Source organism: Brachypodium distachyon, chromosome 3 (genome assembly GCF_000005505.3).
Source record: "Brachypodium distachyon strain Bd21 chromosome 3, Brachypodium_distachyon_v3.0, whole genome shotgun sequence".
Lineage (NCBI taxonomy): Eukaryota > Viridiplantae > Streptophyta > Magnoliopsida > Poales > Poaceae > Brachypodium > Brachypodium distachyon.
Genome location: NC_016133.3, coordinates 24814102 through 24885671, shown reverse-complemented (window position 1 = coordinate 24885671; position 71570 = coordinate 24814102). Strand labels below are relative to the sequence as shown.

Sequence of the window (71570 nt, the reverse complement as noted above, 5' to 3'; positions counted from 1 at the left end):
TGGTTTACACACGGGGGCTGCCCGGCTACACTAGTTCGAGAGGTATGCATCGGCGGCATCACCTGAGGGTTGGGCTCCGCCGCTTCACGGGTAGAACTTGCGCAAGTGCACAATATTCCAACTATTGGGCACCGGCAAGCCGTCTTCGGTTTCCAGCCGGACAGCCCCCGGCCTGGTCACCTGCACTACCCGGAAGGGCCCCTCCCATTTCGGAGTCAACTTGTTCCCAGCCTTCGTTCCTTGTATTCGGCGCAGGACAAGGTCTCCGTTCTCGAGCCCCCGGGGACGGACTCGCCTGTCATGATAATGACGGAACCCCTGCTGGTAGCGCGCGGCTCGCACAGCAGCCCGGCATCGAAGCTCTTCGATGAAGTTTAGATCGTCGACCCTTTGCTCGTGTTGGCTGGTGTTGCCGTACGTGCGTACCCGGGAAGATCAATGCTTGAGCTCGAGAGGCAGCACCGCTTCTGCCCTGTAGAAAAGGGCGAAAGGAGTCTCGCCCGTTGCCCGACTAGGTGTGGTCCGGATCGACCACAGCACAGGCTGGAGTTCTTCGACCCAGTGTTTCTCCCCGACTCGGATCGCATGTCATGCGACCGCGTGTGCGCCGCTGGGGCTTCACGCGGGTCTATACGAGGATCACCAGCCCGCCTGGGGGGCAAGGTGACTATTCTCGTCAGTGAAGAAGGCGAGGCCGACGTCGATGCAAAAGATGCTGCCGGAGACCACCGGCAGGCTCTTCTCCCGCGCCCCCTACCTGGCGTGCCCGATGTCGTCACACGGTCCTCCGACACCGGGGGCGTGCGGTCACGGCCCCCTTTTAGGTTCGGTAGGGGTGTCGGGGTTCGCCCCGGCGATCGCCGGCTCGGCCGATGACGCCCTGCAGGTCCGGCGAAATGATGGACTAAAAGTGCGCGCTAATCAAAGAACAGATACACGCACGTTTTTACCTAGGTTCGGACCACCCGGAGGTGTAAAACCCTACGTCCTGCTTGTCTGAGCTGGTATTGGATTTGAATCAAGTGTTTACAGGTTGCCGGGTAAGTTTCCGGGTACCCTCTCCCTTTGGCTAGGTACTCCTTACTATCTCTGCTAATGCTAGAGGCTAACTGTGGGCTGATCGAACTCAACCGAACCCTACCGCCTACCGGAACCAACTGAGATTTCAACCAAACCAACCGAACCCTTTGGCCGTTGGCGGGGGTCCTCCTTTTATACTCAAGGGGATGCCACAGGTGCCACGGTGCATGGGCTACAAGTGTCGAGCGGGGAGGCATACAACTACCCCCCAGTGAGCTGGTGGCGCGCATGGACGCCACCTCGGCCGCTAGGGGTCTAAAACCCTAGAGTAGGATTGGACAGCCACTGTCACTTGATCGGACGGGTAACGCCCCGTCGGTCGGCTCATTTAATGAGCCGTGCGCCTTACTCCTTGCCCCGGTGGGGCCGCTCACCCCACGCCCGCCACGCGCCCGCGTGGCGCTGTTGATCTGCCTACTGTTGATCTGTAACAAATAATTTGTTTAGTGATTTAAATCTATGTGATGAATTGTTAGGATCATGTTCATGGTGTGTAAAAAGGAAATCATTAAACAAAGCGAGTTTAATCCATTTTAAGCTAGATTATTCTAACTTTGGTGATACATTCAATTTTATACAAAACAATATTTCTTCTAGTTCCACTGGGTAGAGGGTGCCTCTAAGAAATTTTAAGAGTCGATAAATCGTCCAAAATAGTTTTAAGTCAATTTTTAAGTGATAACATTCATAGTTAAGCATTCTGTCACTTTGTCCTGTTTCAGTTGTCCAAAACTGAAAACAAACTATGCCAAAAGATTCTACATGCCATGAGGATTCCAAAAAAGTGCAGTTCATCAAATTTGGCCAAACGGTTCAAAAGTTATGAGTGTTTGAAGTTCCAGGGTTTTTCTGCAATTTTACCATTTATTTCGTCCTAGAATTTTTTTACATTATTATTTACATGACACATGGTGCTCTGTGGTTCGTCCATAACGGTTCGGTTAAGATTAAAACATAGCCGTTGGATTTACTTTAAAGGGAAATCAATGGACGAGATCGAAGGATACCCCTTCGATTTAATCTTTCTAATCTCGGCCGTCGACCGAGATCTAACGGCTGGGGGAGCACCGAACTCACCTCCGGCGAGGTGTCCGGCGGCGGCGGCATCACGGGCGGCGGTGTGCGGGCGTCGTGGGCGGCCTTCGGGTGTCGGGGATGACTCTGGCGGGGCGGGGCGATGTTGCGGAGTCGGTGATGCGGTCGGCACGACGAGACGGAGACGACAACTAGGACGACGACGAGGGGCGGCGGTGACGGGGGAGCTCCGACGAGATCGGGCGGGGGGCTACCGTGCACCAAACAATAAACGGCTCGCATCAAAATGTGCGCAAAGAAGAGAGGAAGAAGAAATTGAAGGGTTCGGGCTCTATAGCTCACCGAGGTGACGACGGCGAGCCAAAAACGGCCGGCGACTGGAGCAATTCCGGCGAGAAATTCTCCGGCATGGGCGCGAGTGGAATGAGGGGGGTGCGGGGGAAAAGTGAGAGGGTGAGGGGCTCTTTATAGTGACGCGAGAGAGAGGCTTAAACACGCGCCCTAAATTGCGAATTGAAGACGAGGCTTAATGGAGGCGCTCCCTGGATTCCCGGCCAGAGCTTGAAGACGACCTGACAGGTGGGTCCCACCTGTCAGGGTTCGTTGGCTGCGGGCGGCGGCTGGCTGGGCTGGCTGGGCGGGCGAACGGGCGCGCGCGGGATTGATTGGGCCGGTTAGGCCCAAGTTGGCCGGGCCAATCCGTTTTCCTTTTTTTTTTGTTCTTTTCTTTTCTTTTTTTCTTTTTCTGTTTTTCCTTTATAACTTTTGATTTTGAACTCCAAATGGACTCAAATAAATTCCAGAAAATTTGTAAAATCATATCTTTTAATGCCATAGCATCTGGGACTTCATTTCTTCCAAAAGTAAAAATTATTAAAAATATTTTTGCTGATATAATTGACTCCAAAATAAATTCTAAAAATTATGGGGCAGCTCATCTTATTGCATTAAACCCCTTTCTATTGTTTTCAAAATTCCAAAAATATGCAAAGTAAAAATTTAAAAAGGCAACAGGCTTGATAAAATGTTTTAAAATTTAAATCTTTGGTTTAAAGGTGCTCAAAGTGCATAAATGATATGATGCTCATGAGTGCAAATGCATGATGCAAAATTTGGGAATATGGGGATGCTACAGTATGAATGCCTCAGAAAGTTTTTAGTTAAAAAGGGTTTCAAAATTGGTAAAATTGATCCAACACTTTTTACAAAGAAAATGAATGATGATGTCTTTGTGTGTCAAATATATGTGGACAATATTGTGTTTGGTTCCACTAATCCTGATTTCAGCAAAGAATTTGGAATGATGATGACGGAGAAGTTTGAGATGTCTATGATGGGAGAATTGAAGTTTTTCCTCGGTCTTCAAATCAAGCAAATGAAGAATGGAATCTTCATCTCTCAAATGAAGTACATCAGGGACATGCTAAAGAAATTCGGGATGGAATGTGCTAAGGAAATTGAAACTCCAATGCCCACAAATGGTCATCTTGACCTCAACACAACTGATAGATAAACCTGTAGATCAAAAGTTTTTTCGTTCCATGATTGGGTCTTTACTTTATCTTTGTGCATCTTGGCCAGATATCATGTTGAGTGTTTGCATGTGCGCAAGGTTTCAAGCAGATCCCCGAGACTGTCATCTTATGGCTGTGAAAAGAATCCACAGATATTTAGTTCATACCCCATTCTTCGGTCTATGGTATCCCAAAGGAGCCTCTTTTGATCTTGTTGGCTATTGTGACTTAGATTATGCTGGTAGCAAGGTTGATAGAAAATCCACTTCCGGCACTTGCCAATTCCTCAAAAGGTCCTTAGTGAGTTGGTCTTCAAAGAAGCAGAATTCTGTTGCTTTGTCGACGGCTGAAGCAGAGTATGTCTCAGCAGGCAGCTGTTGTGCCCAACTTCTTTGGATGAGACAAACTCTCAAATACTTCGGTATCTCAGTGGATGTCGTTACTCTTCTGTGTGACAATGAGAGCGCCATAAAGATTGACAACAGTCCTGTCCAACATTCTCGCACGAAGCACAATTATATTCGAGACCATTTCCTCAGAGATGATGTGTCCAAAGAAGAAATATGCCTAAATCATGTGAGGACAGACAAACAACTTACAGATATCTTCACCAAACCACTCTACAAAATCAGATTCTGTGAGCTGAGGAGTGAATTAAATATCTTGGATTTGCGGAATGTCTCTTGAAAACTTGCATACTTGTGAATACTCTTGCATTCATGTTTACTTCACCTGCATTGTCTTCAGTTTTTCCGTTCCTCGGTATGTGTTATCTGTTATTCGTTTTTTCGTTTGTCTTCAGTAGGTTTAGAAGCCAGTCGTTTGCTTCTTTCTTCAAATTCATCTGTGCAGTTGTTCTTCACTGCTTTTGCCTCTTACTGACAGATGAAAATGAAACTTAAGGACACCTTAGAACCCATCTATCTTATCTATTTCTTGTCTGTACACAAAATCTGTACATCGTAATTCAGGTATCATCGAAATCCTTGTCGATGATGCAAGAATTTTCATTCTTCAAAATTGAGTTTTGTCTTCAGTAAAACTGTCAGTCTTCAAAGGTCTGAGGAATACAACTTTAACGGAATCTCCGTTTTAGCCGTAGTCTACACAAATTTTTCCGAAAGGTAAAATCTTATCCCTAAGGAAAAATAAACCGTACGGGGAAATCCTAACGGAAATTTTGGGATAAGAAGATACCGATAAGATCCTTCTTTTTCACCTCCCTATATAAGGACAACTTACCCCTCCTCGAAAAATTCACTTCCACCAAATCCACCGCTCTCTCGCGCCCAGAAAGCTCTCGCGACTCCTCCTCTTTGCTGCGAACTACCAGACGTATTCCTCAAGCCCCAGATCTTCAGCGTCGCCGCTGATCTACGTCGATTCAAGTCGGGAATTGTAGGCAAGCATCGTTTTTCCCTTCTTAGATCGATTCCGTGTAGCAAACTCATCTTAATATCCCCGTTTGCTGCAGTAGATTGACTGCTCTCGCCGAGTTAGGGCTTTGCGGTTAGGGTTTTGTTGATTCCTCTGTTCTTCACCAATCTTATCTTAGGTACACTTCAAGTCTTCATTTAATTCCGAGAATTAGATGAATCCTCACTGTTCTGTAGATTGCTATGTTTGCGTAGATTGATTTACTCTGAATTTCTGAAGTTCTAGCTAAATCAGATCTAGGTTGAAGCTCTCTCGTGGAATTTCAGTTTAAATCTGTTGAGCTGTTTTCGTTGAAGAACTGAGTGATCATTCTTCACAAACGTAGTCAATTTGCTTCAGCTAAAAAGTCTTGCCAAAATTGTTTTGTTTCTGAGAATTTGTGTACTTCTTGCCTATTCTTCGTTCCCTCTATTTCACAGGTGTCACCATGTCTGACTCAAGCCGCTCCAGCAATAACTCAGAGAGAGAAGAGCAGTATCTGTTTGACTCAACGCCTGAGCCCTCACCGCCTGTTTCTCCCATTGTCAATATTGAGGACTCAGATTAGGATATTGAAGAACCCGTGCCTCTGAAAGTGACACCCTCTCCAGGAGTTCGTCTGAAGTACGCTATCAACTCCCCACGCCCTATTAAAGTATTGCCCAGTCGTGGAAAGAAAGTGGTGTCGAAGCCCAAGGCCGAGAAGAAAGAGAAGGTCAAGAAGTTTAAGGATGTGCCTGCTCCAACTACTGAAGAAATCTTCGTTTTCTATTCTTCAGAAGATGATGTGGAAGGGGAGACCAAGATGAAGTGGAAACACCGTCTCCAGCATATCATCCGCAAGCACTCCCATGTGCTCGCAGCTGAGATTCGGAGAAGAACAAAGGAAGCAGAGAATGCCAACATGTATTTTTCTGCTCCCAAGCTGGGAAATTTAAAGATTGCCCGCAAAGAAGGAGGACCTCACCGTGAGGAATTCAACAGCAGAGCTCTAAAGATCATCAGAGACATTAACTATGTTGACATCTCCAAGAAGCCTAAGTCCAAGAAATCTTCAGATGCTGGAGACAGTGACGTTTTCCTGTCTGAACCTGTTGTTGAGTTGCGTGGTCCTGCCAGAGCATCCAGGCTCAGAGGTTCTTCACTGCCTCCTCCTGTGCCTCGCAACAAGCCTACTGAAGACACTAAGGGCAAGGCAAAGATGTCTGAGAAGAGAAAGGGCTCTAAAGACGCAGAGAAACCGTTTAAGAAGGATCTGAAGAAAGTTAAGAGAGCCTCTGCTGTTGGACCTAGTTCTTCATCGAAAGATGTTGCGGATGCTGCCGCAATGGCTTCTGGAGAGACTCCATATCCTCCTCAATTCGTTCATATCGACCCAGTTCTTCTTGCTGCCTTCAATGAAGGATCGCTCCCAGAGTCCCTCATGAGCCATGTTGAAGGTCTGTTCGTTGCCAAGGCTCAGGCTGAAGAATGGGAGCAGAACCGTAGCTTACGTATTGCCAGAAGTTTGGATGAAGAAGAACGTGCTAAGAAGGAATGTGTTGAGAAGGAGAAGGCAGAAGCTGCCTTGAAAAGAAAGGAAGAGAAGAAAGCTGCTGAACTGCAGAAAAGGAAAGATGAGAAGGAATCTGAGGAGAAGAAAAGGGCTGACCTCATCGCCCTGAAGAAAGAAAAGGAAATTGCCTTGAAGACTCAAGCTGAGCTTGAGAAGAAGAAGAAGGCTCTGCTCGCTGAGCAAATGAAGCAAGCAGCCGAAAGTATGAAGGCTGATAAGGCTAAGAGTGATGCCAGGAAGAAAGCCGCCGAGAAATCTCCTGAAGTACAGGGTGGAAATGAAGAAGTTGACCGAGAGAAGACTGAATATGAGAAGACGAGGGATGGCGCTCGTGAGATCCATCGTGAGATTGGTCTCAAGCTCAGGAATGATCCAGCTGCCCCTTCTGACACTGAAGAAAGTCAGGATTTACCACTGGCTGTTCTAACCAAGAAAATCACAATGACTCGCCAGGCGTCAGAGATTGCTGAAGTGAACAAGACTGCTAAGGAGTTTGGTCTGAGGATCAAAGTCCCTGCTGGAAGAAATCCCTCCACTTCATCATCTGTGGCAGATCCTCGGAAGAAGAAAGCTATTGACACCCTTGTGCCCGATACATCGAGTGTCAAGCTTCCTTCACTCCTTGAGGAACAGGAAGAAGCTGCTTCATCACCAACAGTACTATCTGAGCAAACCGCTCAGCTGGAAGAAGGAGATGAGGTACTAGGGAAGCATAAGGAAGACCTTATTCGTCCTGAAGAACCCCTTAGCCGCAGCTCGTTGCCTCGCACTGAATCTGTAGATGATGTGGGTGCGGGTGGCCCGATCTTTCGATGAGATTGATAACTCTCGATTTGGGTAGGAGGTGACGTTGACGATCCGACTACAGCCTAGGAGGCAGCGCCTTAGCAATCGATACACGAACTCCAGAGGGTTATTGATGACGGGGGGCACGATCAACCTGACCACGAAGGTCTTTTTTCCTGCAAGCAATCGAAGAACAAGCAAGAACAAGATAAATAGCTGATGCAATCTAAAATTGCGAGTATACTATATCAAACCAATGTCTCAACGAGATGATAAGTTGGAAGTCTTGACGACGGTAAAACAGGTGGTCTAACCGACACACGCGATTACACGAAAGTAGCAAAGATGGCTAAACTTTATCTAATCAAAACCCAAGGCTCCTTAGGGGAGGCTCATGGTATATAAAGGAGGAGGGAGAGATCTTTTCGTCCACCTTGAGTAAGGAGGCCGAAATCCAACTCTATCTCTAACTTTCCTAACAAATTACAACTCTTTAGGAAACAGAAAAACAGATCCGTCAGCTTGTTTGGTCCGCCACGGTTAGCACGAGTCGAATATCTTGATGGGTCCAGATCCGTTGGAAAGGTCTTGTAATTAAATTTCCAACAAGTACTTGTTTGCTTGATTTGGACTCCGGATGCGGCCTGGGTGATTAAAACAAATTTGGGTCTCCTGACAGCTCGGACCCGAATCGGATTCAACTTTAACTCGTGATATCTTTCTCTAGCAAGCTCCGAATCATGTGCCATTTGATTTGTTGGAAAGTAGACTTGATAGGCTTCACTTTGAATCTCCCTTTGCAGCCTATCACACCTCATCTTCACTTTGGACTTGTAAAGTTCAATAAGATGCCATATAATAAGATTACACAAGATAGTAGCTCCGCCTCTTTGCAAGTAACATACTGAAAACATTTCGTAATTGAATTCACCTGATTATAATTGTTATTAGATACACCAACAATTAGGGTTCTAATGGTCGTATCCATGGTGATCATGTCCATATCATCCTCTCTTTCTTGAAAGAAAAGCCGTCCTCGGCGTCGTTTGTGCTGAAAAGAGACTGACAAAATAGACAAAGTGTGTGCATGGTATATGTATATGTCATCAATTTTAACTCCACTCCCATTCTGCACATTCGATGTTTCACATAAATAAAACTCATAATAGTGCAAAAGATTAATAGTCATATTCCAACAGCAAGTATCACATTTTAATTTGTAATTCTCATCATTAAACCATCCTAATGTAGGTGAACAATAATTCAAAATTCCCAAATGGCGAGCTATAATATGCGTCAATGTGCAATCATGCCACAAGTTATTTGTCATACAACTATCACTAATATTAGAGGTCATATCAAAATGATTGAGCATATGCAAAATATTGTTTTCTCTCAAATCAAGAAAGTTATCACAAACAATGCAAATCTGATGCACACAAAATTTATTGTTGACATCATGTTCTCCCATTAATTGAATAGTGTATCCATGGGCATTAGCAAAGATTTTGAAATTGTTAACTCAGAAACTTTATCCATTGCATGTGATAAGTAAATTTACTACTAGCAATTTGAACCTTGCGACTATCAAGTACATGGAAGCATGTGAATCGTTCAGTTAAAGCTAGCTCCCAATCTATATATATTTCAGCATCATTTTTCCCCTCAAAGAAAGGTACACACAATTTAATTGTATTAGAAGGATTGTTTTGTACCGTTGCCGTGGCATTGTCAACAAGAGACGTGGAGGATGGCCGTGGTGAAAAGCACTCATCGCGGTCACAGGATAGCATCGGTCTAGTTGCCATGCTTCGTGTAAGTCCTGTCATGGTTAGTAGAAAATAAGAAACAAATCACAGTAATATGTTCCTATCAACTACTAGGATGTGGCTACAAGTCGCTCAACTCTTAAGCTAAAAATCAAGTTCTTACGAGTTCTTACCATGCAAAACAGGAAGGTGATGACCAGCGGCATAACCAAGCCCTCCGAAGATTCAATGTATCGATGCCTCGGTAACAAACCAACCTAGCTGTAGAATCTGTGGAGCTTGGAGGCTTTTGTGAGTAGCAAGGAATAGCAAATAATCAAATCAGCAATGCAAAGTTGAAAATATGCTCAATAATGCTAGTCCTAGCTGTTGGAGTCGATAAGAACGAATTACAGAAATAATCTAAGCCTAGATACTGAAGAAGGTAGGAATAGATAGATCAAAAGATGTCGCACCAGTGGCACCCGGAGTACCACCGCTGCGCGACGCGCGGGCCCCTTTCCCGGGTTCCCGGGAAGGTCTCATCCCGGGGAGCGCCTATGAGCTCCCCGGCAAGCTACCAGCCCGAAAGGGGCTCGCGGGGCTTCGGGGAATATTCCCGCCTGGGCACCTCCCGGGAAGCCACTTCCCGGGAGGGGGTTCTCGGGTGCGTTGGGCCCGGGTGCTTCCTGGGGTCGACTTGCGGGGACTGGGGGTTCCCGGGCGCGTGTCCCCACCCCAGGCATGGGGCCCAGTTGACAGCGCCACGCGGGCGCGTGGCGGGCGCGGGACGCGCGGTCCCACCAAGGCGAGGACCAAGGCATGCAGCTCAGTAAACGAGCCGACCGACGGGTAGTTACCCGTCCATTCCAAGGAACAGTGGTTGTCTAATCCTACCCTAGGGTCTTAGGCCCCTAGCAGCGGAGGTGGCGCCCATGCACGCCACCAGCTCACCGGGGGGAGTTGTATGCCTCCCCGTTGGACACTTGTAGCTCATGCACCGTGGCACATGTGGCATCCCCTTATGTATAAAAGGAGGACCCATGCCGACGGTCAAGGGGTGCTAGGTTCTTTGTTGGTTAGTTGGTCAGTTGGACAGTCGTTCAGTTCCACAAGTCCCCTTCGCTGGCTCGTTAGATCGAGGATCAGTTGGTTCCAGTAGACAGCCAACAGAGGGCAGTAAGGAGTACTTAGACATTGAGAGGAAGCCCGGAAACTTGCCCGGCAACTTGTAAAACATTTGATCCGTAATCAATATCAGCTCAGACAGGCAGGACGTAGGGTTTTACACCTCCGGGTGGCCCGAACCTGGGTAAAAAACGTGCGTGCACCTGTTCTTGGACTAGCGCGCACCCTTAGAACTTTGTCTCATCGGCCCCGTAGGGCCTCATCGGCCGTGCCGGCGATCACCGGGTCTCCGCCCCAGACGCCCCTACCGAACCTAAAAGGGGGACGTGGCTGCACGCCCCCGGTGTCGAAGCACCGAGCGACGACAAAAGATGGCACAACAAGTAAATCCCTGGAATTTTTTTTTTGGCTTTCTGTTTTGCTTCTTATTCTTTTCTTCTTCTTTTTTTTTAACCCCAGAAACTCACGCAAAAGGAAGGACCGGAAAATTGTATGTCGGTCTATCGGAACAGCAAAGGCTGCAGTAAGGAAAATTTAGAAAAATATGGGTTAGAAGCGTATCGACACAAGATTTACACCAAGGGGAAGGTCACTCAAAACGGATTTCGGACGGTGGAGAAAACTGAAAAACAGCGGGCTGCAGCGATGCCGAAAAACGAATGCAGAAACTTGGAAACTCCGAAAATCCACCTTAGAAGCCGAATTTGAGGGTCAAAGTGCAGGGCATAGCCTGGATATGTCCTGATGCGCCTCGTCGTGAGCTTTCCAAAAAGTCCAAAAACGTCTAAATCTGAGTTGGTATGCAAAAGATATGTCCGTTTTACTGAACACGGGTCAAACCCACCTGAAACTGAAATTCTCTCAACGTGGATCCAAAACTGATTCTTTTTCTCCCTTTTTTTTTCGTTTTTTTCTTTCTTTCTTTCCTTTTTTTCTTCCTTTTCTTTCCTTTCTTTTTTCAAACTTTCTGAAAAACTTGATCTCTAAACAAAATTCAATCTATTATGAAACACTTTCCAAAAGCACTCTCGATTCCAAAAGCACTCTCGATTGCACTGATACCACGTGATGTGGGTGCGGGTGGCCCGATCTTTCGATGAGATTGATAACTCTCGATTTGGGTAGGAGGTGACGTTGACGATCCGACTACGGCTTAGGAGGCAGCGCCTTAGCAATCGATACACCAACTCCAGAGGGTTATTGATCCCGCGGGGGCACGATCAATCTGACCACGAAGGTCTTTTTTCCTGCAAGCAATCGAAGAACAAGCAAGAACAAGATAAATAGCCGATGCAATCTAAAATTGCGAGTATACTATATCAAACCAATGTCTCAACGAGAAAATAAGTTGGAGTCTTGACGACGGTAAAACAGTTGGTCTAACCAACACACGCGATTACACGAAAGTAGCAAAGATGGCTAAACTTTATCTAATCAAAACCCAAGGCTCCTTAGGGGAGGCTCATAGGGTATATAAAGGAGGAGGGAGAGATATTTTCATCCACCTTGAGTAAGGAGGCCGAAATCCAACTCTATCTCTAACTTTCCTAACAAATTACAACTCTTTAGGAAACAGAAAAACAGATCCGTCAGCTTGTTTTGTCCGCCACGGTAAGCACGGGTCGAATCTCTTGATGGGGTTTGATCCGTTGGAAAGGTCTTGTAATTACCTTTCCAACAAGTACTTGTTTTCTTGATTTGGACTCCGGATGCGGCCTGGGTGATTAAACCAAATTCGGGTCTTCTAACAGCTCGGATCCGAATCGGATTCAACTTTAACTTGTGATATCTTTCTCTAGCAAGCTCCGAATCATGTGCCGTTTGAGTTGTTGGAAATTAGACTTGATAGGCTTCACTTTGAATCTCCCTTTGCAGGCTATCACACTTCATCTTCACTTTGGACTTGTAAAGTTCAATAAGATGCCTACATAAGAAGATTACACAAGATAGTAGCTTCGCCTCTTTGCAAGTAACATACTGAAAACATTTTGTAATTGAATTCACCTGATTATAATTGTTATTAGATATACCAACAATTAGGGTTCTAATGGTCGTATCCATGGTGATCATGTCCATATCAGTAGATGCCTCTGCTGAAGAAGGAAGCACTTGTGACTTCAAAGCTGAAGCCACTCGAGACTTAAACATCAATGACGCAGAGACTGATGCAGATGCCCCAGTGCCTACGCCGGAAGTCCGTGTGAAGAAAGCTGTTAAGAAGAAGAGTGTTGCACCGTCCGACCCGTCCGAACCGTCCGACCCAAGCTCCTCGAGTGATGAGGAGGAAGAAGAAAAGAAGGAAGAAGAGAAGGAAGCGAAGGAGAAAGAACCCGCGCAAGAGTCTGATGATCTGATGGAGATTGCCGTCTGCCGGAAGATCTGTTGAAGACTGCGCCGAAGAAGAAACCATTCGGAATTGCTAAGGATCGTGAAGACCAGAGACTCTCGCGAATTCTTGTGAGATCTCAAGCCATGTCTGAGGACAACAGGGAGCTTCTGTCTCCAAAGCCCAAGATGCCTATATCCTCTGACCGTGAGAAGGTTTACTTCAAGGCCCTGAAGAACGCTGAGCTTCGCCTCGTGAGGCTGAACAATGGGCTGAAGTACAAAGAGGAGAGATCAGCTGAAGACCGGAGGTTTTGGTCTTTTGAGCAGCAGGATTACTATGTGCAGATTCTTCTGCCCAGGACACACTTTGCGAAGATGAAGTATCTCAATGATGATTTGTTCGCCTACAATCGTCAAAATGGTGTCATGCCTGCAGCCAATGCGCTCAATGATCTGCATCTGCTAAAGTTTGTTGAGACCTGCCAGAACTGGAATGATGAGCTGATTCTTCAGTTCTATGCTACTTTTGGCAGAAAGGTCGGCAAATTTGAAGACAACTCAAAAGGCTACAACATTTATTGGATGACTAATGGTGATAGGCACAGTTGCACCTCCGGGCACTTCAAGGAGTTTCTTGGTCTCGCTGAGTTTGATGGCAAGCCCAAGATCCATGAAGAACAGGCTGCCTCAGATGAAGAAATAGTTATTCTTTATGAAGAAGGATTCTCTGGTGCCTATGGAGGACTCTCTGGGTTGAAGCCTGAAGTGAAGATCCTAAATGACATTCTCCGTTTCACTCTCTCTCCCAAGCAAGGCAGCTCCAGTGAAATTGCCGGTCTTCACCGCAATTTGCTGCTTGCAATCTATAAGGGTGAGGAGAAGGATTTTTGAGATTATATTCTTCCGACCATAACCCATGCCTCAGCCGATCGTGTGCGTGCACTGCCTTATGCACCTCAGATCATGAAGATTATCTTACAGTTGTCAGAGAAGCGTTTTGAGTTGGAGCATCAGCACAAGTACTTTTCTCGCTGAAGCCTCAAGACCCAGAGCCGTCTTTGCTTTCTCCTACCTTAGTATCTGATCGCCCGTCCAAGGAGTCTTCACAGCCCATTCCGTCGCAACCGCAGCTGAAGCAAGCACTTCGTCCATCTGATTCTCAGTATGAGACCAGCTCCGGCACGGATGGTTTCTTGAAGAATTTGGTAGTGAAGCTCTCTCGCAAGATTGACGATCAGCAGGATCTCCTTGAGAAGCAGTACTGCTCAAGAAGCTGATGTCCCACGAAGAGAAGACCAGTGGCATGATTCAAGACTTCCTCACCAAGCACTACCCCGACGTCTTGAAGCCTGAAGACAGCGAAGCTAGTTCGAGCCAACAGTCTTCGACCTTTTTGGCGTCTTGATGCCAAAGGGGGAGAAGGAGTCAGGGGGAGGTTTTGCTTTTATTGACGCAGGGGGAGTTTACTTTTATCTGGTTCTTCGTCGTTTTTAAACTTTAGTCCTATCGTTCGTGGTTAAAACTTTTGGTTGTGTTGAAGTACAATGATTATTATTGCCTCTTGCATGAGGATTCTGCAATGCCTATGATAAATTTAATCTTCATGCATTTTCGTTCCTCATGCATGCATGTTTACTTCAATACTTGTTGGTGCTGCATCTGTTTACTTCAATTTATGAGCATGTATGAATTTTTATTATTTCTGCTCTATTGTTGTACACGATGCACACCCTTGACTCTGAAGAATCTGAAGATTTCCTCACACTCCTAAAGCTCTTTGCACTTGCATTCGAACGCAATCTTAAAGGAGTGTTTGGCACTAATCATGGCGGTGGAGAAGTGGAAGCCATACCTTTAACATATTCCATTCACTATTTACACAGATCACAAGAGTCTTACTCATTTGGAATCTCAACAGCTTACGAATAGTATCAAGCACAAGGCTTTTTGTAAGCTACTTGGGTTACAGTACGAGGTGAAATACAAGCAGGGATCCTCTAGCACGGTGGCTGATGCTCTTTTGAGATGCTTTTCTATGGCCGAGTTGCAAGCAATGTCAGTTAGCAAACCAAAATGGCTAGAAATTGTTGTGGAAAGTTATCTGACTAATCCAGACGCAAAAAAATTGCTGACCGAGTTGAGTGTTCAGAGTCCTAATGAGCAAGGTTGTTCTCTCTTTGGGGTCATAAAATTTAATGACCGAATCGGTTGGGAAATCACAGTGAGGCTAAACAAGCCATTCTTCTTGCTCTGCACTCCAGTGGAATAGGTGGACATAGTGGCTTTACGGCAACCTATCACAAGGTTCGTTCAATGTTTGCATGGCCGCAGCTCAAGCAAGATGTCAAAGATTATCTGGTGCGTTGTACTGTCTGTCAGCAGGCGAAGTCTGAACATGTGGGCACACCGGGGCTGTTACAACCTTTACCTATTACTGAGAAGGCTTGGGATATTATTAGTTTAGACTTTCATTGAAGGCTTGCCTAAATCTGCAAGGTACAATACTATTTTGGTTGTCATTGACAAGTTCACCAAGTATGGTCACTTTATTCCCTTGGCACATCCCTATACAGCACTATCTATTGCTCAAATGTTTGTGGATAACATATATAAATTGCATGGGTTACCCAAGGTCATTATTTCGGATAGGGATAAAGTGTTTACTAGTGCCTTGTGGCAGCAGTTGTTCAAACTCACGGATACTACTCTCAATATGAGCTCTAGCTATCATCCACAAACGGATGGGCAAACTGAAAGGTTAAACCAGTGTTTAGAGACCTACTTGCGGTGTATGACTCATGCATGTCCAACCAAATGGTCTAAATGGTTGCCATTAGCAGAGTATTGGTATAATACTACATTCCACTCAGCGGTGGGACGTTCTCCTTTTGAGGTTCTCTATGGATATAAACCTAAACATTTCAGTTCGCAACAAGCCACCACAAACATTGTTCCTGATTTGCAGCCTTGGTTAAATGACAAGGAGGATATGAAAAGGCTTGTCCAACAGCATTTGTTGCGTGCTCAACGGAGAATGAAGAGTCAAGCTGACAAAAAGAGAGTTGAACGTACATTTGCCGTTGGGGATCATGTTTATCTGAAGTTGCAGCCATATGTGCAAACATCGATTGCCCGGCGCTCCACTCAGAAATTGAGCTACAAATTTTTTGAACCATATGAAATTCTGCAGAAGGTGGGTACAGTTGCTTATAAATTGAAGCTTCCCGCAGGCAGGCAAATCCATCCTGTGGTACATGTCTCCATGTTGAAGAAAGCTATTCCTGCTGCTGAAATTGCACATCCTGACTTGCCATCACAATGTGTTGTGCTGGACGAAGCTGCTATTCCTCTTCAGGTGGTGGACACTAAATTCATTGATACAGGTAAATCACAAGTTCCGTTGGTGCAGATTCAATGGGCAGGTTTACCTCCTTGGCTCACCTGGGAGAACAAAGCTCGTTTGATGGCTGATTATCCGGAGGCGCCTGCTTGGGGTCAACCAGGCCTTCAAGGGGGGGAGAATGTCACGACCATGGGCCGGGCCATGGAAGCCCATGACGACAAGCCTGCTGCTGCGTCCAGTGGAGAAGCTAGGCGAATGCCTATGTAATCAACAGAGAGCGAGAGCATTATCTATTATCGAAGATGAACTGGAGCAAGGCTCAAACACCTACTTTCCCCTTTGCTATTCTCCCTTGAATCCCTAATCTATAAACCAAATTCAGGTCTGTAACTAATCGGCGTGTCGCCATAGTTAAGGATCGTCACATGCAGCCGACGACGTCGACTCGTCCATGCCCGCGGCCAGCATGCTTGCTAGAGCCGGTCGTGAAGCTGCGAGAGAAGGCTGGGTGGATTGTATGCGCACGGAGAACGGATTGGCCTGGCTTGCCTGGCTTGCATGTGGGTGACAGGGCGAGAGAGATTCGTGCCTGCGGATGGGCAAAATGGTCAAAGCTCCGACGATTTTTGCGCAGCAGCTCTCTGCCTTGGTCCTAGCGCCGGGAGTTACGCGCCCTCCTTCGCAGAACGGAGGGAGTATGAATTATGATAAAAAGAGAATATAGCTAAAGGAGTGGTGGTCGTATATTTGTTAACGGTTAGATTTCAAAATTAAGTGCTATTATCATTGTACAACAAAGTTGAGTTCGGTTTCTTTTGCAAGTAAAGCACTTACAAATGACCTTGAATAACATGAAACATTTCTAGTCCATTTCTACAACCTTGTTTGGTACAGGCAATATTCAGAAGGGATGAAATTTGAGAACATAAACAGCTGTAAACTTTGAACAACATAAACTAATTTCCAATAACTGATTTTTGCATTGACCAATAACAATAGTACGAGCCAAAATTTCTTTGAGCACAACAGATATACTCTCTCCGTTCAACAAAAGATGTCTGAAGTTTGTCAAAATTTGGATGTATCTAGATATGACTAGTGTATAGATGCATTCAAATTTAATCAAAGTTGAGACATCTTTTGTTGGACGGAGGGAGTATCATATTCATCTTCTCTGTAACAAAATGAACCGGCTCCCAGATCTGGGAGAAAACACAACTATTATTGGACTTCTATCCTTGCCCAAATAAGTTAGTTTTCGTGCAATCCCCCTGACTTTTGTTTCCAATCATATATTCACTTTGGCTTCCGACACCTTGACTGACTATACCAAGCATCCAGATTTAAAAAAAGGACTCTTGAATATCATAATTCAAACGCCAAGTGCCACGACATCTTTCCTTTTCCTAAAAAAACACAACATCTTTCCTTCCCAAGGAATTGGGAAGAGCAACCAAATTTGGGTACTTGCTGCAGAATCTGAATTTGTCTATTAAACGGACTATCCCATGATTTATAGTCTAAGTAGTAAATGATTCAAGACAATATGGCACGAAACTCAAATGATTACTGATCAAAATTCCTATTTCGATTTATGAAGGTATCCGTGTTCACACCCTACATCAAATTTTTTAATATGTGTGGATTGCGAGGAGGCAAAACAATTTTATAACTATATATTCACCATCATGCACAATTGAGTATATAAAGTAAGACTAATTCTTCGAGGATCATCATGTTAGGTTCAATTTTAGGTTGTATGTTACTATTGTAGATGAGAGAATCTAGTGGATGGTTTATAGAAACAAAAAGATGGTTATATATAAGGGAAGTATTTATTTCCTGATGATGGCCATGCTTTGGTAGATGAGAGAATCTATGATCCAAAAAATAGTGAATATACCTACAAAGTGTACATAAATGACGGGTTCAAGATCTACGTTTTAAAAAATCTCATACAAATAGCACAATAAGATTTTTAAAAGAATGATTTTCCTTATGTGTCCGGCAAAGCATGCAAATGACAATAGCTACGAGTCTATCAGACTTCCAAGGCTGTCAGAATATTACAATATTTTCTTGAGTAAAACCGAACCAAATAATCAAACGTACCGAATGATTTCAGTTTCTGAGGTTGACCAATATGCCTACACAATGGTGATTGTTATAAGTACTATAGGGATTCTAAATAAAGTACTCTGATATGGACTAATACAGAGGAGAAACTGAATTATCACTTCAGTTCTTCGAGGGATTATCTATGGTGTATGAATTAATCAACATTTTAGAGTGCCAATATAGACCAGCTATACCACTATAATATTCATATAATGAGTCAGAGACTATCAACAGACTAATTGTACAGATGTTTGGTACAAACACTTGACGACTGACAACACAAAATCAGTGGATCCCTTCTTAATCATAATTGAATTTTTCTATTGGGGAAATATACATCAGGTAGGACCCTTTGATAGCCAATTGCATGCAGTTCCCTATTAAGTCCTCCATCACAGAGAACTACAGATGAAAACAAACTTTTTCACCAGATTTGAGCGAAACCTCTGCCACCTAATATTCATAAATTTAAGACAGCATGAAGAACCGGTAAACAGAGTTAATCACATATAGTCTCTTAATGATAAAGTAAACATTGAAGTCAGGATGATTACCTGATTTGAGCCAAGCTTTATACCCTCTATATCATAGAGATTGAGCTTTGTATGAACACCGTTTACAAACGGAAGAGATGAAATTAAATTGAGGTTGACAGGATGGAATTTCTTCGTACTGAACACCACCCTTAAAGAATATTATTGTTCTTAAAATACGTCAACATATATGTATTCCTGTTTCCTATCTAAGCTATTTTTGGATTAGGTACATGGAAACTGTCAACAAAACAAAGATTCAATTTTTAGATTCCTTTTCCTGAATTGAAACATTGATGCCTATTTTGCAACTTTTACCAATCAGCGTTTCCTGAATTTAATAATCTAAGATAGAAACTTTTTCCGGATGACCGTTTTTTTACTGCATGACGTATCTGTTCCAGGGAAAGGCATAATCAGTACTGGTTCAGCGGCATCGACAAATCAAGAAGGTCCAGTCCAAAATATGTAGAAATAAACTTATCAGAAGAAATCAATCCTCAATATCGCACTACCAAGTCCTCACTATTCCTTTCCCTTCTAGTACAGCTATGGTCATCTCTTTCCTCGTGTTCTTTTCTCTTCTCCAAGTATGAAGTATGCACGCACTTGCCGCAATCCCATAACCTGCATCTGCTGGATCTGGAACACCGAGGGAAAGAAGCTATGCAACTATGCAAGAGATGTGAATGGAGAATGTGCTAGCTGCTGCACTACTGAGTAGGATCGAGGTGCCTAGTCACCATTCTTGAATTTAACCCCGTCGCCTGTGTGTTTTCAGTTAGCTGCTTAGCTGTAGTTTTCTTCAGTTAGGAATAAGCAGGTCTGTGCCGTGAGCATATTCAGTCATGGATCGAGTTAGCGTTCTGTTAGTTGTTAGCGGCCGCAACTGTAGTTAATCGTGGGATGGCACGATGTAGCGCAGGGTTGGCCGCGTCGTCGAGGCAACGGTCGAGCTGGTCATGGGATGGCATGATCACTGTGGCTCGGGCGTGGCCGGTAAAATAGGATCCTCAGTTCAGAAAGTTGGCTGCTGACTGAATAAAAGGAAAACCGAAAAGATGCAAAGTTGTATGCAGCGCAAACCTCCTCGCGCGTGTGTGTCCATCTTCTAGTGTTCCAACAACCATCAATTTCACCGTTCATTGCTGGTCATCTTCCTCGTCGAGCCGAACCACACGGCGCTGGAGAAGGTGCTGCTGTAGTGCAGCCGATTCTCCCGTGTGCGCGCGTGGACGACAGATAATGCAACTGCAGCTTATTCTCCTGATCATGCAACTCCGTCCAGCCCAATTGAGCCGGTGGCGACAGCACCGGCAACAACGCCGCCGATGTTCATCATAACGTCGGTGACCGTGCGAGACTGACCAGGTCGTGCACAACGGCCGGGGAGAAGTCGAAGAGGACCATAACAGAATTTTTTTTTTGGAAGTAGGGATCGCAATTTTGGTATGGACGAACGGACCAGGTTGACGTGTAGGCTGTTCGGGGCAACATGAGTTCCTATAAGTTAATTAGATCACAGCCGTTGATCCACCAAATATACGGCCAGAAATTTTGCTTTTTTCTGGGATTTTCTTGAATCTCTATCTTTTTTGGGTTTCTCGGTCATGTACTTTTAATATATAATAGATACGGGATACAGGGAAGGGGTCTTTAGGACATGCACGATTAAGATCAGTGAAATCCACACACATGCGTAATTTATTTCAAGCCTTAGGAACTACAACAGGATTCGCTAACCAAGTAGTGTACAACACTTCTCTGATTAGCCCGACGTTCTTGAGCTTCTCCGCTTCTTGCTGGATGAAGTCATTGCGTTCTTGTGCTTGCCAGCGAACCTTCTGCTTGACGGGGCGCGCATCTGGTCGCACCGCCAACCAATGCTCGATCACCTCGCTGGTTACTGCGGGAAGGTCCGACGGCTCCCAAGCGAACACGTCCGAATTTCCCCGGAGGAAGACGGTGAGGGGGCTTTCGTATTTGCCACCGAGGCTTGCACCGATGGAAACGGTGCGCGCCTCGCTGCCGGCTTGCGGGGGTACCTTCTTGACCTTGGCACCCTTCTCCTTCAGCTTCACGCCCTTGCTGACGCGGGGGCTGGAGCTGGTACCGCCCCTGGCATCCTGCCTGGGAGGGGCTGGCGCCGTCTTCTGTGCAGGCGGCTCGCCCTCAAGTGAATCCTCGTTCTCGGCAGAGTCATAGTCGCCGGAATCCGCCATCACGGAGGTCTTCGCAACCTCGTCCACGCATCAAGCAGCGTCCTTTAGGTCGCCATTGATGGAGAGTACATCGTATACTGATGGCATCTTCATCACGCCACAGGCGCAATGAGTCGCCGCCATGAACTTGATCAGCGTCGGCCGACCAATGATGCCTTTGTATGGTAACGGGGTGTGAGCCACGTCGAAGACAACGTGCTCAGTTCGGAACGCTTCCCGGGACCCGAAATTTACTGAGAGGGTGATTCGCCCCATGGGCTGCACCACTCCGGTGTTGATCCCCCGGAATGGGTCGGTGGGCTTCATCTGCTCCTGAGGCAGCAGAAGCTTTTCCCCCAACTTGGCGGACAGGAGGTTAAGGCTTGCCCCGTTGTCCACCAGAACCTTTGTCACCGTCACACGAGGCTTGTCGCATCCCCGGGGAGGCCAGTCCTTGCCGCCACGGCCTTGACCGCGATCCCCCGCGGGTTCTCCCTTGTCGCCGCTGCTGTCCGCGCCACGGCCCGCTCCGTTGCGGGGGTTGTTCGGGCACTTGCGGGAGAGGTGCGCGATGTTCCCGCAGTTGAAGCAGGCTCCGGCAGCACGGCGCTCCTCGTGGAGCTGTTCGCGCTTCTCCTTGATGGTCTGGAGAGTGTGGCAGTCCTGTGCGTCGTGGGTGGCGTTGATTTGGATGGGGTAGCACACGGCCGCCGCCGACTTGCTACCCGATGCTCCTGCCGACGCTGCCTTCTTGGTGGGCCTCTAGGGAGCCCCCGGTTCCGCGGCAAGCACATGCTTCCCGCCGCGTTTCCGGGCGCCCTTCTTCCCAGAGACCTCATGTGGGTTCACCGCCGCTTTGGCAGCAAACTCGGGAGCTAGGCGCCCTTCCTCGGCCATTGCGCACTTGTGCGCGAGGGTGTATAGATCCCTGGTAGTCCGGATCCGGTACGTGTTCAGCTTCTGACGCATCTTCGGGTCACGGACGTTGATGGCGTACGTGTTGATGATGGCGGCCGTTTCCGCCTCTGGGATGGAGTAGGAGATGTTGGAGAACTTGTTGGTGAAGTCCCGCAACATCTCCCCTGTTTTCGGCACAACTGTGCAGCTCCGCCATGGTTCCCGGGCGTTTGTAGCCGCCCTGGAACGCGTTCACAAACTGCTCGCGCAGGTCGGCCCAGGAGGCAATAGACCCGGCGGGCAGGTTGAGCAACCAAGTTCTCGTTGATTCTTTCAGGACCATCGAGAACCTGTTGGCTCTGACCTTGGTGTCGGCGCCGATAGCATGCATGCCCAATGTGTAGGTCAGGAGGAAATCCTTGGGATTCACGGTCCCGTCGTATGTCCCGAGCGTTGGCGCTCGAAACTTGCGGGGCCATGTGACCCAGTGCAGCCGTCATCGGCGCCCATGGGAGCATCTTCCTGCTCCTCTGGACGCCGGCGCTCTCTCTCGCGCCGGCACCGGCGCTGCAAGCGCGGCGGAGATCTTCCTGCTGGCGGGCGTTCAAGACGCCCCGCGCGTCACCTAGCATGACGGTTGGTGACGAGTCCTAGTTATCCTCGGGATCCTCGCCGTCTTGTCCTCTCGGGGGCGGAGGATGCTCTCCTTGTCCCGAGGTGCGGGGAGCGTCCCCGCGTCCCGGGTTCTGTCCTCGGCCCGAACCGGTCGGGCCACCCTCACCTTCCGGTTGTTGGGCGGCGAGCGCGAGGAGCGCGTCCCACTCCGCTCTCCACACGTCATGCGCCGGCGTGCCTTGCGGTGGATCGTAGCGCACCATGACACACGCGACGATGATAGCGGGGTCTAGGCGGGAGGCTGGCGATTCTCCGACCGGCTGCCCTGCGCCCTGTCACCCGGTGCCCTCAGGTGAGTGGGGCGAGACGCCGTCGACGTCGCTCGTGACGCGCGGTGGTCGTGACACGTCTGTTGCTGCGCGTCCTCAGCCCGTGAGTGAACTCGCTGGCTGGCACGTGTGACGTTGAGGTCGCCCGTGCGACTGGCTCCGGCGCTAGGCGCCGCAGGTCCCCTCGGACGGTTGTCCGTCGACGCCCGAGGAGGTGGCGGGGGCAGCTGTTGCTGCGGCGGCTGCTAATGTTGCTTGCGACGCACGTGGAGCGTCGTGGGGTCGAGTGCGCATGGCCAGTGTGTCGCGCAAGTCGACCCGGGGCTCGTCTGCCTTCTTGGGCGGCATGGCGATCTGATGTAGACGATGTCGTTGGTGACGAAGCCGATGACACCGGCGTTCACCCGAAGTTCTCTGCACGCCCCCCTACCTGGCGCGCCAGATGTTGGAGCACGGGTCTCTGTCACAGGGAGTGCTGGACACCCCCTTGTTGTTCGGTGGAGGGCGAGGAGATCGTTCCGGCGATCGCCAGCTTGGCGAAAGACACGAAGTGTAGACAGCTAGATTTACCCAGGTTCGGGCTACCCGGAGGTGTAACACCCTACGTCCTGCTCTCGATTGTATTCACGGATGAGTAGGCTTTTACAGATTGCCCCGGGGGGTTCCCGGGTCAGCTACTTGTGCCTCTACGAAACTCTGCTACGGGTGAACACAATCTTGCTTGCTACTGACTATGGTTCCAACCCTTGGACCGGTGGCATGGGTGCCACAGGTGCCGATGCCTACAGCGCGACACGTTGAAGATGCGCGTGTCATTGCCACAAAACTTACACTACTGTAGATCCACGCTGGGCTTCATGCAGCGCCCAAGCCACTATGTATCGTAAATAAAATCTTTTTTAGAGTAGCCGCTCTAGACTTGTTCGGTAAGACTAGCCCTGCCGATGTGACTCCTGCCGACGCATTAATTGCACTGGGCCTGCTATCTCGTCTTGTCTCCACTGTTCCATCGGCCCCACCTGCAACCCCCGAAGCCCAGTACCTTGGAGGCACCCGGGTGCTGTTGCCTAGCTAGTTGCGGGGGAGCGAGCTAGTAGCTTCCCGGGTTCGCCCCTCCCGGGGAGCCGGCCGAGCGGGGTCTCGTTAGTTGCAACCCACACATCCCGTACCAGTGGGGCCCCATGGGCCACTGGTTCGACACCCCCGCCAATGTGTTCCAAGGCCCAAAGCCGACCCAAGGGCAGCACCAGCAAAGGGGAGAAGAGCGAGAAGGCCTCCAAGGAGCTATCAGAAAGAGCGTTGAAGGACGAGGAGATGCGAGCCAAGTTCGCCTTCTTCTCCCCCGGGTACAACTGCGAGGGGGTGGATTAGTTGGCCTTGGCGCTAGCCACCAAGCACAGCGAGTACGGGCCGACGCGGGTTATCGATCCAAATCCACGACCTTGATGATCGAGGAAATATACCCATCGGCGCAGATCGCGACCAGCAGTACTTCTGGTTATTTGCAAGGTTTGTCCTCACCGAGTTTGTGCCACCGCACTCTTTCTTTCTCTCCGCCATCATGGAGACATACGGGCTCATCCTGGCCCAGGTTCACCCCACGTCGTTCTTCACATTGGCTGTCTTCCAACACCTTTGTGAAGCATTCGTGGGGGTGATGCCGTCGGTGGCATTGTTCCGCCACTACTGCTACCCCATGGGCGAAGGCTCCCCTATCCTCGGGCATAGTGTTCCGATTCTGTGAGAAGCTCAAGTCGGAGTTCATCTGGCTGGGGAAGAAGAAGCTAGAGAACAAATGGCGCCGTGATTGGTGCTGGATGCGCACCGACGAGCTCCAGGACTTCCACGAGGAGCCCCTCGGGCCCTTGAAGGGCTCGAAGGACTGGACGTTCCGCGACCCGAAAGACAAGGAGCTAGCCCCGATCTGCACCAAGATCAAGACGCTCCGTGAAGCTGGGTTCATAGACCCGGACGTGGCGTGCCACTTCATTGGGAGGCGTGTGGCTCCCCTGCAGCGGCGCTCACATCTGGCTTGGATGTACACCAGGCCAGACGACGGGACCCGGCTGCAACGCAAGGACCTCTCACCCTAGATGTGATTCAGTTTTGGGTGAGGGGCATCACCGGCGAGGACGAAGCCTTCCGGCTGCTGCTGCTTGGGGAACACGCGCTCCAGGCCGGGATCCCGAATCCGGGAGCCCAAGATTCCCCACTCTGCGATGAGTGGGGAATCATGGAGGATCCCACGTCAAGGACCTGCCCCTCGCAACCCATGACTTGCCCCGTCAAGGAGCCGGCAGCAGAGCTGGGGGAGGGGGACGACCCGGACCGGGACTCCGCCAGGCCAGAGGACTCAGACTCTAACGACGACTCTTCGCTGGCGTCAAAGGAGACTCCGACGACGACGACGCTCCCCGAGAAGCCGGCGGGGTTGCGCCGGAGGACTTCGACGAAGACGACGTCCCCCTGGTAAGACGGTCGGCCGCGCAAAGGGTGAGCGAGCGAGAGGCAAGCCCACAGCCCCAGGCACCACAGCCACAGCCAGATGCGGGGACCGCAGCTTCTGCCGGTAGTGGGGCGACCACGGAGGCCACCCCTGCCACTCCGGCGGCTCCGCCGGTTCCGCCCGCACGAAGGGGACCCCCGACGAGGAGTATGTTGGCGGACAGGGTGCTCAAGCTCGACCCGCCGGGGTAAGTTTACTGTTATTTTATCCACTTTATGTTTCCTTGAGTTCCACATGTTTCGTTAATTTTCTTCTGCGTTTCCATAGATCTTCAAAGAAAAGGGGGCAGCCTAGCACTTCGCCGGCGGCCCCGGCCAAAAAACCACGCCCGACAGCGGGTGGTGGTAACAAACACGCCGCTGATGCGGCGGGTACATCGGCGGCATCTCCCGCTGGGGATATGCAAATCCCTGACCAAGTCAGCAGGGCACCGGCCCGGGATCAGGTACCCCCGAGACCAGGTATCCCTTGTTTTAACTAATCCCAAAGTTGCTTTCTAATGCCAAGTCCCTTGCAGGGGCTATGGCAGCCGGCGGGAGCATCCCGGCAACCGGCGGTGATGCGGGCGACGGAGCCGCGCACCTAGCCGGAGACGGGGCGCAGCAAGGTACTGTGCTGCTGTTTACGATGTCTTTATTTTAAATTGCATTATTTTCCCAAGCTGACGCAAATGTTCTTGTGCAGTCGCCGGGGACGCTCCATCGGCACCCACAACAACCAAGGTGTGGGTGATCGACCTCACCAGCGAGGTCGTCGACGCCCCAGAGGACACCGTCCCTGCTGGGGCCCCTCAACAAGCCGCCCCTGGGCTTACCGGGGCAAAGACCAGCACTGAGGGAGGCGCCGCGCAGACAGCGCAACCAGCAGCTAAGGACGCAGGCCAGCCTCTGCCTGTGGAACCAGGCAGCGGCGCCCTGGAGAAGGCCCCGAGCCCCCAGCCTGCTCCTTCAAGCGGGTAGGGATCCGCGGGACTTGGGTTGACCAGGGGCCTGTCGCCGAGTCCAGATGCGGCCTCCGGGTCGCAGACGGTCGCAGCGGGGGCCTCCACCTTCGCCGGAGCCGCCTTCAGCCGGGGTGCACGGGCGCTCGCCAGGCGATGGTTGGGTCGAATGACCTTCGACCCCAACGTGTTCCAGCAAGGGCACCAAGTGATCGACAACATCTAGCAGAAATAGCGGATGTTCGTCGATTTCTTCAATGACGCGTAGTAGCACCATGCTCGCGTGGTGACGGAGCTGGGCATCGTGCGGAAGGAGGCAGGGGAGCAGCTCTCGGGGCTGCAACGGCTCCAGGAGGAGCTCCAGCAGGCTCCAGGAGGAGCCCTTCCTGCGCCCACCGTCCAAGGGGTCCCGGAGGCTGAAGACTTCGCCAGTTGTGGGATCAACAGCAGGAGCACCAGCGGGACGATGAAGAGCACCAGGCGGCACTGGACTCGTTCCAGGTGCGTCTCCGGGAGAAGTCGGATTTTATCTCCGGCTACGCCTTGGAGATCCAGCGCCTCCGTCGAGAGATCGGAGAGCTGGGGAAAGCGGCTACGACGGCAGCCGAAGCTTCGGCGTGCCGGGAGAAGGAGCTGCAGGAGTAGTCCCGCGCCCGGGAGCGCGAGCTTGTGGGGCAGCTCAAGGCTGCCCAGAAGGCGAACTCGTCTCTTCAAGGATAGTTCAACATGGCGTGGCAAGAACTTCGGCTCATTGACGAGGACAACACCGAGAAGGCGTCCGAGATCAATAAGCTGAACGAGGAATGCCACGAGCACAAGCTGCAGGTCCAGGAGGCTCGGGGCAAATTCAACGAGCTGTGGACCTGCGGGCCAGAGGAGACGGCGAGGCTGAAGATGCTGGCCGAGTGCAAGACCCCGGGACCGGAATTATGCAATTTAGCCCCAAATTGCTAACCTTTGCATAATTCAAGCCTCAGGTTCTTAACCTACGATAAACACTTCAATACATACATGCATTAATGTGCTCATCGCAGGGTTTTGCAACATGAATATCATTACCAAAACTCTACAGAAGAGAGTAATTACAAGGTCATACAAGGAGCAGATTAACAATTATTACAAAGAGAGGACACATGTGCCAACAAAGTCGAACTATGCCCGGGTACGGACAAGAATACAGCATGGCCTGAAGAAGCTGGAAGCTGGAAGGAAACCCGCCACGAGTCTCAAAACCCTGATCTGGATCTCCTGGCTAAACATCAAATCCAACGTCGTGCTCCACAAAGCTAGCAGCTCACCTGCTCTGCTGGAACCTCTGAAGAAAACAACGTTGCAAAGCAACTGAATACAAAGTACTCGCAAGACCTACGGGGAGATTTATGCTAGTATGCAACATGTTTCAAAGGAGGGTAAAGTGGGGTTATACAGCAGCAAATATCTGGAGAGCCACTCTAATAACAACGTCTAATGAGAGGAAGAGAAGCGTCTACCAAGGTGTAAGGTGATTAACCTATTTACTAAACACCAAACAACACAATCCTCATACCACCCCCTCAACACCTTGTGAGGAAGCAATCCAAAGGACACTCACACTTAAGCAGTTTTAAGCATATCCATGATTAAAGCTAATTACTACTCAAGTTTATGAGAATAAGTTGATTAAAATGATTAAGTTCTCTATGATCAAGTAATGACCAACCAAGTCGTCCATAACCGCGGACACGGCTTTCCGAAAGATTTATCCCTGCAAGGTGTGCCAATTTACCTGTACACGTTTGTCCAACTCTTGTTGCCACTCGAGTAGGAACACACAAAGACGTGTGTCAGCAGGATTGGGTGACACGACGTTTCCAAGCCCACAACTAATCCAGGGGACCACCCAGCTGAGTCTAATCCAAAACGAGAGCCCGGCCGAAGCGTCGTACGGACTCAAGAGTTGCGAGGACAGCTGGTAGTGGTTCAAGGCCCGCAGGATGACCACTCCAGACTAGTACCACAGTCCTATATGAATGCAAAGTCACCAACAAGTCTCCATGAATCTCTGTGTGCATGCAATGCAAATGCCAAATGGAACGCCCGAACTATGTGGCCCCTAGAAAAGCTATGAAACAAGTACTAAGCCGAGGGGGAACCCATATATTCTCCCACGAGCGGTTAGCGCGAAGTTTCTTGGGTCGGCGAAAACGAGAACTCAGTCTTTAGGTCGGTGCCAATGGAACAAAACACCAATGCGTTAGCACGGCCTCCCACGGCCTTGTGCAGGTAATAACAGGTCATAGTTTAATAATTGCAATTAAATACAGAAAGTAGCATGTGGATGTAGCAATTGTGTAACCCCAATTAAGGACACTAGACTAGAAATCTAAGCAAGACTTCTAATGACCGACTAGGGCAATAAACAAACAGGTGACATGGTAATAGGATAAGTAACAAGACATAAGGCAATAAGTGGAGCTGACTAACAAGCTATGCAAACCTAGAGGCATCGTGACAAGACTAAGAATGTAACTTAGTGCAAGAATGAGAGAGACATTGGGTATAATCAACATGGTCAAGGAAGGGCTGCTTGCCTGGAGTACTCAATTGCCTGGAGTGGAGCAAGAATCCTGGAAGAAGAACACAAGCGTAGTCGTCGTCGTAGGAATCATAAACTAGCAAGAAGAAGCAAATACACGACATAAAAGAAAAGTATAAGCATACAAGATACACAAGGTAATTGATATGCGCAATCAAATAATGATGTTGTGACATCAGGGATGATGTATGTCATATTAAGGAATCCAAAAGTAAATCCGATATATAATTTACCAAGTTAAATGGAGTCCGAAAATACTACACACAACATCTATACAACTCCGTATGCAAGGAATAGAGTTAATGGATGAACTACACTCAACATTATAGTGATATTATCATGCATGACAATGACATGAATAGGTGCAACACATGTTTTAACAAGAATAGCACAAGATCCGACTAGGTCGGGGTTGCACACACCAATGGCAACAAGGTACCTGCATCTATCGATAATATCGGTACATACACGACATCTCATACAACACATGCATTTCAGCAATCGCAACCAATGGGTCTACGGGTCTACGAAACGGTCGGTTCACGGGACGGTCGCTCGTTATACCTTGGACTCGTTGCGGCGTCGCGATGTAGAGGAAGTAGCCGACGTAGACGAGGTAGTCGTACACGATAAAGCCGTCGTAGGCGAAGTAGTCGTTCAATCGTCGCGGTCGTAGTCGTTCATGGCTCTGGCTCCGTGGTTCTTCGGTCTTCACGCGCTCACACGGACTTGGGCAGCGACACAGCACACGTGGAGCAGCAGCACAGTAGCACCAAACAGTAGCACACAACAACTGACAAGCAGCGCCCACACGTAAGGGAAACAATTTTCCAGAAAAACTGAAAAGAAAGGAAAAGGAAGAAGGCCACGGGCCTGCTGGGCTTGGGCTTGGAGATGGGCCAAGGAGGAGGGAGCTGCTTCGGGCTAGGCTGTAGGGGTGAGCCGCGTCTGGCTCGGGCTGGTCGCGGGCGGAGCTTGGGCGAGCACGGCCAGGAGCAAGGGAAGGCGGAGAGGGCCGGCGAGGTGGAGGCGGCGCGGGCAGGCGGAGCTCGCGCGGCGCTGTGCACTGGAGGCGCGCGGCAGGAAGGAGAACGGGAGACAGAGCGGGCTCGCGTGCGCGGAGGAGGGTGGAGCAGGGCGCTAGGCGGGCACGGCCGACGGGCGCAGGGGAAGAGGCGCGGCCGACGTGCGCGGAGGAGGGCAGCGCTCGGGGAAGGGGAGGCGCGCGGCGAGGCGATGCTGCCGGCGGTGGCTGGTCGCAGGCAGAGCGGGGCCGGCGAGGTGGCGTCAGGCAGCGGAGAGGCGGGGCGGCGCGGGGAGCGAGGGCGGCGCCGGAGAGGGAGAGCGGCGCGGCGCAGAGGAGGGCGCGCGGGCGACGCGGCCGGAGCAGAGGAGGAAGGGAGGCCATGGGAGGAGCTCGGCCAAGGAGGAGGAGTTGCCTGGGGATTTCTTCGGGAGGAAGATGAAAGAAGGAAGAAGAAGAGCGGCGGCGGCCATTGAAAATAGGGAGAAAAGAAAAGAAAGGAAGGGGATAGCTTTTTACACGCAAAGCAAAAGTTAGGGTTTGATTTAACGGGCTTTTGGGCCAACAAAACCCTCAAACAACATACTGGTTTTACCAATTTATAATTTTGTAACAAATTAAGAGACGAGAGGCTAGGTCTAATTAAACATGAAAGTAATTTTCCAAACCCAAAATAGATTTTCTATAAAATAATTTTAGACTTTTAGAAACACAACAAAAAGACAAGCACACAACAACACAACAGAAGTGACATTTCGTGCAAACGAAATGTGAGATGATGTTAATGACATGGCAACATGTTAATGATGATATGAGCATGAAAACATGATGACAATAAATTAAATTACAAAACAGTCCAAACGGGCTTAAAAGGAAGCTCTCGGGCTGTTACACCGAGTCGGCGGTGGAGGCGGTGCTGGGGTTCGACATTCCAATGACTTCCTTCGCTAGGGCGAACCTCGGCAGCTTCACCTCCTTCTTCTCTGATTTCGTCAGCCGGCTACACGGCCTGGAGAACTGCGTCATGGCCTTCTGGGACCGGCAGGTCGGCTTCGCTGCCGAGCAGGTCGCTGGGCAGATCCTTACCCGGGTCCACTCCGCCCATCCCGACTTCCCGTTCGAGTCAGTCTTCGACGCCTGGTCAGACGAGGACGAGGCCAAGACTCACCCGGAAGCGGTTCAGGGCGTGGTGGACGAGATGGTGGCGCGGATGCAGAACAAGGCTGGTGCTAATGAAGCTAAAGCCGCGGAGGAGACCGCCGCCGGGGAGGCGCCTGACGTCGAGGAGACGCCTGCCGCCCAGACTACCGCCCTGGAAGCGCCCCCTGCATAGCTATTCCCTGTATCTTTTGTTCTCCTTTTTGTTTTCGATAAAGTGGCGCGAGGCGCCTTATAGTTCATTTTGTGTTAGCCCAACTATTTCATGCATTCGTCCGTGAACTTTTTTGCTATACTTTTGTCTTGTTCAATGGAAATTTACTTGTTCTTTACTTATAACTGGCTTGCCTGGTAGTATTACTCTGTTCTTTACGTGTTATGCCTTGTGTTTCCGAGGACTCGCCAACTACGTGCCTAGCCGGACCAGGGACTCGAGACGGACCCGCGGTGCCAACCTAGGTCCAGACAACAGCGGCTAGCCGCTCCGCCTGCGGTTAAATACTCCTAGGCGTGCAGTTTCGGGATGGACCCGCGAACTCGCACGGGGAGTGTACTCCCCCCGCAATCGTCCTTCCTACACTATGGCCACATAAAGAAGCGAGCACACCTTGCATGCCAGTGCCAAAAGAGAGGAAGCTAACAATGCTAAGCGAAGTACTTAGCTCTCTGCTCTCTTGCCGGATGCAAGCTCTTTGTGTTTGGAACTCTCGTATGAGTGAGGCGGCAGGGACGCGGTGGCGAGAGCACCCTCGACACAGAGCACCGAGGAATGCATCAGCACCGCCTCTCTGCAGCACCGCTCGCCTTCGGCCTCGCTGGCTGTGGATTCTCATATCTGGAATTCTCCTGTGTGGGTGCGGCAGGGACGAGGTGATGGGGACACCCTCGGCGCTGATCGCCAAGGAATGCACCATCACCGCCTCTCCGCGGCATCGCTCATCTTCTGAGTGATGTGGCAAGGACGCGATGGTGGGAACACCCTTGGCACTGAGTGCCGAGGCATGCACCACCATCGCCTCTCTGTGACATCACTCGTTTTCGTGCCTATGGATGGAGTTGCGCTTGTTGTGGTCTTTAAATAGCCAGAACGCTGCCCTTGCCGCCACACACGCCGAACCGCCACCGGACGCGTGGAGGAACTAGCCCTATCTCAGTTTCTTGCATCAAGCCTCGAAGTAATTGCCATATATCTACAACTTACTTGCAAAACGACGACACCCGTGACAGCTCCACGAGCATCACAGTGTGCCTGAGTCGTCATCTTTAACCTGCATGTCAGATTCTTGCGGCACCCAAGGTGCATAACAAAAAAATTCGAAAAGCACGAAAAACAACTTACACTGGATAATGTCCTGCCTCAAATCCCCCAAGGCACAGAAGAGTGGACCTTAGACTTGGGTGTGAGTACTCTCATACTTCCATGGTGCCTTGCTGGCACATAAGTCGGCAACTGCTTTGCCTCATTCCGGGGTGACTCGGCAACGAGCTTGGTTTTCAGGGTTCTAGCAGCCCCGTGCTCACAGTAAAGGATGAGGAGACAATTATGTGTACCTAGAGCAGGAGACAGAAGCAAGCATTAACAAGAAACACACCATTCATTGAAATAACACCTATCTTTATTCACTTTTCTGCTAGCGGATTACAATCGGGCCTTGCCCGGTTACACTAGCTTAAAGAGGCACGCTGCAGCAGCATCACCCGTGGGTAAGGCACCACCGTTTCACGGGTACAACATGCGTAGGTGCTCAATATTCCAGCTATTTGGCACCGGCAAGCCTTCTTCGGTTTCCAGCCGGACAGCCCCGGGTCTGGTCACCTGCACTACGCGGAAAGGGCCTTCCTAATTTGGAGTCAACTTGTTCCCGGCCTTCGTTCCTTGTATCCGGCGCAGGACGAGGTCTCCAACCTCGAGCACCCGTGGATGGACCCGCCTGTCGTGATAACGACGGAGCCCCTGCTGGTAGCCTGCAGCTCGCACAGCAGCCCAGCATCGAATCTCCTTGATGAAGCTGAGGTCATCAATCCTATGCGCGTGTTCGTTCTCGTTGCCGTACGCGCGTACCCGAGGTGACCCATGCTTGAGCTCGAGGGGCAGCACAACTTCTGTCCCGTAGAGGAGGGCCCGCCGCCCGACTTGGCGTGGTCCTGATCGACCAAAGTACGGGCTGGAGTTCTTCGACCCAATTCTTCCCGTGGCCCTTGAGCTTGTCAAAGGTTCTCGTCTTGAGCCTCCGCAGCACTTCTGTGTTGGCGGGCTCCACCTGCCGTTGCTCTTTGGATGAGCGACAGAGGCGAAGTGGATCTTAGTGCCCATGTCCTCGCAGTAAGCTTGGAACACCGTACTAGTGAATTGCGTGCCGTTGTCGGTGATGATGCCGTTAGGCACACCAAATCAGCACACAATGCCTGTGAAGAATTTGATGGCTGCCTGTGCCGTAACAACCTACACAGGCTCCACCTCGACCCACTTGGAGAACTTGTCGATGGCCACAAGAAGGTACTCGTAGCCGCTGTCAGCTCTCGGCGTCTTGCCGACGATATCTAGCACCCAAACCGCAAACGGCCACGAGGATGGGTTGACTTGCAGGGCTTGAGCCGGCTGGTTGCTCTTCTTGGCGTGAAACTGACAAGCTTCACAGGTCTTGACTAACTACTCGGCTTCGGCTAATGCTGTTGGCCAGTAGAAGCCGTGCTGAAACGCTTTCCCAGGCAGCGCCCTGGAGGCCACATGATGCGAGCATGTGCCTCGGTGGATATCCTCCAACAACATGCGCCCTTCTTCCTGGGACACGCAGAGGAGCATGAATCCATTTGGACGCCTCCGGTAGAGATCCCCGTCCACCAGAGCGTACATCTTTGCTTGCCGGGCCACTCGCTCCGCGGCAATTTCTTCTCCCGGTAGGCTTCCATCCCTGACATAGTGAATGATATCCGCAGCCCAAGGTGGTGATACCCGGCTCAAACATGCCACGAGATCAGTAGCATGGGGCCCCGTAGCTGCGGGGTCTCCTTGAGTTGCCGGAGGGGCTTCCCTGGCAACTAAATTGGGATCGACAGAGGGCTTTGACTGCCTCTGCACGAATACCCCAGGAGGCACCTTGCTGCATTCGGCTACCCACTTGGACAGCTCAAACCGTAGCCCCTTGAACTTGGACTCCAGTTTTCGCACTTTTTCTACGTACGCTACCATCTGGGTACAGTCATAGTCTTTATTCACCTGGTTGATCACGAGTTGGGAGTCCCCGCGAACTACTAGGCGCTTGATGTCGAGCGCGATCGTCACGCGTAGCCCGGCTAGCGATCCCTCGTATTCTGCAGTGTTGTTGGTCGAGTTGGCAAAGTCGAGCTGGATCACGAACTTAAGTTGATCTCCCGTGGGCGACTCGATCACTACTCTAGCGCCGGCGCCATTCAAGCTGAAGGCGCCGTTGAAGTACATGACCCAGTACCCTTCATCTAGCTCACCGGGAAGGCTTGCTTCCGGCTCTTCTTCTTCTATGCATGTTGATGTCCACTCCGCGACGAAGTCGGCGAGAGTGGCACTCTTGATGCTCTTGGTGTTCGCGAAACGCAGCCCAAACTCCGCCAGCTCCATTCTCCACCCGGCCACCCGGCTACACTAGCCGCTTGCAGGGGATAGCTTGAGCCGGCTGCCCCTCGGTCCCCAGGGTCGCAGTGGTTGCCGGGGGTTGCTCAGAAAGCTCCGGCAGCCCCCTGACCCACTACTTCAGCCCCCGGGACTTCTTCTTCCATTTCGGCAACGAGCACGGAGCTCACCACCTTGTCCGTCGCTGCCAAGTAGATCTGCAACGGCTCACCTGGCTTAGGGGCGACGAGGATCGGCGGTGACTTCAGGTACTACTTCAAGTGGAACGCTGGTTCTGCCTCGGGGGTCTAGTTGACCGGGCCCTTCTTCTTCATCACCTTGAAGAAAGGTAGGGCTCGCTCGCCCAACCTTGAAATGAAACGCCCGAGTGCCGCAACGCAACCGTTGAGGCGCTGGACATCTCTGACCTTGCGGGGTGCCTCCATCTTCTCGATTGCTTCGATCTTCTGTGGATTGTCCTCAATTCCCCGGTGAGACACCAAGAAGCCCAGCAAGTGCCCCAAGTCCACGCCGAACGTGCACTTCTCAGGGTTAAGCTTGAGCTTGATCCTGCGGAGATGGTCGAATGTCTCCTGCAGGTCGCCGATGAGCGAGTCCCCACCCCTCGACTTGATGACAATATCATCCATGTAGCCCTCAATGTTGCGGCCTAGCTCGGGTCCCAGACACTCGCGCAAAGCACGCTGGAATGTCGAGCCCGCGTTCTTCAACCCGAAAGGCACACACGTATAAAAGTAACAGCCAACTAGGGTGATAAACGCCATTTTTTCCTCGTCTTCGACTGCCATCTTGATCTGATGGTAGCCAGAGAAAGCATCCAAAAAGCACAACGACTCAACCCACTATGGAATCTACTATTTGATCAATACGGGGTACAAGAAAAGGGTCCTTAGGGCATCCACGATTAAGATCAGTGAAATCTACACACATGCGCAATTTATTTCTTGCCTTAGGAAATACAACAGGATTTGCTAACCAAGTAGAGTACAACACTTTCAAGATTGCCCCGGTGTTCTTGAGCTTCTCCACTTCTTGCTGGATGAAGTCTTTGCGTTCCTATGCTTGCCGGTAAACCTTCTGCTTGACGGGGCGGGCGTCCGGCCGCACCACCAACCGTTGCTCGATCACCTCCCTGGGGACTCCCAGAAGATCCGACGGCTCCCAAGAGAACACGTCCGAGTTTCCCCGGAGGAAGGCGATGAGGGCGCTTTTCTATTAGGCGCCGAGGCTCGCACCATTGGAGACGGTGCGTGCCTTATCGCCGGCTTGCAGGGGCACCTTCTTGACCTTGGCGCCCTCCTCCTTCAGCTTCGTGCCCTTGCTGACGCGCGGCTAGAGCTGGTACTGCCCTTGGCGTCCTGCTCGGGGGTGGCTCGCACCTTCTTCTGTGCGGGCTGTTCCACCGAAAGTGGATCCTCGTTCGACGTCACCGGGATCCGCCACAGCGGAAGTCTTCACGACCTCGCCCACGCACCAAGCAGCATCCTTCAGGTCGCACTTGATGGAGAGTACCCCATAAGTTGACGGCATCTTCATTACCCCGTAGGCGCAATGAGTCGCCGTCATGAACTTGATCAGCGTCATCCGACCAATGATTACTGTCATACCAGTGGCCCACGGGGTCCCACTGATACGGGAGCGTGGGTCGCAGCTAATGAGATCCCGCTAGGCCGGCTCCCCGGGAAGGGCAAACCCGGGAAGCTCACCCCGAGGCCGTGGCTAAGGGATTGTGGAAAGACGCTCACCGGCAAGACCATCACACGAGAAAATGGAAGCTCTGACATCATTGACAAAGTCAAGGCCAAGATCCGAGCAAAAGAGATGCCCGCCTCAGCGGCTACCCGGGAAGCATGGTCCCGGCAAGGTAACAACACGCTGGCCCCGCAACGGACTGGGCGCCTGTACTGGGGTGCTCCCGGCGACTCACGCTCGGGCCTACAAGTGGGGACAACAGGACAGCGGAACAGTGAAGACAGTGGAGACAGCAGAGACAATGCATTTAATGCACCGACAGGAGTCACCTCAGCTGGGCTAGGCTTGCTCAGCAAGGCTAGAGCGGCTACCCTATGGTTCATTTTATTTACCATGTACAGTGGCCTGGGCACTGCATGAAGCCCAGCGAGGATAAACAGTAGTATAAGCTTTGTGGCCAGGACACGCGGAGGGCTAACGTGTCAAGCTGCATGCATTGGCACCTATGGTATCCCCTTGTCTATAAAAGCAGGACCAATGCCACCTGTCAAAGGGTTCCAGTCCCGGTGGGAAATAGAACGCAGCTTAGCATTCATCCAAGTAGCGAAGTTCCTTAGAGGGATAAGTAGCGAAGCCCGGGTACTCCCCGGCAACCTGTACACATCAAAACTCGTGAATACATCACCAAGCAGGACGTAAGGTGTTACACCTCCGGGTGGCCCGAACCTGGGTAAACTCACGCGTCAAAACTTCGTGTTTTTCGTCAAGCCGCCGATCGCCAGAGCGATCCCCTCGGAAGCGACCACCCCCGTACAGGGTTCGATCTTTGTGCTTACTGTGCTAGTCCCTGGATTGACTCACTAGCACACACAGTTTCATGATGAAATATCAAGATACAAAGGTCAAAGTACTTTATTACATCGCATCATCCAAAATTTAATTGTACTTACAACCTTGCATAACCCCTTGGGTCAGTATAACAAATAGAGTTTCAAGATAACAAAATTGTTTCACAAAGGAGAGAGAAAAAGGTGGAGCAAATGGGCCTCAACTACTCCCAAAGGAGAGAGAGCATGTTGGAATGTAAGCACATGACCCAAAGAACATCGACGAACCTCACTCTTCATCAGTTTCACCTGCATTATTAATTGTAGCCACTACGTGGTCACCTGCATTATTAATTGCACCTCACTCTTCGTCAGCTTACATTCCAACATGCTCTCTCTTCTTTTGGAGTAGTTGAGGCCCATTTGCTTCACCTTTTTCCGCTGCCGTTTGTGAAACAATATTTTGTTATCTTGAAACTCTATTTGTTATACTGACCCAAGGGGTTATGCAAGGTTGTAACTACTATTAAATTCTGGATGATGCGATGTAATAAAGTACTTTGACCTTTGTATCTTGATATTTCATCATGAAACTATGTGTGCTAGTGAGTCGATCCAGGGACTAGCACAGTAAGCACAGAGATCGAACCCTGTACGGGGGTGGTCGCTTCAGATGGTATTAGAGCAATTTGTTGCCTGTAAGTTCGTGACCCTTAGATTGAAATTACCTTATTAGGCACCTATTTACCAAACTAAAATTATTTTTGAAAACTCTCATATTCTATCCTCGTCCAGTTCTTTCACTCTCTCATCCAGTTTTGAAGGTTTCCAAACATCGAAATCAGCATAGTTAGTCACGGTAGACGTAATTTGTGAGCTGTCACTTTTGAATTTATTGATGGCCACAAATAGTAATAGTAAATTATTTTGGATAACAAAAACTTTGTTTGTTTGCTTTTAAAACCTCTTTTCTCGGGCTTGGATGCCTGAACTATGTTATTTGCTTGTTGGATCTTACTTGGTTGGTGATTGTTATGCCTTACTTGCTTGCTGTTGGGTTAAGGTTCTTCTAGACCCCATCTGTCTATTTCTTATCTATGCTATCCTAAACAGATGCCTCCAAGATGTACCCCCAACAACAATCAGCAGAACAACAACAACCAGCAGCACCACCCACCTCGGGTGGATATGCTTACAAGATTTGTGAAGTTGCACCCACCTACTTTCACCACCTTCACTGAACCCATGGTAGCAAATGACTGGCTGCGTTCAGTGAACAAGAACTTAGTGACTGTGGGCTGCACACACGCTGAGAATGTGAGGTTTGTAGCCCACTTGTTGGAGGGACCAGCCGCATTGTGGTGGGAGAACTACCTGATCACCAACCCGATTGAGGATGTCACTTGGGAGATGTTCCAGGATGCTTTCCGCACCGCCCATATCTCTGCGGGAGTGCTAAGCTTGAGGAAGAAGGAGTTCCATAAATTGAAGCAAGGAACCCGCACCGTGATGGAATATATTGAGGAATTTAACAAGCTGTCTCGCTATGCACCTGACGAAATCAATACCGATGCCAAGTGTCGTGAGAAGTTTTTGGATGGACTGAACGACGAGCTTTCCGTTCAGCTGGCAGTTTCTTACACCCCGACCTATCAATCCCTGGTAGACAAGGCCTTTATCTTGGAAGACAAGATAAACCAGATTGAGGGCCGCAAGAGAAAACATTGCCATGGAAGCGTTAACACTGGACCACATCAGAAACCGCACACCTCTTATGAGGGTAGTGGTAGTTCATCAAGGATCAAACATGGATGCCACCACCACCACCATATCCATGGAGGGAATGGCCACCATGAGCACTATTATGGGAATGGACACCGACACTAGCATGAAGGCAATGACCATGGCAAAGGGAACATCATTGGTCAGGGCAGTGGAAACAACAACAAGCAGAATCAGAATGACGACTTCACCCAGTTCGACCTGAGTCAAGTGGAATGTTTCAAGTGCCACAAGATGGGGGCACTACTCGAATGATTGCCCGGAAAGGTTGGAAGGGAATGGAGTCAAGCCCAACCCATTCCAGGAAGGTCGTGTGAACCAGGTCAGTGTGGAGGAAATCACAGAGCCGGGCATTGTAATTGGAACATTCCGCATGAATTCTTTCCAAGCACTTGTACTCTTTGACACGGGTGCATCACATTCATTCATATCAAAAATGTTCGTGAATGAGAATAAGATACCTACGAACACCCTAAGGAACCCTATGAGAGTAAATTCACCTGGAGGACCAATTGTAGCGACTCAAGGATGCCGCCAGTTACCCCTAGAGATTGGGAAGCACACTTTTCCCTCTGACCTTATTGTGTTGGATTCTCGAGGTCTAGACGTAATTCTGGGAATGGACTGGATGACCTATAATGAGGGTCTGGTAGACTGTGCCCAGAGGACCGTCTTACTTACAACCCCTGACAAGAGACGCATCCGGTACAGGTCAACTCATGAGCTTAAGAAACCCAAGGTTAATGCTCTTAAGGGGGTTAGCATGGACGAGGTACCAATAGTGAAGGAATACCCAGATGTATTCCCGGAGGAATTATCAGGCATGCCACCGGACCGTGAAGTAGAGTTTCTCATTGAGCTAATGCCAGGAAGTGGACCCATAGCCAAGAGACCATATAAGATGGCTGTGGATGAATTAAAGGAGTTAAAGAAACAGCTTGCCGAGCAGCTGTCGAAAGGTTTCATCCGCCCCAGTTCATCACCCTGGGGAGCACCTGTCCTGTTTGTAGAAAAGAAGGACAAGAGCCAACGGATGTGCATTGACTATCGTTCACTAAATGAGGTGACGATAAAGAATAAATATCCTTTGCCCATAATCAATGATCTTTTCGATTAATTGAAGGGAGCTCAAGTGTTCTCAAAGATCGATCTGAGATCAGGATATTTTCAGCTGAAGATCCGAGAAGCAGATATTCCCAAAACAGCTTTCACCACTAGGTAAGGACTTTACGAGTACACTGTGATGCGTTTTGGTTTGACCAATGCGCCTGCATACTTCATGAACATGATGAACAAGGTGTTCATGGAATTCTTGGACAAGTTTGTCGTGGTTTTCATCGATGATATCTTGGTGTATTCCAAGTGCAAGGAAGAGCATGAGCAGCATCTGCGCATGATTTTGGAGAAGCTAAGAGCGCACAAGCTGTACTCCAAATTCAGCAAGTGCGACTTTTGGTTGTCAAAAGTTAGTTTCCTTGGACACATAGTGTCAGGAGCCGGAGTAGCTGTTGACCCAGCTAAGGATGCAGTAGTTACAGAATGGGAGGCACCGAAGAACGTCGAAGAAGTCCGCAGTTTCCTTTGACTTGCTGGTTACTACCGAAGGTTCATCGAGAACTTCTCCAAGATAGCAAAACCCATGACGGAACTCTTAAAGAAGGAGAAGAAGTTTGCCTGGAATGAGAACTGTGAAGAGAGCTTCCAGGAATTGAAGAAAAGACTAGTGTCTGCGCCCATCCTTGTTTTGCCTGACCTGCAAGAGGATTTTCAAGTATACTATGACGCCTCACGTCAAGGATTGGGAGGAGTGTTAATGCAGGGTGGAAGAGTTGTAGCGTACGCTTCGTGACAACTAAAGAGCCACGAAGGCAACTACCCCACGCATGATTTGGAACTAACCTCAGTAGTGCACGCCCTGAAGACTTGGAGACACTACCTGATGGGAAAACATTGTGAACTATTTACTGATCACATGAGCCTGAAGTACATATTCACTCAGAAGGAGTTGAATCTGAGGCAGAGAAGATGGCTAGAGCTAATAAAAGATTATAATCTGAACTTACAATACCATCCAGGCAAGGCTAACGTGGTAGCCGATGCTTTGAGCCGCAAGGGCTATTTTAATGGACTGACGGCTGGGGTATTACTGCCAGAATTGTGCGAACAGTTCAAAGACCTCAGACTGGAAATAGTAGCGGAAGGTTATTTAGCTACTTTGGAAGTACAACCCACTTTGCTGGACATGATTAGAAAGCATAGAAGGGCGATTCGGAAATTAATGCGATAAAAGAGAATAAACTTATCGGGAAAGCAGAAGACTTTCGTGAGGATGACCAAGGAACCATATGGTTTGGTAAACGCATTTGTGTACCGCAGGATCCGGAAATCAGAAAGCTGATATTGCAAGAAGCTGACGACTCACCGTACTCAATCCACCCTGAGAACACAAAAATGTATATGGACCTCAAGGAGACATTTTGGTGGTCCGGATTAAAGTGAGACATCGCAGAATTCATTGCCTTGTGTGATGTGTGCAGCAGAGTTAAAGCCGAGCACCAGAAGCCAGCAGGATTGCTACGACCACTAGCAATACCAGACTGGAAGTGGGATAAGATAAGCATGGATTTTATCACCGGTTTACCAAGGACCAGATCAAGATATGATTTCATAAGGGTAGTGGTTGACCGTTTGACCAAGGTTGCCCACTTTATACCGGTAAAGACCACATACACCAGTGCTCACGCTGCATGTCCAGAATAGTGTGTTTACAAGGAGTACCCAAGGAAATAGTTTCAGACAGAGGTACTCAATTTACCTCAAGATTTTGGGGACAGCTACATGAGTCTCTAGGAACGAGACTGGAATTCAGTACAGCATTTCATCCGTAGACGGATGGACAGACCGAGAGAATAAATCAGATCCTTGAGGATATGTTGAGAGCCTGCGCTCTAGATTATGGATCCAGTTGGGATGACAACCTCCTGTATGCAGAATTCTCATACAGCAACAGCTTCCAAGCCAGCATATGAATGTCACCGTTTGAAACCTTGTATGGAAGGAAGTGCAGAACACCATTGTTATGGGATGGTGTAGGAGACCGTAGCCTATTCGGCCCGGATATGATAAAGGATGCCGAGGAAAAGGTTAGGCTCATCTGAGACAGAATGAAGGTAGCTCAGTCTAGACAGAAAAGTTATACAGATTCCAAACGCAGGGAAGTTACCTACGAGGCTGAAGATAGAGCGTACCTCAGAGTTTCACCGATACGCAGTGTCAAGAGATTTGGAATCAAGGGAAAGCTAGCACCCCGTTTCATTGGACCCTTCAAGACTTTGTCACGCCAAGGAGAATTGGCCTACAAATTGGACTTACCGGAAGCATTGTCGAACATCCACAATGTCTTCCATGTATCGCAACTGAAGAAGTGTCATCCCGAGATGGCCGACACACCACTGAGGGATACGATACCGCTCGAGGAAGTCCAACTGCAAAGTGATCTCACCTATGAGGAGAAACCGGTCAAGATCTTGGATAAATAGTTGAGAGACATACCCGATCCAAGACTATCAGGTTTTGCAAAGTTCGGTGGGACCATCACACTGAAGAGGAAGCCACATGGGAACGCGAAGATGATCTTCGAGAAGACCACCCGCACCTCTTTGCTAGCCAAACCGAATCTTGAGGACAAGATTCATCTTAAGGGGGTTAGGTCTGTTACATCCCAAAAATTCAAACTCTTTCATATGCATTGCATGCATGAGCATCATGCCACATTTGCATGTTTGGATTCAAATTTGAATTTCAAAAGGCTTTGAAAAGGTTGTATTTCATTTTAAAACCCTAGCATTTCACCCATTTGAGCCTTGGATCTTTAAACCATTAGGGTTTATCTATAAAAGGGATTTATTGCATATATGAGCTATCCCATAATTTTTAATATTTATTTGGAGTTGAAAAACTATTTTATTTAATTAGTTATGAAGCCCTAAAGGCATTTATAGGGCAAATGTATTTTTATATATTTTATTTGGAAGGGAAATTAGTCCCAAAAGTTGAATCATATTATAATATGATTTTACAAATTTTATGGCATTTATTTGGACCAATTTGGAGTTCAAAATCAAAAGTTTGAAAGGATAAACAGAAAAAAAAAAGGAAAAAAAAAGAAAGGAAACGGACCGATCCAACTGGGCTGGCCCACTTACCTGCCGCGCGCCGCAGCACAGCTTCGCCCGCGCCTGAGCCGCAGCCGCTGACAGGTGGGCCCCACCTGTCAGCATCATCTTCCCCAAATCACGCCCATGAATGCCGCCGCCTGCCGTTTTCGCCACCGCGCGCCATCCCCTCCGTAATCACCTCTCCCGTCCTTTATTCGGAGACCCGACCGCGTCCTTTAAAAGCCCACGGACCCCTCTATCCTTTCCCCCTAAACCCCCTCTCCACCACGCCCCCAGGCTGTCGGATTTCGCGCTGAAGTACGCCGCCGCCGCCGCCTTCGTTTCGCTCGCAGCCGACGAACCTCGAGGTTAGGCCGCTCCCGCTTACCTCTCTCCTATTCGCGTCCTTGCGCACATTTTGACGCGATTAGTTTTTCGTTTGGTGCTTCGTAGCCGCCGGATGCCGCTCGCCGACCTCGCCGGAGCCCCGAGCTGCGCCGCCGCCGCTTACCGTCGTCCTAGGCTACGTTCCCGGCCCCGACTCGCCGTGCCGACCGCGTCACATAACTCGTCTCGCCGGGCCGCCCTCGTCCCTCTCCTCCCCAACGACCGGCGACCCCCGGAACTCCGTCCGCCGCCCCGACCGCACCGTGCCGCCGCCGGAGCTCCTTCGCCGGAACCCTAGGGTTCCCGGAGGTGAGCCCGACCCCCTCGTGGCCGTTGGGTTGGCCGAGATTAGATCCGGTTATTTGTTTTTAAGTGAACTGGTACCGTCCAATCAGGGAGAGACACGTCGCATTGATTTATAAAAACGAAAATGTAATTTTTAATCCCGAATTGAATCAAATGGCACTTTTGCAGAAAAGCCCCCGAAACTTCAAACGTTCATATCTTTTAAACCGTTTGGCCAAATTTGATGATCCACACCTTTCTGGAATCCTTAGGACTTGTATAATCTTGCTGAACTGCCCAAATTTAAATTGGAATAACTTAACCACATTCAAATTACAGAAAGGCCTTTAATGCCATTTAAATCATATCTTTTGATTTAGAGATCCTTTTTAATTAAAACCAGTGCTAAAAAATTTGTTTTAATGTCCACTGTACAATGGGACAGAGAAATTAACTTTTTGAATTAAATTAATAGGCTGATGCCAATAAAACCTTGTTTTATGGTTTAATCCCTAGTTTTTGCATTTTGTTTTAAAATCTAATGCATTAATTTTAATTGCTAATGTTTTGGACCAAAAATATAATCTGTTTTTTTTTCAAATAAAATCAACCCAATCATGTCACATGTTATGCATTGCATCATGGCATATTTTTTTTCTTTTTTGGTTGTATTGTATGTTTATGTGTGCATTGTTTGCTTCGTTTAGTTTGCTCGAAGAGCGAACTGTGTGATTGCGAAGAGTGCTTGAATACCAACTGCTATTAAGGCAACTTCACTTTGACCATCATCCTATTATTTTTATTATGCACTAGATTTTATTAGTTGCATTGTTAGGATTATTATTGTATATATCTATGCTAGCTATGATTTCTCCTAGTAGTATAGGATACCCTTGCCATGCCCTTACCACCAATTGCCATCGTAGTAGTCAAATGCTATGCTATGTTAGTATACGAGGGTTGGTATTATTACAATGTGTTGTTATTGAATTAAAGTATGGTTTTCCTAGTGTATGGCAAAACAAGTAATTCAATAAACCGTCCTGGGTGGGCTGCTTTGAGTATTTGAGATGTATGCGACGTCAGGTCCATTTCTATGGGTCTATTTCTATGAGTTGTCTCGCCATTTCTATGGGAGCGCCTGCGTCGCAAATGTGGAATGCCACCTGGGGTATCAGAGACTGGACTAGTTTCCTGTTTAGTAGCTTCCAGTACAACGACATGCTAATATGAGCTCTGGCTTGATGGAGTAAGACATATGATCCTGGATCCGAGGGATTGTGCAGATGTAGCCGTGTAGGTGGGAACGTAGGTCCCTCGGTGGTCTGAGTGACTATGGTCTGAAAATTCTTGTAATCGACGCCGGTTCTACTCTATCCTGAGGACAGCAAGGGATTAACCCGTCGGTTTCTTGTGGGGAATGTGTACAACCTCTCGAGAGTGTCAAACTAAGTACTTAGCCGTGTCCCTGGTTACGGACAATTCTAAGCAACTAGATGTGGGGGTTGTAAGGAAGGTCTCACTCATTCCAATTTCCTAATAAAATGAATGGTTTGAACTGGGTAGGAGCATTGATGTGTCTACTCAATGTGCTCTAGGTTAATAGGAGCATGGGTGTGTCTACCCCGTGTCCAATAGAGATAAAATTATTTTTTTAAAAATGATAGGATGAAACAGTGATGCTTTTATGCAAATAGCCAAACCCCACCTAGCCAATACTGCATGTACTTGATAGGATCTGTTATAACCCTTTGGTGAACTTGTCAATACATTCAATGTATTGACCCCCTAGTGGCTGCAACGTTTAAATGTTGCAGGTGAACTAGGTGAAGAGTGAGGTACGAATTGTAGGGTTGCGAGTTTACATTCCAACATGTTTCGACTGTGGAGTTGTTATGGGACTCCTGTATCTTCTGCCTTTCGCCGCAAGATTTCATTTTCTTTTGAGATAACCCATGAGGTTATGCAATATGTAAGTTACTATTAAATTCTGGATCAATGCGATGTAATATACTTTTGACCTTTGTATCTTGATATTACATCTTGAAACTGTGTGTGCTAGCGAGTCGATCCAGGGACTAGCACTGTAAGCACAGAGATCGAACCCTGTACGGGGGCGGTCGCTTCACCTAGCCCTCCACCGAACCAAAAAGGGGGTGTTCTGTGCTCTGACAATCCCGTTTTATGGCTACGGGGTGTGAGCCACGTCTAATACGACGTGCTTAGTCCGGAACGCTTCCCCGGACCCGAAGGTCACCGGGAGCGTGATTCGCCACATGGGCTGCACAACTCTGGGGTTAATCCCCCGGAACGGGTCGGTGGGCTTCATCTTCTCCAGGGGCAGCTGAAGCTTTTCCACCAACTTGGCGGACAGGAGGTTCAGACTCGCTCCGTTGTCCACCAGAACCTTGGTCACCGTCAAGTTGATGATCGGTGACACCACGAGGGGTAAAACTCCTGACCCCAAGGGACGGATCGGGTGATCGGCACATGCCAACACCTCAACGGTTGTTGTGCCTCCACGTTGGGGTGGAGGGCGCACACATCACGGGTGAGCCGCTTCACAGCGGCGTGAGACGTGAGAGCGTATGCTCCCCCGTGGATGCAGGCAACATCGCAGGGCTCCTCGAAGCCAGGCTTGTCGACATTGTCGCTGCAGTCGTCCTCGCGCTGATCAGCACGAGGCTTGTCGTGCCCCGGGGAGGCCAGTCTTTGCCGCCACGGCCTTGATCGTGACCTCCCGCGAGTTCTCCCTTGTTGCCGGTGTTGGGCGCACCGCGGCCCGCTCCGTTGCGGGGGTGGTTCGTGCAGTCGCGGGAAAGGTGCCCGATATCCCCGCAGTTGAAGCAGGCTCCGGTGGCACGGCGCTTCTCGCGGTGCTGCTCGCGCTTCTCCTTGATGGTTTGGAGGGTGCGGCAGTCCTTCGCATCGTGCGTGGCGTTGGCGTGGATGGTGCAGCGAGCAGCCGTTGCCGGCTTGCTATCTGATGCGCCTGCCGACAGAGCCTTCTTGGTGGGCCTTTGGGGAGCCACCAGTTCCGCGGCAAGCACTTGCTTCCCACCGGGTTTCCTGGAGCCCTTCTTCTCGGAGCCCTCGGGTGGGTTCGCTGCCACGTTGGTGCTAAACTCAGGCACTAGGCGCCCTTCCTCGGCCATCGCGCACTTGTGCGCGAGGGCGTACAGATCCCTTGTGGTCCTGATCCGGTGCGAGTTCAGATTCTCTTGCATCTTCGGATCGCAGACGTTGATGGCGTAGTTGTTGATGATTGCGGCCGCTTCCGCCTCTGGAATGGAGTAGGAGATGTTGGAGAACCTGTTGGTGAAGTTCCGCAATGTCTCCCCAGCTTCTGCACCACCGTGTGCAGCTCAGCCAGGGTTCCCGGGCGCTTGTAACCGCCCTGGAACGCGTTCACGAACTCCTCGCGTAGGTCCGCCCAGGAGGCGATGGACCCGGCGGGCAGGTTCAGCAACCAAGTTCTCATTGATCCTTTCAGGACCATCGGGAACCAATTGGCCCTAACCTTGTCATCGGCACCAATAGCGTGCATGCCCAACGTGTAGGTCAGGAGAAAATCCTTAGGATTCACGGTCCTGTCGTATGTCCCGAGCGCCGGCGCTCGGAACTTGCGGGGCCCTGTCATCCGGCGCAGCTCGCGACGAAACGCGGCGCAGCCGTCGTCGGCCCCCAAAGGAGCGTCTTCCTGCTCCTCGGGGCACGGGCGCTCACTCTCGCGTGGGTGCCGGTACTGCAAGCAGTGGCGGGCGTTCAGGACGCCGCGCGTGTCATCTTGCGTGACGGTCGGTGACGAATCCGAGTAATCCCCGAAATCCTCACCGTCTTGTCCCCCAGCGGGTGGAGGACGCTATCCTTGTCCCGAGGTACGGGGAGGATCCCCGCGTCCCGGGTTCTGGCCTCGGCCTAAACCGGCCGGGCCACCCTCACCTTCCAGTTGTTGGGTGCCGAGTGCGAGGAGGGCATCCATCTTAGCGCTCCACGTGTCATGCGTCGGCGTGCCCTACGCTGGCTCGTCGCGCACCATGACACGCACGGCAATGATAGCCCTAACGGGAGTCTGGGTTGGAGGCTGCCGATTCCCTGACCTGCTGCCATCCCCCCGTTCACCGAGATCCCTCGGGTTAGAGGGCTGGGAACCAACTGGCATCGCATGTGACGCGCTCTGGTCGTGGCGCGACAGTTGTCGCTCATCTTCATCCCACGAGCGACCTCGCTGGCTGGCACGTGCCACGTTGACGTCGCCCGTACGGCTGGCTCCGGCGCTAGGCGCCGCACGTCCCCTCGGGCAGTTGTCCGCCGATGCCCGAAGAGCTGGCGGTGGCAGCAGCGGCTGCTGCTGGGGTTGCTGCTGCTGTGGGGACCCTTGGTCCCCGTGATCTCAAGACGCTCTGGCAGCATCATGGGATTGAGTGCGCATCGCGAGCATATCGTGCAAGTCGACCCGGGGCTCGTCTGCCTTCTTGGGCGGCATGGCGAATGGATGAAGACGATGTCGAAGTTGATGACGCCGTCGGTCATGCGGAGTTCTCTGCACGCCCCCCTACCTGGCGCACCAGATGTCGGAGCACGGAACTCCGGCACCGGGGATGTTGGAGACCCCCTTTTTGGTTCGGTGGATGGCGAGGGGATCGATCCGGCGATCGCCGGCGTGACGAATAACACGAAGTGTCGACACGTGAGTTTACCCACGTTCGGGCCACCCAGAGGTGTAACACCCTACGTCCTGCTTTAGATTGTATTCACGAGTTTAAGTGTGTACAGCTTGCCGGGGGGTTCTCGGGGTTTGCTACTTGTGTCCTTCTAAGGACTTGGCTACTTGGACGAATGCTGAGCTAAACTCTACTGAGCTTGAACTGGACTCCAATCCTTTGACCGGTGGCGTTGGTCCTCCTTTTATAGTCAAGGGGATACCACATGTGCCGATGCAAGCAACGCGACACGTTAGCTATCCGTGCGTCATCGCCACAAAACTCACTCTACTGTTGATCGACGCCGGGCTTCATGCAACGCCTAGGCCACTGTACGTGGTAAATAAAATGAACAGTAGGGTAGCCGCTCTAGCCTTGCTGAGCAAGACTAGCCCTGCCGATGTGACTCCTGTCGGTGCATTAAGTGCACTGTCTTCACTGTTCCACTATCCTCACTCGTAGGCCCGGGCGCGAGTTGCCGGGGGCACCCTAGCACTAGCGCCCCGGCCGTCGCGGGGGCAGCGAACAGTTACCTTGCGGGGACCTAGCTTCCCGGGTAGCCGCTGAGGTGGATATCTCTCCTACTCTGAATCTTGGCCTTGACTTTGTCAATGATGTTAGAGCTTTTAACCTCCCGTGTGATGATCTTGCCAGTGAGCGTCTTCCCACAACAACCTTAGCTACTCCCTCGAGGGTGAGCTTTCTGAGTTTTCCCTTCCCGGGGAGCCGGCCTAGCGGGTTCACATTAGTTGCGACCCACACGTCCCGTATCAGTGGGACCCCGTGGGCCACTGGTGCGATAGTCCCCCTGCGGGTGGGGCACGCTATTCATGTCCCGAGGCACGGGGAGGATCCCCATGTCCTGGGTTCTGGCCTCGTCCTGAATCGGGCTCCTAGTTTCCCTCGGCGCGAGGACCAGCCAAGCCACCCCCCCACCTTGCGGGTAGTGGGTGGCAAGCACGAGGAGGGCGTGCAATTCTGCACTCCACGCGTCGTGCGTCGGCATTCCCTCTGAGGTCTCGTAGCGCACCGTGACAGGCAGGAGGTGGCGGGTGCTCCGACCTATGGCCATCCGCCCTTTCGCCTTCAACTACTCGATGGGACGGCAGGGAACCTAAGGGCATCGCATGCGATGCACTCTCGTCGTGATGCGACTGCTGTGGCACGTCCGACGTTGAGGTCGCCCGTGCGGCTGGCCCCAGCGCTGGGGGCTGCAGGTCCCCTCGGCCGGTTGTCTCCTGACGGCCGCGGACCCGGCGGTGGCAGCAGCGGCTGCTACTCGGGCTGTTGTTGCGGCTGGTGCTGCGGAGACCCGTGGTCCCGGCAATCCTGCGACGCCTGCGCGACGTCGTGGGACCGAGTGCGCGTGTCGGGCAAGTGGCGCAGGTCGATCCTGGGCTCATCTGCCTTCTTGGGAGGCATGGCGAGCTGGTGAAGATGATTGGCGATAACGATTGCGCCGGCGGTCACCAGAACTCTCCGCGCGCCCCCTACCTGGCGCGCCAGATGTCGGGGCCCGAAACCCTGGCACAGGGGATGCTGTGCACCCCCTTTTTGGTTCGGTGGAGGGCGAAGGGGAACGCTCCGTGATCGCTGGCCAATGACACGAAGTGTGGACTCAGGTTTTACCCAGGTTCGGGCCACCCGGAGGTGTAAAACCCTACGTCCTGCTTTTGTGAGGTATTCAACTGGTGTGTGTATCACAGATTGCCGGAGGGTTCCCGGGCTTTGCTACTTGTCCCTCTAAGGGCTTGACTACTTTGGTGAATGCTGAAACCTTTTGACCGATGGTATTGGTCCTCCTTTTATAGTCAAGGGGACACCACATGTGCCAATGTTTACAACGCGACACGTTGGCTAAATGCGTGTCAATGCAACAAGTCATACTCTTTTGTTGATCCTCGCTGGGCTTCATTCAGCGCCCAAGCCACTGTTCCCATTGAATAAAATGAATCGTAGGGTAACCGTCGTAGCCTTGCTGTGCAAGACTAGACCTGCCGCTGTAGCTTCTATCGGAGCATTAAATACTCTGTCTTCACTGTACTGCTGACCCAACCTGTAGGCTCGGGCTCTTGTTGCCGGGACGTTGCCAGGGCAGCGCGTCTTTACCTTGCCGAGAAGGCGCTTCCTGGGTAGCAGCTGTGGGAGGGTATCTTTTCTACCCTGGATCTTGGCCTTGACGGTTGTCAATGGTGTCAGAGCTTTCAACCTCTAGTGTGATGGTCTTGCTAGTGAGTGTCTTCTTGAAGGCCTGTTGGTCGGCCTTGCGGGGGTGGGCTTCCCGGGTTCGCCCTTCCCGGGAAGCGGACCTTGCAGGACCTCAGTTATTGCGACCCACACGTCCAGTATCAGTGGGACACCGTGGGCCACTGGTGCAACCTGGATGTTTCTGATTTCTTCATTCAAGAATAATTTATATTGTAACTTCCTAGTCCATATAAGAATAAATTTCTTAATTATAATAAGAGTTAAGTATGTTGTAACTTCCTTTGTTATTGAATATGTGTTTAATACTCCTGCATGTAACTGCTTAGTATTTAATAAATTTATTCTAATAAACTAATAGTTATTGGTACATGTTTCTTTTGAAGAGTATATGTAAAACTCTTTGACTCAAGATCTCCCGAAAGAAGAAGATATATGCCTTCTAGATAGTGCAACAAAGCATGCCATACTAAAGAGTAAAGTATATTTTTCGTACCTTGTGGTACATGACGCGGTTGTTAATACAATATCTGGAAGTGGTAAATTGATAGAGGGCTCAGGAAGAGCCACAATAATGTTACCTTGTGGGACAAAGGTAGACATAAACGAAGCACTTTATTCCCCAAAGTCTCAAAGAAATTTGTTGAGCTTTAAAGATATACGCCGAAATGGCTATCATAGAGACAATGTGTGAGGGTAATGTGGAATACCTCAACATTACAAAGATGTCATCGGGGAAAAAATATGTGTTGGAGAAATTACCAGAATTATCTTCTGGTTTATAGTATACAAGTCTCAAAAGGAATGAGTGATATATGGTGGTGGAACCGAAGTTCACCAACCATAGCAAATTTATTATATGGCATGACCGGCTAGGCCATCCTGGATCAGTAATGATGTGTAAAATTATTAATAGTTCATGCGGGCATAAACTAAAGAACGGAAAGATTCTCCAATCGAATGACTTCCTATGCAACGCATGCTCTCAAGGGAATCTGATTGTGCGCCATCACCGGCTAAAAGTGCACATCAGTCCCTCGCTTTTCTGGAGCGCATACAAGGAGATATATGTGGACCAATTCATCCACCAAGTGGACCATTTAGTTACTGAAGCGACCGCCCCCGTACAGGGTTCGATCTCTGTGCTTACAGTGCTAGTCGCTGGATCGACTCGCTAGCACACACAGTTTCAAGATGTAATATCAAGATACAAAGGTCAAAAGTATATTACATCGCATTGATCCAGAATTTTAATAATACCTTACATATTGCATAACCTTATGAGTTAGCTCAACAGAAAATAAAATCTTGCAGCGGAAAGCAGAAGATGCATGAGTCCCATAACAACTCCACAGTCGAAACATGTTGGAGTCTAAACTCGCAACCCTAACAATTTGTACCTCACTTTTCACCCGGTTCACCTGCAATATTTAAACGTTGCAGCCACTAGGGAGTCAATACAATGAATGTATTGGCAAGTTCACAAAAGGGTTATAACAAATCCTATCAAGTATATGTAGTATTTGGCTAGCTCAAGATCAGGCTTTTTGCGTGGAAGCAGAACATAATTTACCCTACTACAAATGAATGTTACAATAATGTTAACTAATGGACACCGGGTAGAAACACCGATGCTCCTATTAATCTAAGGACATTGAGTAGACGCATCAATGCTCCTAAGCCAAGTTCAAACCATTCATTTTATTTAAAAGTTGGAATGGGTGAGACCTTCCTTACAGCCCCCAAATCTAGTTGCTCATAATTGTCCGTAACCGGGGACACGGCTAAGTACTTAGTTTGACACTCTCGAGAGGTTGTACACATTCCTCACAAGAATTCGACGTGTTAATCCCTTGCTGTCCAAAGGGTAGAATAGCAACGGCATCGACTTCACCCAGACCACCTGAGGGACCCGCGCTCCCACCTACACAACTACCTCAGTACAATCCCTTGGATCTGGGTTCATATTTCCTACTCCATCCAGCCAGAGCCCATTTAGCTTGTGGTTGTACTGGAAGCTACTAAACAAGAAACTAGTCCAGTCTCTGGTACCCCAGGTGGCATTCCACATTTGCGACGCAAGCGCTCCCCGAATCCACGAGGAGACGCCCATGGACGATCCATCCCCAGATCCACGGGGACTCGACTCAGAGGGACCCATAGAAATGGACCTGACGTCGCATAACATCTCGAATACTCAAAGAAGCCCACCCATGACGGTTCATTAAATTACTTGTTTTGCCATACACTAGAAAAATCATACTTTAGTCCATAATGACAATAATATCACATTGTTATAATACCACCTTCGTATACTATCATAGCATAGCATTGAACTACCTACGATGGCAATTGGTGGTAAGGACATGGCAAGGGTATCCTATACTATTAGGGAATCATAGCTAGCATAGGTACAATAATATTCCTATCAATGCAACTAATAAAAACTAGTGCATAATGAAATAATGGGATAATGGTCAAAGTGAACTTTGTATTCTTCTTCTTTTTGATACTCACAGTTACCGCACTCAAATCATAACTCCAAATAAAAAACCAAAGCAATATACAAAGTTTATATTAAACAGTACCTAACTACTGTTAGGCTACCCTAGGCATAGATCTAAGAGGTAGGAACAAGGCTTGGGTTCTATCGGAGTTGAAACGGTGAAGTCATTGGCTGTTAACAGATAAAATTTTCTAGGGGTCATGGGCTATGGTAGATGAACTTAAAAAGGCGCACAAAGTGGTCCAGAATCAAGAGTTGGGTTTATTCTTGTCAACACAGAAAGAAAGAACTGGTTTAGAACTAGGGATCAACAGATATGCCTCTTCGAAGGTAGCTAACCAGTAATCAGACTGCAGCGGATACAATTTTCAACTGAAAATACACTATTGATTTTGAACTGGAACAAGGTGAAAAAATTGAACTGGTGTGAGGAGGGTGATCTATTCTTCGTATTCCAGAAGGAATTGGCTTAATAAGACAGACAGATAAAAAGATATGAGCTTGCAAAGACGGCTAGTCAGATTCAGACAGATCAAAGATACTAACTTCTACTGAAAAGGTACTGTGCTAGAGGGTTCTAATGATAGAAAACTAATAAGATGAAACAAAGTACATACTTTACTCTTCGATTTTCCACTGGTTTCATCCTAAACGGATACGTGATACACAAACTGATGACAGAACAACAAGGCTAATGTATAAGAAAGTTTCTGAATTCATGGCAGAGAAACGGCCCAGGATGGGAGGCTGCTGAAGGTTCAGTTTTGCAACTTGGAAAGGTGTTAAAAGAGGTCTAGGATGTGGATTTGGATTTGATCTTGATATTACAGAAAGAATCATCTAATTTGGAGTAACGGCTCGAAAGATAAAGGATCCGGAAGACAGTTAACTAATGTGACAGTGTTAACAGATACGACGTTTGATTGAAGATGCACCTCTGTAGATGAATCTTAAGTTGTGCAAGAAGTACACTAATGTGTAGAACATAATATAATTGATGAACTACAGAAGGTTTGGAACCAAACGGATCAATAGAACAACCTACATGAATTTCGAAAGGTGGCAAATCCAGAAGCAGCATACTGTGAATAGCAATTTCCAACGAAGATGCCGTACTGAAGATCATGGAGACGGGGTATACAAACTGATATTATCTATAGTGGAGGACGTGATATAACTACAACAGAAAGATTCGGCCGAAAATGATACACAGGTCAAAAGATATGGTGGCTAATCAAAACAGATTATGCTGAAAGTTTTCTCACCGAAAGAGTTCGCCGGAGTGAGGGAAGGCGGCACGGGAGTCATCGGTGGGTCGATGTGGTCATGGAAGAAGCTAGGGACGTGCATGACATCGAGGCGGACCTCGTGACGCGGTCGAAACGGTCGGAGAGGCTTCTGGACGGCGACGGGCGGAGCTCCGGGCGTGGCGTCGGCATGGGGTCGGGGACGGCACGGCTAACGGTGATGGCTCTTCGCAAAACCTTGTCAAAGGGGTAGGTGAGGGTCATAGAAGTCTACCGGCGAAAGGAATCGAGAAAAGGAGCTTCGGGGTGATCTCACCATGAACAATGGCGACGGTGACCGGCGGGAAAGGACGTCGATGTACCGGTCTGTACAGAGGTTTAGAGGCGAAGCTTTCCACATGGGAATGGGAGAGGAGAGGCAAAGGCAAAGGCTCAAAGTGACGCGCGTGGAATCCTTTTATACCGGCCGAGGAGGAAGATCGGGCGCGGATGTCGACGGGCGGCATTCGGGGCGCCTCTTTTGGAAACGGCGATTAAGATAGGAAACGACAAATTGATTGCCTGAATCGGTTCTTGGGATGATGGGGATTGATGAGGTGGTTTCCTTTTGAAGAGAGACGCGCGGGAAGGAAAGAAATCGAAGAGGTAAAACATGGCAAGAGTGGTTTCTTTTCGTGCAGAGGAAGCAGACGAGCACGAGCTCGTGCTCGCTCTCGCTGGGCTGCTTGGTGGAGATGGGCCGGCCCAGTTTGGGTCGTTCCATTCTCTTTTTCTTTTTTTTCTTTTTTTTTTCTTTTTTCATCTATATCTTTTGATTCATAACTCCAAATAAGTCCAAGAAAACTCCAGAAAATTTGTAAATTCAAATCCTCCAAAGTGTGAGCTTTTGGGACTTGAATCCTTTCAAAATAAAATATTTAAAAATATATTTGCTTATATATTTGCCTTTAGGGCTTTATAACTAATAATCAAAATAGATTTCAAAATCTATTATGAAACTTTTGTTTCATAAATTAGTTTAAACTCCAATAAAAATATTGAGTTGGCATACTTTGCACTAAACCCTTCCTTAGCTAAGTACCCCATTGGGTTGAACTCCAAATAATTGAACTCCAAATAAAATCTCATAATAATTACATGGTTCACTATTTCTCAATTAGCTTTATAACACCAAATCTTAAATCATGTAAACCATCGCAGATGTTTCCAACTATATATATATTTGGGAAGTCACGTTATCCCACTCTGAACAATGGAATAAATGTTGGAATAACATTTGCACATGAGGATGTCATGTTATCCTCCTCTCGAATATTTGATAACTTCTTCTCGAAAACAAAATTAACATGTCAAAATAAAAATCGAAAAAACATAGGTGCATCATTAAATATGTTTTTCAACCATATACTTGGGAAACTCATATTATTCCCTTTCTTTAACATTTAAATAAATGTCAGAAATCATTTCTAATTGATTCAAATATTCTAACGATGCTCTCAAATGGTCATAGCATTCAAATCGGAAACTTAGTGTGCTATTAAATCCTTCAAAAAGAAAATAGGATTTATTAAGATGCGAATAATAGTCCGGATAAAATCATAATATGCAAATGGTTCCAAATAAAATACTTTGAACTTATATAAATCTCCCAACCATGTTGTATAATTTAGATTTTCATATTAATCAACTCTTTTGTTGAATATTCAAACATGGTGTGGAAAAATTTAAATAGGTCCTAAAAATTGAAAATCCTTCAAAATTTTCACAACCAAAATATTTCCAAAACCAATATTTTAATTAAAATAATTATTTTATTTAACATTCCAGAATTGGAAAATTCTGGGATGTTACAGATACTTTATGGTTTTAATTGATGCATCAACTAGATGGTCTCACGTCTCCTTACTATCAACCCGCAATCTAGCATTTGCACGGCTGTTGGCTAAAATAATCAAGTTAAGAGCTCAGTTTCCAGATAATCCGATCAAAACTATGCGTCTGCATAATGCCGATGAATTTACATCAAAAAGCTTCAATGAGTACTGCATGTCGATTGGAATAAGTGTTGAATACCCACTTGCTCATGTTCATACATAGAATGGTCTTGCAGAGTCATTTATTAAACGTCTCCAATTAACAGCAAAACCGTTACTTACGAAGTCAAAACTCACAATGTCTGCATGGGGACATGCTATTGTGCAAGCAACGGCATTAATTCGCATCAGGCCAACAAGTTACCAGAGTTCTTCCCCTCTACAGTTGGTTTTTGGCAAAGAGTCCGATATTTCACATCTAAGAATCTTTGGATGTGCGGTGTATGTCCCAATTGCTCCACCAGAGCGCACGAAGATGGGACCTCAAAGAAGGTTGGGAATATATGTTGGATATGAGTCCTCTTCTATAATAAAATATCTTGAACCATCAACAGGAGATGTATTTACAGCAAGATTTGCTGATTGTCATTTTGATGAGTCAAATTTCCCAACAACAGGGGGAGACAATAAGCAGCTAAATAAAGAAATAAGCTGAAATGAATTATCACTATCTCACTTTGATCCTCATACAAATCTATGTGAGCAAGAAGTTCAAAGGATAATTCATTTACAAAGCTTAGCGAATAATTTGCCCGACACTTTTACAGACTTAAATAGAGTGACAAAGTCATATATTCCAGCTGCTAATGCTCCTCAAAGAATTGATGTCCAACATGGGCAACCATCTACCCCAAATGAATCAAAACCTACTATGAAACAAGGTAGACCATTGGGTTCCAAAGATAAAAATTCTCGGAAAAGAAAGGGAGCAAAGGATCAAGATGGTCAACTTGAGGAAATAAGAAACCAAGAAAAATCTCCCAAGGAGATTGTAGAAATGACAAATGCTATTGCAATAGAAGAGACAAAGGTACCTGATTCTTTAAAAAATAAGATCTCATTAAACTATGTCATGTCAGGAAAAATTTGGAACCGTGACAAAGTCATCATCGATGATGCATTTTCATATAATCTAGCGCTAGAAATTATGGATGAAACTGAGGACTATGAACCTCGATAGGTCAAGGAATGCAGGAAAAGACAAAATTGGCCAAGATGGAAAGATGTAATTCAAACAGAATTAAGTTCTCTTACAAAAGGAGAAGTCTTTGGACCCGTAACCGCACACTTGTTGGTGTGAAACCTGTTGGTTACAACTGGGTCTTTGTGCGAAAGTGAAATGAGAAAGGGGAAATTATGAGATACAAGGCACGATTACTAGCCCAAGGATTCTCCCAAAGACCTTGTATAGATTATTGTCGAAGCCCGAAACTCCGGCACCGGGGATGTTGGGTACCCCCGTTTTGGTTCAGTGGAGGGCGAAGGGGATCACTCCGGCGATCGCCGGCATGGCCAAAGACAGGAAGTGTGGAACAGTGCTTTTACCCAGGTTCGGGCCACCCGGAGGTGTAACACCCCACGTCCTGCTTTTGGCTTTTATTCAACAATATTTTTGGGCTACAGGTTGCCGGGGGGTTCCCGGGCTTTGCTACTTGTCTCTCTAGGGATCTGCTTACTTGGTCGGATTCTGAACCCTTCTACCGGTGGCATTGGTCCTCCTTTTATAACCAAGGGGATACCACAGGTGCCAGTGTTTATAGCGCGACACGTTAGCTAAACGCGTGTCAATGTATCGAGTAGTGCTTCACTTTTGATCCACGTTGGGCTTCATGCAACGCCCAGGCCACCGCTCACTGTGAATAAAATGACTCATACGGTAACCGCCGCTATAGTCTCTGTCGGAGCATTTAATGCCCTGTCTCCACTATTCGGCTAACCCCACCTGTAAGCCCGGGAGCAGGTTGCCGGGAGGCGCTCCAGTACTCGTGCCAGGGACGTTGCGGGGGTGTCATGTCTTGACCTTGTCGGGACGACGCTTCCCGTGGTGCCGCTGTAGGAAGGTACCCTTCCTACTCTGGATCTTGGCTTTGACGTTATCAATGGTGTCGGAACTCTCAACCTCCAATATGATGGTCTTGCCAGTGAGTTTTTTCTCATAGGATTGCAGGTTGGCCATGCCGGGGGGGGGGGGGGGGGTTCCCGAGTTCGCCCTTCCCGGGAAGCTGACCTCGCGGGATCTTGGCCGCTGCGACCCACGCATCCAGCATCAGTGGGACCCCGTGGGCCCCTGGTGCGACAGTAGCTCCCGGATCGTATTGTCCCCGGTCGGTTGCCAGGCTACGCCCTAATCGATGCGTGGGTCCCAAGGATACACAGGGAACCCGGCCACGCAGTCCGCTGCCTCAGTTGCGCTCGTTGGAGCGAAATGGCCGGATGCACGATCTCTAGCCTCACTTGCCATGATTAACAGAAAGTTTTGGCCACGTCGCGCACCATGTCTTGATTCCTTCGAAAGTTTAGGGCACTTGATTGCTGATTGTGGGGGTGACCGTTGCAACACGCCCATCTTAGACCGGCAGCACAAAGGCTCCTCACTGCTCCTGCTCTCGCCATTGCTCTCCAAGCTCATTGCACCCCCACCCTTGCCAAGCTCATTCTCCTCATCCTGCCAATGTCTCTGAAGGGTCCGAACCGCCCCAAGGGCACCACCAGCAAGGGAGAGAAGAGCGACAAGGCCGCCAAGAAGGAGTTGACGAAGAGGGACCGGAAGGACAAGGAGAGGCGGGCCAAGTTTGCCTTCTTCAGCCCCGGGTACAACGGCGAGGGGGTGGAGAAGTTAACCTTGGCGCTTGCAACGAAGCACAACGAGTTTGGGTCGATGCGGTTCTTGCCCATCAGCGCAGACCATGACGAGCACTACTTCCGGGTGTTTGGGCGCTTCGTCCTTGCTGGGTTCGTGCGCTACATTCCTTCTTTCTCCATGCCATTCTGGAGTCGTATGGTCTCCTGCTAGCTCAGCTTCACCCCACTTCCTTCTTCACATTGGCGGTCTTCAAACAACTCTGTGAAGCGTTTGTGGGGTTGATGCCGTCGGTGGCGTTGTTTCCCTACTACTACTATCTCAGGACAGAGAAGGGAGCTCCTCTAACCTCGGGGGTGGTATTCCGGTTCCGAAGCTGCGGCCGGGGTTCATCCAGTTGGGGAAGAAGATGATTGAGACCGAGTGGCGCCACGACTAGTGTTGGATGCCCACCGACGATCTCGAGGAGTTCTACAAGGAGCCCATCACACCGCCGAAGGGCGCGATGGACTGGACTTACCGCAACACCAGGGACGCAGAGCTCCCATCTGTGAAAAAATCATGGTGCTCCGTGAGGCCGGCCTCACGGACATGGACGTGGTGGGCAACTACATTGGGAGGCGCGTAGCCCCCCTGCAGCGCCACTCCCACCCGGCGTGGCTGTACTCCGGGCAAGGCTACCGCACCCGGCTACATCACACGGACCTGACCCCGGAGGAGGTCCAGCTCTTGGTGAAGGGCATCACCGGTGAGGATGAAGCCTTCAGGATGCTACCGGCAGGAGCCCAGGCGCTCCATGCCAAGAGCTTGGGACTTCTCGGTCCGTGACGAGTGGGGAATCATGGAGGATCCCGCATCTGGGGGCCCGCCCCGCGGCCCAAAACCCGTATCGACAAGGAGCCGGCAACGGAGGAGGGGGGGGGGTAGACGGCACGGACGGGGATTCGGGTGCGGCGACGACCCCTCTCTCGGTGCCGGCAGAGACTACGAGGACGACGTGTCCCGAGAGGCAGGCAGGGGCGCGGTGTAGGAGCACGATGAGGAGGAGGAGGACGATGTGCTCCTACTGAGACCGACGGCGGTGCAAAGGGCGAGGCAGCGGGGAGCAGGCTCGTCATCCCAAGCCCCACCACCAGGCGCGGGGACAGCAGACCCCGTCAGTCACGGAGTGGCGGCGGAAGCCGAATCCGCAGCTCCGGCAGCACCAACGGCAGTTCCTGCATGGAAGGGTCCATCGGCGGGGAGTATCTTTGCTGACCGGGTATTGAAGCTCAACCCGCCGAGGTAACGCTACTTCAGCTGAGTGTACTAATTTTTCCGCTCGTCGCTGGCTTTGCTAATTCTTGCTTTTTTGCTGTCTCAGGCCTCCGAAGAAGAGGGGGCAACCTGGCCCTGTCCGGCAGCCCCGGCCAATAAGGCAAGCCCGGTGACCGGTGGAGGAGATTGGGACACCGGTGCCGATGTGGGAGCACGGCTGGGGACGGGGACATCCTTGGCCTTGACCAATAGGGCATCGGCCCGGGAGAAGGTACCCCCGCAACCAGGCGCTTTGTGGTTCGACTAACCTTGCAACTGCCTTCTCATGCCATGGCACTTGCAGGAGCAGGAGCAGTTGACGGGAGCGTCCCGACAACTGGAGGTAGTGTAGGCGATGAGTCAGCACGCACCAATGGAGGGGGAACGCAGCCAGGTGTTGGTCCTTTCCTCCCTACGGCCCCTTACTTTTAATCAAACTGGCCTTCCTGCTTAACGTATGTACCCTGTTCTGCAGTCACCACGGAGGCTCTATCTGCATCCTCGGAAGCGGAGGAGTGCATAATCGACCTCACTGGCACGGCCGAGGCCTTCCCGGTGGACACCGCGCCCGCCGAGGCGTCCCTGCACGGTGCAATCCGAGGCTACCGATGAGGGTCCGCTGCAACCCGAGGAGACGGGTGGTGGCATCCTGGAGCAGCCCTTTAGCCCCCAGCCCGATCCCACAAGCAGGCAAGGGGTCGAGGATCTCGAAATGGGGCGAGGAGCGTTGCCGAGACCGGGGGAGGTCAGAGGGTCGCAGAAGGTCGCGGCGGGAGCTTCAACCTCCGCCGGGGCTACCTCCAGTTTTGGAGACGGGGCGCTTGCCGGGCGTGTCTTGGGCCGGATCACCTGGGACCCGACCATCTTCCAGCAAGGGCACCAGGTGATCGACACCATCCAGCAGCAACAGCTGAGCTTCGTCAACTTTTTCAATGACGCACAGTAGCAACATGCCCTGGTGGTAGCAGAGTTGGGCACTGCGCGAAAGGAAGCGGACGAGCAGCGCGTGGAACTGCAGCAGCTCCGAGAGGAGCTCCAGCAGGCGCAGCAAGCGCGAGCTGCACCCGCCGATCGCGGGATCCCAAAGTCCGAGGTCTTGTGCCGGCTATGGGATCAGTAGCAAGAGCACCAGCGAGAGCTCGAGCTGCTGGAATCTTCGCACGCCAAGGCCGCGGACGAGGACCAGGCGGCGCTGGACACCTTCCAGCAGCGGCTCAAGGAGAAGACCGATCTAATATCCGACTACTCCCTGGAGATCAACCGGCTACGCTGGGAGGTTGGGGAGCTGGAGAAGGAGATCAAACGGCTATGCTGGGAGGTTGGCGGCAATGACTGCGGCGGATGCTTCTGCGCGCTGGGAGAAGGAGCTGCAGGAGCAGTCCCGAGCCCGGGGGTGCGAGCTTGAGGGGCAACTCAAGGCTGCCCGGGAAGTGAACTCGTCCCTCCAGAATGAGCTTGACAGGGCGCGGGTTGAACTTCGGCAAATTGCCGAGGACAACGTGGAGAAGGCGTCTAGGATCAACAAGCTGAAGGATAAGTGCCGCGGGTACAAGCTGGAGACCCATGAAGCTCGGTCAAAATGCAGTGTCGTACCAGTGGCCCACAGGGTCCCACTGATACGGGACGCCTGAGTCGCAAGTGACAAAGCCCCACCAGGTTGGCCTCCCGGGAAGGATAAGCCCGGGTAGCTCACTCCAAAAAGTAAGTGCCCGCTTCGGTGGGTACCCGGGAACTCTGGTCCCGGGAAGAGGAAGGCACGCTGGCCGGCAACGGGCCGGCTGCGCTTGCCGAGAAGGGGCTCCCAGCAACCCACGCTCGGGCATGCAGGTGGGACCCGCAGAACAGTGAAGAGAGGACGAGACAGCAGACGCAGTGCCCTTAATGCACCGACAGGAGTCACATCGGCAGGGCTAGTCTTCCTCAGCAAGGCAAGAGCGGCTACCCTATAAATCCATTTTACTTACCGTGTGCAGTGGCTTGGGCGCTGCATGGCGCCCAGCGTGCATCAACAATAGAGTATGTTTTGTGGCAATGACACGCGTATAGCTAACGTGTCACGCTGCATGCATCGGCACCTGTGGTATCCCCTTGTCTAAAAGAGGACCAATGCCACCAGTTCAAAGGGTTGGAACCCTAGTCAGTAACAAGTAGCCTACCCGGGGACCCCCCGGGCAATATGAAAGAACACACAAATTCGTGAATACAACTAAAGGCAGGACGTAGGGTGTTACACCTCCGGGTGGCCCGAACCTGGGTAAATCAGATTGTCCACACTTCGTGTCTTTTGTCACGCCGGCGATCGTCGGAGCGCTCGCCTTGCCCCTCACCGAACAACAAGGGGGTGTCAAAAATCCCCGGTGCCGATGACACGTGCTCCGACATCTGGCGCGCCAGGTAAGGTGGCGTGCAGGGAACTTCGGGTGACCGCCAGCGTCATCGGCTTCTTCACCAACGACATCGTCTACGTCAGCTCACCATACCGCCTAAGAAGGCAGACGAGCCCCGGGTCCACTTGCGCGACACGCTGGCCATGCGCCCTCGATCCCACGACACCGCGCGAGCGTTGCAAGGTCAGGGGGACCAGGGGTCCCCTCAACATCACCAACCTCAGTAGCTACCGCAGCTGCCACCGCCATGTCCTCGGGCGTCGATGGACAACCGTCCGAGGGGGCCTGCGGCGCCTAGCGCCGGAGCCAGCCGCATGGGCGACCTCAACGTCGCACGTGCTAGCCAGCGAGTTCACTCGCGGGCTGAGGACGCGCTGCAACAGCCGCGTCATAACCACAGCGCGTCGCATTCGACGCTAGTGGGATCTCGGCCCTCTCAACCGAGGGCAGCGGGCGACTGGGCGGACGGAGCATGTCAGAGAACCGGCAGCCTCCCGCCTAGACCCCGGCGGAAGCCATCATTGCCGCGCGTGGCATGGTGCGCTACGAGCCCCCGCAGGGCACACCGGCGCATGACTTGTGGAGAGCAGAGTTGGACGCGCGTGTCATGACCCTGGCGGAAGCCATCATTCCCGCGCGTGTCATGACACGCTCCTCGTGCTCGCTGCTCGACAGCCGCAAGGTGAGGGCGGCCCGGCCGGTTCGGGCCGAGGAAAGAACCCGGAGCGCGGAGACGCACCCCACGCCTCGAGACATGGAGAGCCTCCTCCACCCTCGGGAGGACAAGACGACGAGGATCTGGAGGACTACTCGGACTCGTCACCGATCGTCACGCCAGGTGACGCGCGAGGCGTCCTGAGTGCCCGCCAGCAAGAAGATCTCCGCCGACGCTTGCAGCGCCGGCGCGAGATAGAGCGCCATCGTCCAGAGCAGCAGGAAGACGCTCCCATGGGTGGCGATGACGGCTGCGCCGCGTTCTCCCGCGAGCTGCACCGAGTGACGTGGCCCCGCAAGTTCCGAGCGCCAACGCTCGGGACGTACGACGGGACCGTGAACCCCAAGGACTTCCTCCTGACCAACACGTTGGGCATGCATGCCATCGGTGCCGAGGACAAGGTCCGGGCCAACTGGTTCCCGATGGTCCTGAAAGTATCAATGAGGACTTGGTTGCTCAACCTGCCTGCCGGGTCCATTGCCTCCTGGGTTGACCTACACGAGCAGTTTGTGAACAAGCGCCAGCGAACCATGGCGGAGCTGCACATGGTGGTGCAGAAGCCAGGGGAGACGTTGCGGGACTTCAACAACAGGTTCTCCAACCTCTCCTACTCCATCCTAGAGGCAAAAGTGGCCGCCATCATCAACACGTATGCCATCAACGTCCGCAACCCGAAGATGCGTGAGAAGCTGAACACGCACCGGATCCGGACTACTAGGGATCTCTACGCCAAGTAGTTTCCTGGAAGCTCCCCGGAACACCTTGTAAGCAACATATACAATCTTGAATACAACAACAAGGAGGACGTAGGGTGTTACACCTCCGGGTGGCCCAAATCTAGGTAAATCCACGTGTCCACACTTCGTGTCTATCGCCACGCTGGCGATCACCTGAGCAATCACCTCGCCCTCCATCGAACCAAAAAAGGGGGTGCTCGGCATCCCCGGTGCCGGAGACCCGTGCTCCGACCTCTGGCGCTCCAGGGGGGCGTGCAGAGAACTTCGGGTGACCGCCGGCATCATCGTCTTCAACACCGGCTTCGTCGTCTACGACATCTTCAACGACTAGCTCGCCATGCCGCCCAAGAAGGGAGATGAGCCCCGGGTCGACTTGCGCGACACCCTCGCCATGCGCAATCGATCCCAGACGCCGCGCGCGCGTAGCAACCACTAGGGGACCAAGGGTCCCCTCCACGGCAGCAGCAGCAGTCGCAACTGCCCCCTCCGCCTCCTTGGCCGTCGGCAAAGAACCGGCTGAGGGGGCCTGCGGCGCCTAGCGCCGAAGCCAACCGCACGAGCCACCACAACGTCGCACGCGCCATCCAGCGTGGCCCCTCGCGGGTTGAAGACGCGCAGCGACAGCTGCGCCATGACCTCGGCACGCTACGTGCGACGCCATTGAAGTCTCGCCCCACACATCCGAGGGCACCGGGTGACAGGGCGGAGGGCAGCTGATCGGAGAACCGGCAGCCTCCCGCCCAGACTCCGGCGGAAGCTATCATTGCCGCGCATGTCATGGTGTGCTACGATCCACCGCAAGGCACGCCGGCACATGAAGCATGGAGCGCAGAGCTGGACGCACTCCTCACGCTCGCTGCTCAGCAGCCGCAAGGCGAGGGCCGGCCGGCTGGTTCAGGGCGAGGACAGAACCCAGGACGCGGAGACGCGCCCCGCGTCTCGAGGCAAGGAGAACACCCTCCCCCGCCGGGAGGGCAAGGAGGCGGGGATCCCGTGAGGTTCTCGGACTCGTCACCGACCGTCACATGGGGTGACACACGAGGCGTCCTGAACGCCCGCCAGCAGGAAGACCTCCACCCGCACTTCGAGCGCCGGCGTCGGCATGAAGCAGAACGCCCGCGCCGAGAGGAGCAGGAAGATGCTCCCATGGGTGTCGCACCAGTTGCACCCGGGGTACCACCGTTGCTCAACGCGTGGGTCGCCTCACTTGCTTCCTGCAACGAGGGCACCCTGGGTAGCGCGGTGCGAGCTGCCGGGGAAGGCACCAGCCTGGGAAGGGGGTTGCCGTGGACCAGGACTAACCGGGCTGCGAGGATTACCCCGGAAGACAACGTGAAGACCCCCGTCGGGACGCCCCCCGGGAAGCCCACCTGCCGGGGAGAGTGTTCCCTGGCGCAGGCGTTTACAACAGGGCCAGTGCCCCGCAAGCAGAATATCGATGCCACGTGGTTGCCCGGTAGGCTCCTTTTACGCAGGGCTGGTCAGAGCGTCGAGTGTGGCACAAGCTGAGCATTAAATGCTCCGACAGGGAGGAGGTTACCCATCTAGTCAACCTGCAGTGACTAGCTTGCAGTGAGTAGCCCGCAGTGAATCTAGGGCACGTGTGGCCCTAGCTACAATGCGTCTCACCGTGCATGCATGCCAGCACAACGAAGGCAGCTGCCTTGGGTCCCTGTTCGACGCGTGTCCTAGCGCGCATCCCCCATGCAAACTGTGACAACTGTTCCCCTTGAGTATCAAAGGAGGACCCGCGCCACCGGTTAAGGGGTTCTGATTTCCGAAGGTTAGACTGGAGCTGAGGTTGCAATCCCTAGAGATCTAGTCCAGAAGTAGCAAGTAGCCACTTAGCAAAAAGGGAAGAGAGAGCCCGGGGACTCCCCCGGAAACCTTGTAAACACCAGTTCTTTGGTTAATAAACACTCAGAAGCAGGACGTAGGGTTTTACACCTCCGGGTGGCCCGAACCTGGGTAAACCGACTTGGGCATTTTAGCGCCCGTCATTGGCCTCGCCGGCGATCGCCGGAGCGATCCCCAACGTCCACTGCCGAACCAAAAAGGGGGTGCCTCGCATCCCCGGTGTCTAAGCCCCGGGCTACGACATCTGGCGCGCTAGGTAGGGGGGCGTGCGGAGAGCTCGTCGGTGACCGCCAGCGTCATCGTCTACAACTACATCAGCTCTGTCTGCATCAATGGCAGAACTCGTCGCTATGCCTCCCAAGCGGGCTGGCGACTCTCGAATCGATCCGCGTGGTGCCCCAATGGCGCACACACGGTCACACGACGTGCAGCCCACGTCGTAGGATCAGGAGAACCCTGAGCCTGCTCGGGTGCAGCAACAGCAACAGCAGTAGTCGCAGCTGCCACCGCCACCTCCTCGGCCTTCGGCAGACAACTGGTTGAGGGGGCCTACGGCTCCCAGCGTCAGAGCCAGTCGCGTGAGCAGCCACGATGCCGCACGCACCGGCCAGTGAGTCCACTCGCGGGCCGAAGACGCGCAGTGGCAGCTGCGCCAAGAGCACAGCGCGTCGCGTGCGACGCCGACGGAATCCCACCCCACTCACCCGAGGGCGTCTGGGGATAGGGCGGAGGGCAGCCTGTCAGAGAATCGGTAGCCTCCCGCCCACACCCCGGCAGAAGTTATCATAGCCGCGCGCGTCCTGGTGCGCTACGAGCCACCACAAGGCACGCCGACGCATGAATCGGGGAGTGCGGAGCTGGACGCGCTCCGCGCACTCACGCGCCCCGGCCGGTTCAGGCCGGGGGTGAAGCGATCCTCCCCCTTACTAGGGTTCGATCTCTGTGTTTACTGTGCTAGTCCCTGGATCGATTCACTAGCACACACAGTTTCATGATGAAATATACAGAAGCAAAGGTCAAAAGTACTTTATTACATCGCATCATTCAGAATTTAAATAGTACTTACCGCGCACTCACGCTCCCCGGCCGGTTCAGGCCGGGGGTGAAGCGATCCTCCCCCTTACTAGGGTTCGATCTCTATGTTTACCGTGCTAGTCCCTAGATCGACTCACTAGCACACACAGTTTGATGAAATATACAGAAGCAAAGGTCAAAAGTACTTTATTACATCGCATCATCCAGAATTTAAATAGTACTTACAACCTCGCATGACCTCTTAGGCCAGCATAAAACAAATACTGTTTCATCATCATAAAACAATGTTTCAAAACTGTAGCGGAACAGGGTAAAACAAAAGGGCCTCAACTACTCCACGGTGAGAGCATGTTGGAATGTAAGCACATGACCCACAACATAACGACGAACCTGACTCATCGTCGAATCCACCTGCATTGTTAATTGCAGCCACTACGTGGTTAATACATTTGAATGTATTGGCAAGTTCACTAAAGTTATAAAGGACCTACGAAGTACATGCAAAATTTAGCTATGTGGAGTTTGGCTGTTTGCATAAAAGCATCATAGTTCAATCCTATCATTTTTAAACAAATAGTTTTAAATTGTATTGGACACGGGGTAGAAACACCCATGCTCCTATTAACCTTGGAACATTGAGTAGAAACATCAATGCTCCTACTCAGTTCAATCCATTCGTTTTATTATGAAATTGGATTGAGTGAGACCTTCCTAACAGCCCCAATATCTAGTTGCTCAAAATTGTCCGTAACCGGGGACACGGCTAAGTACGTAGTTTGACACTCTCGAGAGGTGGTATACTTTACCCACAAGAAATCGACGTGTTAATCCCTTGCTGTGCTCTAGGTGGAGTAGCAAGGGCATCGATTACAGGAATTTTCAGAACATATTCCCCCAAACCACCTGAGGGACGCGTTCCAACCTACACTGTTACATACCGATGTCACTTCGGATCCAGGTTCATATTTCTTACATCCATCCTGGCAGAGCCCATAATACCATGTGGTTGTACTGAAAGCTACTAACAGGAAACTAGTCCAGTCTCTGGTTACCCCGGGTGGCATTCCTCAGTTGCAACGCAGGCGCTCCCATAGAAATGGCGAGACGACTCATAGAAATGGACCCATAGAAATGGACCTGACGTCGCATACATCTCCACTTCCTCAAAGCAGCCCACCCAGGACGGTTCATTGAATTACTTGTTTTGCCATACACTAGGAACATATTGTAATTCAATAGTATCACATTGTAATAATACCGCCCTCGTTTATTATCATAGCATAGCATTTTACTACTACGATGGCAATTGGTCGTAAGGACAAGGCAGGGGTGTCCTATACTACTAGTAGGAATCATACCTAGCATAGATACAATAATAGTCCTAACAATGCAACTAATAAAATCTAGTGCATAATAAAGTAATAGGTGAATGATCAAAGTGAACTTGCCTTGATAGTAGTTGGTATTCAGACACTCTTCACAGTCACACAGTTCGCTCTCTGAGAAAACTAAGCAATACAAACAATGCATACATAAACATACCATACCAACAAAAGAATATGTATGCCATGATGCAAAGCAAAACATGTGACATGAGTGGGTTGGTTTATAAAGAATAAAATGTTCTAATCCCAACCGGTGATCAAGATCCAACGCCCGAGATCGAAGATGGAGCTCACCGGCGAGTTCTAAGGTTCCGGCGGTGATATGGAGATGCTAACCATGGATACGACCTTTGGTACCCTCAATTCTATAATATTTGACAAGATTTATAATCAGGTGAATTCAAGTAGTAATTGTTTTCATTGTCATACTTATGAAGAGGCGGAGCTACTACTATCTTGTCTCGTTTTATTACGTAGGCATCTTGTCGAGCTTTTCAAGTCCAAGGTCAAGATGAGATACGATGGAGGCGAACGGGAGGGCCAATAAGAATCAAGCATTCATACAGCTGAGAGGGAAGGATTTGAAGTGTACTTTTCAACAAATCAAACGGCACATGATTCGGAGCTTGCTAGAGAAAGATATCACGAATTAAAGTTGAATCCGATTCGGGTCCGAGCTGACAGGAGACCCGAATTTGTTTTAATCACCCAGGCCGCATCCGGAGTCCAAATCAAGCAAATAAGTACTTGTTGAAAAGGTAATTACAAGACCTTTTCAACGGATCTGGCCCCATCAAGAGATTCTACTCTTGCTGACCGTGACGGACCAAACAAGCTGACGGATCTGTTTTTCTGTTTCCTAAAGAGTTGTAGTTTGTTAGGAAAGTTAGAGATAGAGTTGGATTTCGGCCTCCTTACTCAAGGTGGACGAAAATATCTCTCCCTCCTCCTTTATATAACCCATGAGCCCCCCTAAGAAGCCTTGGGTTTTGATTAGATAAAGTTTTGCCATCTTTGCTACTTTCGTGTCATCGCGTGTGTCGGTTAGACCACCTGTTTTACCGTCGTCAAGACTCCAACTTATCGTCTCGTTGAGACATTGGTTTGATATAGTATATTCGCAATTTTAGATTGCATCCGCTATTTATCTTGTTCTTGATTGTTCTTTGATTGATTGGAGGAACAAAGACCTTCGTGGTCAGGTTGATCGTGCCCCCGCGTGATCAATAACCCTCTGGAGTTGGTGTATCGATTGCTAAGGCGCTGCCTCCTAGGCCGTAGTCGGATCGTCAACGTCACCTCCTACACAAATCGAGAGTTATCAATCTCATGAAAAGATCGGGCCACCCGCACCCGTATCAGGCGGCGGCGCAGCTCGGGCATGCGTCGGCGAGGCGGGCGATGCGGGGATGGCCAGAGACGACGCGGCACGGACTCCGACGAAGCTCGGGGCGGCGACGGGGGCGGCGCAACGGGGCATCAAAAGACGAACGGTTCGCGTCAAACAAAGCACACGGACGAGACGGTCAAGAAGCTTGTAACCGCGGGCGGAATAGCTCACCGGCGAGGTCGGGGTGGCGCGGTGAACGGCGGTGGCGGCGGAGCTCTTCGGTGAGGAATTAGGGCGGTCTGGCGGCATGATAGCGAGGGAGTCAGAGGCGAAAAGAAGAGGAGGTCGCGGGGTTTAAATGGACGCGCTGGGGGCTGCGAGATACGGACGGAGCGCGGAGTTTCCGGCGGTGAGCACGCGGCGGGAAAGAAGGCAGGCGGCGCGGGGATCGCGGGCGCCTTCCTTACGAGGAAGACGACCCTGACAGGCGGGCCCCGCCTGTCAGCAGCTCGGTGCGGGCGTGCGCGTGGACCGGGCCGGTCGGCTCAGCTCGGGCGCGCGGAACGGGACCGGTTCAGCCCAATTTGGCCGGGCCGGTCCGGTTTTCCCTTTTTTTTTCTTTTAGCCCTTTTCTTTTTCTGTTTTTTCTCAATTCTTTGATATCTTTTGATTTTGAACTCCAAATTGGTCCAAATAAATTCCAGGTAATTTGTAAAATCATGTTTTACCATGATTCAACTTTTGGGAGTAATTTCCCCTCAAAATAAAATACATAAAAATACATTTGCCCTATAAATGCCTTTAGGGCTATATAACTATTTAAATAAAATACTTTTTCAACTCCAAATAATTATCCAAAAATTATGGGATAGCTTATTTATGCAATAAACCCCTTTTATAAATAAACCCTATTGGTTTGAAGATCCAAAGCTTAAATGAGTGTAAACCCTAAGGTTTAAATTGAAATAAAAACTTTTAAAGCCTTTTTGAGATTCGAATTTGAATTCAAACATGCCATTGTGGCATGATGCTGATGGATGCAATGCACATGTAAAAGTTTGAAATTTTGGGATGTTACAGGGGGCAGAACCCAGGACGCGCAGATGCACCCCACGTCTCAGGGCATGGAGAGCACGCTCCCCCGCAGGGAGGGCAAGGAGGCTAGGATCCCGAGGGGTCCTCGGATTCGTCACCGACCGTTACACGGGGTGACACGCGGGGTATCCTGAACGCCCACAAGCAAGAAGACCACCGCCAGCGATTGGAGCGCCGGCGCCCGCGTGAGGCAGAACGCCAACGCCCAAAAGAGCAGGAGGATGCTCCCATGGGCGCCGAGGACGGCAGTGCCACGTTTACTCGTGAGCTGCGTTGGGTGACATGGCCCTTCAAAGTTCCGAGCACCGGCGCTTGGGACGCACGACAGGACCGTGCACCCCAAGGATTTTCTCCTGACCTACACGTTGGGGATGCACGCCATCGGCGCCGATGACAAGGACAGGGCCAACTGGTTCCCGATGGTCCTCAAGGGATCAGCGAGGACCTGGTTGCTCAACGTGCCTGCCATGGGCTGACCTGCGCGAGCAGTTTGTGAACGTGTTTCAGGGTGGCTACGAGCGCCCGGGAACCATGGCGGAGTTGCACGCGGTCGTGTAGAAACCTGGGGAGACGTTGCGGAGCTTCATCAACCACATCTCCAGTCTCTCCTACTCCATCCGTGAGGCGAAGGCTGCCGCCATCATCAACACCTTCGCCATCAACGTCCGTGACCCCAAGATGCATGAGAAGCTGAGCACGCACCGGATCGGGACGACGCATGAGCTCTATGCCTTGGCGCACAAGTGCGCCGTGGTCGAAGAAGGGCGCTTGGCGCCCGAGGGCTCGCAGAAGAAGGCCTCCCGGAAGCGCAGCGGGAAGCAAGTGCTTGCCA

General features: G+C 50.6%; 2 protein-coding genes across 4 annotated transcripts in view; one reads left to right on the top strand and one right to left on the bottom strand.

Moving 5' to 3' along the window:
- Window positions 1-8676, top strand: part of LOC104584126 — a 13532-nt gene extending 4856 nt beyond the window's left edge. Inside the window, exons 3-5 of the mRNA XM_010238266.1 lie at window positions 5657-6600; window positions 6712-7299; window positions 8638-8676. Coding sequence (XP_010236568.1) covers window positions 5657-6600; window positions 6712-7299; window positions 8638-8676 — 1571 coding nt within the window. The remainder of the gene's footprint in view (window positions 1-5656; window positions 6601-6711; window positions 7300-8637) is intronic.
- Window positions 8677-15638: 6962 nt separating this feature from the next.
- LOC106866566 (vegetative cell wall protein gp1) lies at window positions 15639-30172 on the bottom strand. Of its 3 annotated transcripts, XR_002965219.1 has the most exons (4): window positions 29212-30172; window positions 28643-28723; window positions 16032-16192; window positions 15639-15955 (listed from the first exon to the last, which is right to left on the bottom strand). XR_002965219.1 is itself a non-coding variant. In XM_024461901.1 (3 exons), the coding sequence occupies exons 1-3, from the start codon at window positions 30053-30055 to the stop codon at window positions 16098-16100; spliced, it is 1020 nt and encodes a 339-aa protein (XP_024317669.1). In that variant the 5' UTR covers window positions 30056-30172; the 3' UTR covers window positions 15639-16097. The 3 variants fall into 3 exon arrangements, 2 of the variants coding, with proteins under 2 accessions (XP_024317669.1, XP_014757078.1); XM_024461901.1 differs by having other exon boundaries at window positions 15639-16192; XM_014901592.2 differs by lacking the exons at window positions 15639-15955; window positions 16032-16192 and adding an exon at window positions 18150-18504.
- Window positions 30173-71570: the final 41398 nt, after the last annotated feature.

What these genes read in the sequence shown, in the direction of transcription:
- LOC106866566 (XM_024461901.1), bottom strand. Translation starts at nt 30,055, where the DNA reads ATGGCCTCCCTTCCTCCTCTGCTCCGGCCGCGTCGCCCGCGCGCCCTC. An exon ending in GACGCCGCAACGAGTCCAAG is followed by an intron (nt 28,724 to 29,211) that starts GTATAACGAGCG and finishes TCTTCTTGCTAG; the next exon opens with TTTATGATTCCTACGACGAC. An exon ending in CAGGCAATTGAGTACTCCAG is followed by an intron (nt 16,193 to 28,642) that starts GCAAGCAGCCCT and finishes TTGATTACATAG; the next exon opens with GCATTCGCCTAGCTTCTCCA.